Source organism: Ceratosolen solmsi, unplaced genomic scaffold, assembly GCF_000503995.2.
Source record: "Ceratosolen solmsi marchali unplaced genomic scaffold, CerSol_1.0 scaffold47, whole genome shotgun sequence".
Classification (NCBI taxonomy): domain Eukaryota; kingdom Metazoa; phylum Arthropoda; class Insecta; order Hymenoptera; family Agaonidae; genus Ceratosolen; species Ceratosolen solmsi.
The window spans coordinates 10,360,210-10,432,298 of record NW_011948419.1 but is presented as its reverse complement, the minus strand read 5'-3'; the positions used below and the strand labels follow the sequence as shown (position 1 = coordinate 10,432,298).

General features: G+C 28.6%; 4 protein-coding genes across 9 annotated transcripts in view; 2 read left to right on the top strand and 2 right to left on the bottom strand.

Annotated features, from left to right (window-relative positions):
- GlyS (glycogen [starch] synthase) overlaps window positions 1-10,338 on the top strand; it is a 41,271-nt gene extending 30,933 nt beyond the window's left edge. The window contains exons 9-12 of one of the 3 annotated variants that reach the window (XM_011497731.1): window positions 876-1,008; window positions 2,171-2,557; window positions 6,756-6,956; window positions 10,211-10,338. In XM_011497731.1, coding sequence (XP_011496033.1) covers window positions 876-1,008; window positions 2,171-2,557; window positions 6,756-6,956; window positions 10,211-10,237 — 748 coding nt within the window. In that variant the 3' untranslated portion in view covers window positions 10,238-10,338. Of the gene's footprint in view, window positions 1-875; window positions 1,009-2,170; window positions 2,558-6,755; window positions 6,957-7,043; window positions 7,394-9,059; window positions 9,222-10,210 lie in introns of those variants that run through there. The other 2 variants (XM_011497730.1, XM_011497732.1) reach the window with 2 other exon arrangements.
- A 3,426-nt stretch (window positions 10,339-13,764) lies between these two features.
- On the bottom strand, window positions 13,765-32,742 carry rngo (DNA damage inducible 1 homolog rngo). 4 transcript variants are annotated; one of them, XM_011497726.1, is made up of 8 exons: window positions 32,608-32,742; window positions 29,212-29,489; window positions 27,836-28,101; window positions 24,057-24,278; window positions 23,731-23,985; window positions 19,297-19,602; window positions 18,651-18,764; window positions 13,765-14,025 (listed from the first exon to the last, which is right to left on the bottom strand). In XM_011497726.1, the coding sequence occupies exons 3-8, from the start codon at window positions 28,092-28,094 to the stop codon at window positions 13,808-13,810; spliced, it is 1,374 nt and encodes a 457-aa protein (XP_011496028.1). In that variant the 5' UTR covers window positions 28,095-28,101; window positions 29,212-29,489; window positions 32,608-32,742; the 3' UTR covers window positions 13,765-13,807. The 4 variants fall into 4 exon arrangements, with proteins under 4 accessions (XP_011496028.1, XP_011496029.1, XP_011496030.1 ...); XM_011497727.1 differs by having other exon boundaries at window positions 27,836-28,095; XM_011497728.1 differs by lacking the exon at window positions 29,212-29,489.
- Window positions 32,743-36,341: 3,599 nt separating this feature from the next.
- On the top strand, window positions 36,342-38,154 carry LOC105360734 (disheveled-associated activator of morphogenesis 1-like). The gene is made up of 3 exons (XM_011497725.1): window positions 36,342-36,649; window positions 36,972-37,196; window positions 37,508-38,154. Exons 1-3 carry the CDS (start codon window positions 36,407-36,409, stop codon window positions 38,138-38,140), a joined length of 1,101 nt encoding a protein of 366 aa, XP_011496027.1. The 5' UTR covers window positions 36,342-36,406; the 3' UTR covers window positions 38,141-38,154.
- Window positions 38,155-42,149: 3,995 nt separating this feature from the next.
- LOC105360733 (UPF0668 protein C10orf76 homolog) lies at window positions 42,150-60,056 on the bottom strand. The gene is made up of 9 exons (XM_011497724.1): window positions 59,902-60,056; window positions 57,711-57,999; window positions 57,054-57,187; window positions 52,563-52,773; window positions 52,207-52,501; window positions 45,609-45,823; window positions 45,179-45,538; window positions 44,628-44,902; window positions 42,150-42,266 (listed from the first exon to the last, which is right to left on the bottom strand). Exons 1-9 carry the CDS (start codon window positions 60,046-60,048, stop codon window positions 42,168-42,170), a joined length of 2,025 nt encoding a protein of 674 aa, XP_011496026.1. The 5' UTR covers window positions 60,049-60,056; the 3' UTR covers window positions 42,150-42,167.
- Between the last annotated feature and the right edge of the window lie 12,033 nt (window positions 60,057-72,089).

Below are 72,089 nucleotides of genomic sequence, written 5' to 3'. Positions count from 1 at the left end.
TAATGTAAGCAATAATCTTAACATTTATAAAATTTAATTAATATGAATTATGTACAAAAATAAGCAACATGAGTAATTTATATTTATTATATTTTATTATATATATAGCATCTATTATATTTTTTATTTAATTAGTATTATCAAAATATTTAATTATTCAATAAAATATGTATTGTCGGATGTTTTTTATTTTTTCATATTAAAATATTGAAGAAATTTAATTATTTGTATAAAAAAAATTATATATTTATAAAGTTTTGTATAACGGTAATATTACAAAAAATGAAAAACATTTAATTATACAAATAAGATAATTGACTTAAATAAAATATATTAAATATTAATGAATAAATTAAGATTATGCAAAAAAGTCTTTGTTCAACACTAGTGCAACATATTGCGTAGAAATATAAAACACAAAATATGGATGTAATTACAACTATAATAGACATGGACTGAAAAGTTGGTTTTATTTACATAAAAATTAGAAATTGTCAGTAACAAAAATCACTTAAATAATAAAAAGGAAACTTAATAACATATGTTGTGTGCAGTGAATAAATAAATTTTCAAAGATAAATCTTATACTGATGCATTACGCGTCAAATAATTATATAATTGCTTTAAATAAATAATATTTAATTACTAAATTTAGTATCATACATTTTTAGATTGTAAACCATTTTTATAATGAACTGTGGATAAAAATTATCAAAAAAATATTCACTTAATTAAATTTTAAAATGTTCAAAATTAGGTAGAAATATTTTATGATGTATTTATTTTCTTAAATAAAAATTGTTATATAACAATTTAATATTTAAGTAATTATAAATGTTAATATGTGCTTGTTATTAATAATCATTTACTTTCAGATGTCTATATGCTCTTCAACGAAATGGTTTACCACCAGTTACTACTCATAATATTACAGATGATTGGAGCGACCCAGTTTTAAATTCATTTAGAAGATGTAATTTATTCAATACTATTAATGATCGTGTTAAGGTATTTCATCATTATTTTTCAGTGAAATATACGCTATTTTATAATACAATAAGGTTGCACAATATATAATAAAATGCACTTTACGACTTTATTTATATTGAAAAGAAACTAAGAATTTAATGCTCAATAATCGAGAAAAGGCGTATTTATCACAGCGTTTTTATCATAGATCCAATTCCTAACAAGTAATTTATAGAACTGAAAAGAATATAGAAGTATACAAAAAATATAAGCTTTTATATCTACAATTAAATTATTTAAATTATTATTTTATTATTTTTTAATTTTATTACCCAAATATTTATGCATATTAGTTATTCATTTATCTATTAGTATTGAAATTGAAATTGAAAACTTAATTTATATTTAAATAAGTAACTAAAACCCTTAAAGGCAATTAGGAATCAAACTGAATATAGCTTTATATATAGTTGACTGAAAAGTCTTAGTACATATATTTATACAGAAAAAACTTAACTCGCTTCAATTAAGTGTGAAACTTGTAAATATGTTTTTACATCTTATTTAAAGAATTTCATTGAACAAAATATAAAAATATATATTATTAATTGACATACATTTGATGGTTCATTATTAATTTTCTAAAATATATCAAAGTATAATTCTTACTTTATGGTTTTTCGCTTATTGTTTATGCATGAACATCATTGTATAGTTAACTTATGAATCACGTAGACAATTAATATACAAAAATGAAACAGCATGAAAATTCATTTTATAATAAATTCTTGTAGGGACCTTCAAATCTTAACAGTTTTTTTATTATATAAACTTTTCAGTTTAAAGAGTAATATTTTATTGAAGCTTTTTCTCTAATATTCAATGAATAATCCTTTTTTTGTTTTGCATACTATTCTTAGTATGAAAAAATTTAGAATATTTAATTGATTTAAAGTTCATTGTATTTATAATATATTACAATCGTGATCAGCGATCATGCTACCATAAATATTAAAATTTTTCATCAAATACGTTTGGCACAAGAAATTAGTGTAAATGTTTTTAACAATTTAATTCAATTTTCAATCGATACCCTAAATAAATATTTCATAATTACTTGATTTACTCTACATGTCAATATTGTTCCTGTATTAATATTAGCTGCTATGGTTAATATGAGTATTAATTTTTAAATTAATAGGTTGTATTTCATCCGGAATTCCTGTCATCTACAAATCCACTTTTTGGTTTAGACTATGAAGAGTTTGTTCGTGGATGTCATTTAGGAGTTTTTCCATCTTACTACGAACCTTGGGGATATACCCCAGCGGAATGTACTGTTATGGGAATACCCAGTATAACTACTAATTTATCAGGTTTTGGATGCTTTATGCAAGAGCATGTAGCCGATCCAATGAGCTACGGCATATATATTGTAGATCGCAGATTTATAAGTTTAGAAGAAAGTGTACAGCAGCTTGCTCAATATATGTTTGATTTCAGTCGACTTACTAGACGTCAAAGAATTATCCAAAGAAATAGAACAGAACGTCTTAGTGATCTTCTGGATTGGCGAAATCTTGGAATTGTAAGTTATATATATAATTATGTTGCAAGTTCTTTTAATGTAGGAAATTCAAATTTTTAATAAATATTAGATGTACTATAAAATTGAAGTTGCCGTTAATATTATATAAATGATAATAAAAATTTCAAGTTATTTTCTGAAATTATTGTTATTTTTTAAATTAAATTGTATCATTTACTTCTAAATATCTATTATAGACAAATATCTATATAAATACACGTTATTAAAAATAAAAAATATAATTATTATTTAATATATTTATACATGTACAAAATTGGAAATTTCATATATGAGTTATTTGAATTTTGCATACTTATATTAAAATAATATCGAATATGATACAGTTATCATGGATGTTAATTTATATATTTATATACAAATTTTATATTGATTTAAAGATAACAACCTTAATTGCACAAATTCACCTTAAAAATGTTTGTATTTAAAAGAATGAAATTACAAAAAGTTGCAGACTTAGTTTAGATAAATTCAAATACCTGTACTTTAATTATTAAATTTAAATGCATAAGGTATTACTTCATAGTAAGTTTTTAATTATATTCCATTAAATTTAATATAATTACAGTGCATATAATATAGTTTGATATCTTAACTAATACATTTATTACGTATTAATAGAAACGTATAATTAATATAAACAAAATCGTTCATAGAGAAGAAAATGTTATATTTTTTTATAGAAGTATTTATATGTAAAATTTTAATTTTACGTATTTTTATTTAAAATATGTTATATATATTTTTAGTTTATTTAAGCAATGAGTTTCGAATGATTAAAAAAAATTGATTTTATATTGATTTATAAAAAATTTACTAATAATAATTAATTTATTCATTAAAATATGACTCGGGCTTTTTAAAAACTAACATTTAAAAAAATACTGTATTAATTATAAAGGAATAATTTAATGAAGATACAAAATACTAAAAATTATCGAGCAACATTTACTGAATAGGGGATATTATAGTTTAAATAACCAATAGAACAAGACATTGGAAATAAATACTATAAACGATAAAAAATATAAATATATAATTTAGAAATTTGTATTATATGGAAATGTTTTCGTTAAATATCATGATTTTTAGTTCGTACATTATAATTTTTGTAAGAACATTAAAATTTAAAACAATAATACAAGCGTATAACCAGTTTTTATTACCTCGGCTATTAAATAGTATGGTAGTAATATAATCTTCTAATTCTTCCTCAAATTTTGCTCTTTTAGTACATTCTTTAAGTTGTATTATTTAGCTATAGGTTTCAACATATGTACTATTATCATCTTTGTCGTCGTTTTTTTCAACTCAAGTTATTTAATTTTAAATGAATACAATTTTTCTACAAATAAAAATTGAATGTAATGTATCAAATGGTTGCACTTTAAAAATTTACCAAATTTTTGTAATTGTTTTAAGTTCTTTAATTCAATAGTAATTGGCACTTCTTTTGTATATTAAATATGTAAAATATTTCATAATTGCAACAGCTTATTATGAATACTTCATTATTGAAATTTAGAGATTATAATTTCTATTTTTTATATCTTCCTTTATTTCGTTTACAATATGATTTAATACGCTGAAAACTTTAAATTAATATATTTAAAATATATTTATTAAGTCGTTTAAATTATTCAAATTGCTCAAATTAATTTTTGTTTCATTTTTTTATTTACAAAAAATAAAGTTTTTATGCAAAATGAAAAAATATTTTAATGTAAGAAACAAAGTAATTTCAAGGCTCGAGTTGATTTTGCAATGCGATAGAATATTTTATTCTTATACTACTCATTGATGGATGCCTGAAATGAATTTTTGTTTATTAATAATTAGTTAGATATTTAATTTTTTCAATTTATTATTGAATCATAAAAGTAAATGAATTCCAGTCATCCGGTAGTTAGGAGACCAAAGTGGTTGGATTAGACCATACCATCGTTTTCCTGATAGAAATGAGGGGGGGGGATGAGTGAGAGGTTAATGCATCAATTCAGTACAGGCACAATTCGGTTTCATGACTTTTATTTTAATTTAATTTACAATTGATCAATATTTTTATCGGTAGTTGTGAGAATTGTTGAGCCCGACGTGATCCTGACAGTTGGCAGAGAAACTGTAGGGCGTCGTCCAGGTGTGCAAGGTGAGACAGATCTTATCTGCGGGCGTGTTGCTATTGTAGTGCCCTTATGGCAGTAGTATGGAAAATACTCTCTCTCTCTCTCTCTCTTTCTGTAGGCCTGTTGCTGTAGCATCGCCTTTCTACAGTAGTTTTGGGAGTTAAGTTCGCTGGAGACACGTGGCCAACGGCGTAGCTCCATTAGCTAGTTAAATGGACCAGTCTCTTAATGAATACAATAAGCGATTGCGCTAGGTTGGCGCATAGCGGTGTTAATGAGTATCACTATCGCGGGGGGCTGGCCGCGAGCGAGATACGCCTGGCAACAATAGTATGGTAATTCATTGTGAAAGGCGCAAGGCAATAAATGGCGCCCTCGAAGCGGTCTGATGAGAATCAAGTGCAGAGGGTTCCGGTTCCGTGAGCGAATTGCGTCTGGTGGCAACAAGTGGTATTATTTTCTGAAAGTGCCAGAAAATGTCGGCGCCCTCGTAGCGGTATGATAAGAATTAAGTTGCAGAGAGCTTACCGCTAATTTATGCGCTGGACAGCAATAAATGATATTAATAAAATAGTATATACCTTGCATGCATTTCCGCAGACAGATGTTTAGAACTTCTATTGGGTGTGACTTACACTATTTCACTTTGGCTCACTCAACAAGACTGATTTCTTCGACGTGCGCTGTTCTTTATATATGATTGCATAGACTCAGAGTCTGGCACTAATATCTTTGGTGTTACTGTGCCGAAGCTTTCCCATATACCGATAGAGTTAAAATTCTAGGCAATTATGTAAAATTGTTGGAAAGTAAGTTTTTGATAAGTTGTATGATTTTCTTAGGCAAAGGCTTCTAAATTTTTCTGATATTGCGAATTATAATGATTTAAATTGTATGACATTAAATTTTTTTTGTTGGGTGCGCCAATCCTGAACATTAGATTTATAAATATTTTCTATGCGTAGTCAAATTTTTATTATAGTTTTCCTTACATCTGTTGATGTGTACAAATCATTATTTCTATAGTAACGTAGTATAAAAAATTTCGACAAAGAACTGATTGATTTGATTTGAAAAATACAACATATAAATGTTTAAATTGTTTACGAATTTAAGATCTGAAATATATATCTATATAACTGTTTAAGATTGGTGCACCTAACATCAAAACTCCAATTTCACAAAATTGTAATCCTTATAATTCAGAATGTTAATTTTTATTTAAATAATTCAGAAATTTTACTACGAAAATTCTTGGTAATAATTACCGTTTTTGCCTAAGAAAGTCTTGTAATGTATCCGCATAGCAACTACAGAGAATCTCCAACCGGCAAAGGCTTGCTTTCCGACAAATTGACAGAACTTTCTGGAACTGAAAATCTAACAGCACGCTGAAATTTTCGGCATTCTACGCTACTACACATCGCTCAACGGGGATCTGTGCAAAGTACACTACTTATTATTAATTATCATTTTATTGCTATCCGGTGCATTCCATAGCGGTTATGTGACTACGGAGTGCCGCCATTTGCCATGCGTCTCAGTCAGACTACTTACCATTATTGCCACCAGGCACAAGTCGCTCGCGGTAAGCCTTCAGTGATTTCGAATCTTATTCAAACCGCTACGAAGGCGCCGCCATTTTCCATGCGCCTCTAGCATGGATAATTATCATTTATCTACCTGACGCAATCGCTCACAATTTACCTACTGCGAGACTGGTCAAATTATACTGCTAAGGAGCTTCACCACTGGTCACGCGACTCCAGCGAACTTACTTTTCATCTCTACTGATACTTGTGATACGCGTGCAGAGAGATAAATTTCCATAATACAGTTTGTATACCAACTGTCAGGACCACTGAATGACCTTAACAACACTCACTATTATAGGTAAATAGTTTTGTATAAGTATATCATTTGTGTAATGTGGCATGGTCTAATCCAATCACAGCGATCTCTCAAACCGCCGGGTGACTGGAATTCCGAACAATAACGATTGTTAACTTATTAATATAATAAATTTATAAAATACATTTTAATATAAATCGTTTTAGTATTATCAACATGCACGAGTAAGGTCATTAATTAAAGTCTATCCTGAATTAAAATCAGAATTTATGGAAAGTAAAGTTAAATGTTTAAATTATCCACGACCTATAAGTGAACCTTCATCACCTTTAATATCCCGACATACCACTCCTGCAACATCTATTCAAGGTTCAGATGATGAAGATGAATTTGATGAAGAACAAGAAGTAAGTGTATTTTCTATAATTTTTTTTTATAAAAACTCTCAAAATCAAGAATTATTACATTTGCTGTAAACGACTAATTTTTTTCAGATATGAGATTCTGTATTAATTAAACCTCAACTTTAATACAAATTCTAGTTTAAATTTATGCACTGCATATCGATATATACAAACATACTTGTGACTATGGTAACATAATGTGTAATAATAAACGCAAGTTTCTTTGTTTAGTATATTTATAGAAAGGTTGGGGTTATAATATGCCATACTTTCAAATTTAAAAAAAATGCTTGAATAAAAGTAAGGGTCTTAATGCGTTAATTTCATGTTGTTTTACTCACATAATTGTTACCACAGGATTATTTAGTGTCCCCCCAATTACTAATTTTATTATTTTTCACGATATTGCATGTTTTTAGTACATGTTTGTTATGTAAAAGCTCTTCTATAAACTGTCAAGTTTTAACAACGTATATTTCTTTTAGACACACTGTTTTTGGTATCTTGTTATTTTGCAAATATCTTTAATTTATGTCCTTTCGTTTAACATCACGAATTAAGTATTTACCATGTATTGTGTCCCAGTAACACTTCGGATCCTATTTGTTGATTACACATATTATACAAGTTTTAAATTATTATAGTTCAAGCAATAGTATACTGTTTCTACTGGTATTTACTCTCTAATCTATATTAATATGAAAGTATGTTTTTTGTATTATTCAATAAAATATATTTTTACTAATTCTGGTTGATCTTTCTCTGCCTTTGTATATATTTATATATATATATAGGTACACGTGTACAATAATTGAAATTTTTTCTTTATTTATTTTTATGATTTCATAAAATTTATAAATCAGAATATTCCCCATTTTTTACATATAAATAAAAGTATATTAAGTAAACTGCGTTAATTTGTGGGCTTTCAAGTAGTAATCCATGCTTTTGTACTTATACTAAAAATTATTATACACATTCCTCTTTAGTTTTTTATAATAAGAAAAGTTTATAAGAATAAAAATACATATAAAAATAATAAAATTTTCATCTAATTGTATTTTTAATATTGTTATTGATCTCCAAACTTTTTATTATTAAAGTAGCAGCCAATTAAATTTAAATTTCATTTTGTATATTATTTTTATGTATAAAATTATTATTTTTTAATACTTTTTTATGATAATTATTCATTCTATCGGTGTATTTCTATTGTTTTGCAATGTTTATTAATGTTTGAAGTGAAATAATTGTTAGATAATTAGATTTACATTAATAAACCTATTTATATAATTACATGTAATTATTGTACAATAATCATATTTTTAAATTAATTTTAATATAATTAAAGTTTTTAATTCAAATATTTTTAAATTAAAGGTACACTGGAATAATATATCATTTTTAACGAATGCTTATAAATATGCTTTATATTTTAACTTTTTTTCAAAACAAGTTTTTAAACTATGCATTGAAATAAATTAGATTCAATACTTTGCTATATATGTTCTTAGAGGCATTAGGTTTTTCTATTTTCTTCATTCATTGTTTCCATTAATACTGAAAATATATTTAAAATTATTTATTGTTTAATAATTAAATAAAACTGAATTAAAATAAAGTAATAAAAACAAGGAGAAGATTTATTCGATTAAATATATTATAATAATTGAATAAAAATATTCTGTATAGTATTCTTAATATTTTCAAAAAAGGAAACCTAAACTAATATATATTGTCAGTGTTAAACTAAAAATATTTCATTATTTGTAATCCCCTCAAACTCAGTATATAAGTGTACACTTAATTTTTTACATAATAAATATTTGAAGAAAGATTACAAATTTATTTAATTCAAGCAATTTAAAACTAAATTGTATAATTTAGTAAAAATCTATTGTTCATAGTATATATGTATATATTTTAAAATTGTATCCTTTATATAAAAATAATTTAATTGATTATAAATAACAACTGAATCAATAGAATCTTTCAAAATAAATAAAGAACTTTATTCTTTTGAAAATATAATTAAAATTTTTTATTTTTTTAATAATATTCTATTCAAATGAGATATAATTCTTGTATAGTGTGTTCTTGTTTTAGTTTTACAAATTTTCTGTATATACGCAAAAATGAATAGTAACTATTATATGATGAGTTAACACTTGGGAATTAAGGAAACGACGAAGACACATAGTATAGTAAGTAAATATAACAGAGAGGCCTGCTAGCTTACTACAATTGTTTGAAGACTAGATACGAAGAAAGAGAAAAATGAAGGTAAGAAGACAAAATAGTGGAAATCGATATTACAAGTACGAGAGAATGAAAGTGAGAACACGGTTACACTGCTGTATTGGGCTTAAGCTTCATTGTAATATACTCATTAGTGTTTTTCGCAATGATCTGTCTTTTATATAATTATATTGCTGAACAAAATTAGTACACTAAAAGTTACACGTTAAATGTATATATTTTAGTCTCTCAACTAATTCATTGATATGCAGAGTAAATAGATTATACTCTTTAAAACAGTTTTAATAATATTTCTAATTAATTAAATATACATTATGTGTTAATATGGCCTTAAAATAAATAAATATGAAACCACTATTCTAATGAAAGATCTTGTTCGTACAAGAGTGACAAGAGAACTAAGACGAAAGCAAGTACACTTCTATATAGTATGTTATAAGATTTTGTAAGCTAATCAGTTGGTAACAAAAATCATGTTATCAGATAGAAATCATAACTTATAAATCAAAACATCTAAATATAAAAATTTAAATCATTATGAAAAATAAAAACAATTTCAATTTTCGAAATGCATTTAAAAATATAGCGTGGAATGAAGAATCCATATAAAATACTGAAATTTTATAAAAAATCAAAAATCAAAATTATTACATATTTTATTTAGTATGAAATAAAAATGATATCTGGATAATGATTATTCATTTAGACACGTATTTGAAGCATAATGACTAAAGTAAATTATGTATATACCGCAGAAAATAATAAATTTATTTTTATGAAAATTTATTTTTATAAAATGCAACTAAAAGAATATGATATAAATATTTAAAAAATCTTTATATATATAAATATATATATGTATATTCGATATTATTTTGATTTTTTACAAATATTGGATAAGTGCAACTAATTTTCTTACACACTAAGAAATTTTAATATGATAATTATAAAAAATTAATGAATTTTGTATGCTAAAAATAACTTATGTATTTTTTCAGTTACAGGAATTACGGCGGAATGAATAAAGATATTAAATATAAAAATTAATTACACTCTTGTGAAAAAGTGTAACAGAATAACTGATCAAATAATTCATACCTATTAATATGTAATATACTAATAATTAATAAATACATCAAAAATAATAATTAATATTTTAATTTTTTTATTAATTACGTTATCAGAAATTTGATTAATTTATTAAATCCTAGTATTAAAGACGTATATGATTTTTTTCATCTTAGTCCATTGGGTAAAATTCTTTATCTTTTTCAGAATTCAATTTTATTACATAAAATTTAGCATAAAATTTAATTTTATGTTGCAAAATTTATGCTCAGCATAGAATTATATTTTTCTTTTAGCTTATACGTCTGTAGAGTGATTAGTAGTAGTAAAATAATTTTAATTTTATGGTATATAATAAATAATATATATCGATATATATGTATGTATGGTATATATTTGATAATTTATGAATATGCAAAAAACTATTAATACATTTTAATAGAGGTGAAGTCACTTTTGAGTAGCTCTATTTGGGCCGTGTACTAAAAGATTTGATGTACGTTAACAGTAATATAAGGATAGTAGAATTGTAATATATACAACTCTAATCTTATATATAGATAATAATATCCATATTTCAATTGTTTACTACAACTATTAGGGACAATGTTAATTACATAAGCTAATACACCAATCCTATGCCAATATTAAAATTCCTATACAATTTATTCTGAAGTATTTTGAAGTTTTCAAGAAAAACTTCTACATACATGGAATTACATGCTATAATCTTCACTTGAGGAGCTGTACAAATTATATCTACAATATTTATGGTTAAATATTTATTTAGAAAAAAATTTAAGTAGCTATTAGAATGAAGAATGATGTTATTTTTAATGGTTTTGGATTTTCTGTAGAATAATTCTTGCGATATTTGTAACTATATTTTTATTGAAACATCAATATCTTGGTGTTGTTCAATTTTAAAGGTTTAGTTTATGGATCGAAATATACCAATTCAATAGTTCAGTAGATTAGTCTTTCGGCAGGATAACTTTAAAGGAAATAATAATTGACAAAGCTGAAAAATATCATGTATTTAGTAAAACAATGTTTATTATTTGTAAATGATTATAATAAGATTGTAGAGTTATATTATTTATTTTTTATTATTATATTGTTTTTTATATTACAATTATAGTAAGATTATAATAAGTTTTTAAAATTTTTTAATAAATAAATTTTTAAAATTATAATATTATAATGGAATTATAATAAGATTATAATAAATTGTGTAGAGAGATAATTCTATTGAAGTAATGAGGGTGTGTTCTTGTAATTGAGGTAATGCCGATGTTGTAAATATCAGCTGATGTAGTCAGTCAATCATGTTTATGAGGTAGCATGAGAAGATGTTATTTGAATCAAGTATAATTGATGTATGAATAATTATACTTGATGTGGTATGAGATGTTGAATGGAATTTATTAAGTAATTAATTGTGTCTTTAATTATATTCTGGGGACAGTAAAAGAATCTAGTCACAGGTAAGAGTGGTTAATGGTAAGATTTTGAGCTCTTGAAGGATTTAATAATCTGTATTTATAGTCGATTAGTCGATCTGTTGTTGTCCTTTGACAACGTGCTTAAAGCATAGCAACATTTGTCAGCTGTTGAGGGCTTGTACGATGTCGAAGTGTTAGTTCGAGAGAGCGTAAGTGTGCCCTCTCTCTGCTAGCGGGCCTGTACGGTTTCAAAGTGTTAATTCGAAAGAGCGTAAGTTTGCCCTGTTTCTGCTAGCGAGTCTGTACGGTTTCGAAGTGTTAATTCGAAAGAGCGTAAGTTGGCCCGACTTATTTTTGTGCGAGGTATGACTAACTAATTTATAATATAAAAAGATGTACCTTGTGAGCTGCAGGTAAGGTGCATTAGTTGCTGTGTAATTGATTTTGATTACTATTCCAATTGGCTTCACTGTAATCAACACTAAATCTGTCGATTTTCCTTTATTAATGCACACGTGTATTAACTTGAATGCTGAATATATGGCCACGTGTCGTCTTCACAGTATACTAAAACACTGAGCGGCAATTACACTTGAGTGAGCGCGAAGTGAGATTATAAAGAGCATATGAGCCTTTTGAATACGCGCACGAACCGAAGGCTTGACCGTTCCGTGGCGGCTCTGTTGAAAATACCGACCGTTCCATGGCGATCCTGCTCAGGGCAGATCGAGACCCGTGTGCCATGGCTTCTACTGGTAGATGATTAGGCTCTCATAGCTGGCAACAAAGCATCGTCGTTGCTGCACTAATTCTTATACGAGGCGCAGAAAGAAAAATTTAGAACCTTCGAGAATTCGACGAGAGAAAAGTAGGGCGTAATACCTTTGTGTGATCTTATAGTATATTAGATTTCATGTCGTAAAACTTGCTCGGACTTGCCGAGTTTTGTTTATAAACATTCGCCCGAGTGCGCGTGCCGTGCGCCGCACAGCGCGAATGACCTACATATTTTTTAAATTCATGGAACTGCATCAATCTCGAATAGGTGTAGGTATTGACTACTTCGTTATATATTAAGTTTAATGATATTCTAAATATTATATATTTGTATTAGTATAAATGTTACGTAAAAACAGTATCTTTACCATAATTTGCTATAATTTACACCAATGTCGCAGTTTGAAGAAATTTATAAAAATTATCAAAATAATACAGTTGAACTATGCCGGAAAGAAATTATTTCTATGTAAGAGTTCTGTACAACAAATATGATTCGTTAAAATAATTAAATAAAATCATGGAACTCATTATTATATCATTCGTATTTAAAGTAATATACAAAATATATAAACGAATACACTGTAAAAAAAATAAAAGATTTGGTTAATCGGGTTATAACTAAAAAGAAATATTTAACAGATTATTTCTTGAGTTAAATTTTTTTTATTATTTTTAATTAAATAATTATTATTTTTAATATTATATTAATTTAATTTTTTTTTTATTTTTATTATATTCAAAATTTCAAAAATCCCTAATACATAAATAATCAATTATTCAGAACTATCTTAAATTTTTCTTCGTAATCAAGATCTTTTTTTATTATTTAAATTTGTTTTACATTTCAGTTTTATGTATTATTCTTAATCAGATTTACGTTTGATTAGAATTTACGTTCCACGTAACATGAGACATATTACAGATGTTTTCCTTTCGAAAAATGTATAAATAAATTTGTAAACATAAATAGCCAATCATTAATATTCAGGATACAATGGTTATTGATAAAATAGTTTGCAATTTCGCAAATCGATTAATAGAAAAACTAACTAAATTAACTTTTATACTTTTAAAACTTACATGAGTTAAATTAAAAATAAGAATAAAAACTCGTAATATATTCCAATATTATTATGACTCTTCAATTTAATTTCGTCAAAATAAAAATTAGTTGCAATAGTTTGGTTACTAAGAAATTTGTAATAAAAAGGGAAATATCAAAATACAATCTTTTTTACTTTAATTTTATGATTACATTTACTTTTAATACTTTCTTTAATAAAGTGAATTATGTAAAATATATTAAAATTGAAGAGATTCTGCAAATAATGCATCGATTGCTTGTTTTTTATCACCATTATATCTACGAAGTTCAAAAATTACTTGTTTCCGATGAAATCCAAGTTCTACTATTTCTTCAACAGTAGATTCAGTGAAAGGATCAAAATGACTAACAATTGTATCTAGTGTACCTATACTGGAAGATGGTTGATCTTCATTGTTTCTTGTAATTAATTTATCTAAAACAAATATATTAAATATAATTCTTTATGCAAATTTAATTATATATACTAATTTTTTTAATTTAATATTGTAAATAAAGTATAAAACAAAACAATATGTTTAATAAATATATAAAAACTAAATGTTCTAATTTTACATATTCCAATAATATACACATTTATTTTAGAAATAAAAACATTTAATATAATTACCAAAAATTAAACCACAATTTAAGATATTTGAATACATGATGAAATTACACATTTTAATAACGGTATTAAAATATTAATTATTCTTTATTTTTATATAGAAATTTATACACGAGTAATAGTACTGACTTCAAATTTGTTTGATCGCACGCTATGTATTTGGGATTGTACTTTTAAATAACTGTTGGAAAATGATATAGTTTTTTTGGCTCGAACAGCCAATGCTTCGATATCTTAGTTTGCCGTCCGCTCTAACAGATGCTCGGGAAGGAGTTAAATGGAAGGGTGTGATACAGTAGCCTTGATCTGATCCTGGAATGAGTAGTTCACCATAATTCACCCTCCAATGCGGAAGTACCTGCTTGGTAGTCCGGCCATTTCTTGGTATGAAGGTGATAGCGTCAACGCCCGTCGACTGTAGTACAGGAGGGTTGATGTATCTTCCTTCTGGCCAGTGGATCACTGCAAATATTTGGTCACTAGTTTTTACCGATAAGTAAGAGCTTTCTTCTGACTTGGCTTCCCTACGCGGATAATCCTTTCAAATTGGCTTGTCTACACAGACCGCACTTTGCTGCTGTGTCGTACCTTTGAGGCCTCTGATCCCACCTTTAAGGCCTCTCGCAAAGAGTCCCCTCTCAAGGAGCTTTTGGTCTTAATTTTCCAAGCAGTGTGCGCCGCTTTACGGCGGGATGATTGAATGTGCACACGTCTTTTCCCATTTCCGAAGAAATTAGGCTTAGACAATGACAATATCGAAAAGAGTGTCTCTGGCGACAGCGCCTTCATAAGGAAGGCTTGCTCCTCTCCGGGACTTAGCGATGTGGGGGGGGGGGGTTCTTGGTCAAGCGTCTTCGCTTGGCCTATGCAAGCGACAATATTTGGCGTACTTAACAACAATACATGCATTGTATGGTAACATTCAAGGCGCACGTGCGGCACAGATTGTCGGATGTCGCACGAGCTGGTTTCTTCTTACAATGAATTTTAGGGAATGTTTTTCAACTCGATTTTTTCAAATATTTTAACTCTCAAAATATTCTTGCGTAAACACTCGCCGCGTTTTTGCTGATATTGAACTGATTGGGATCTTTCTCAATCTCGAACAACCTTTCGATATGTTCAATGACATTGCATTTTAATATACGGGATTAATAAAACCTGTAAATTTGCTACTAATATAGTAGCGTTTGTTAGCAATTATGATTTTATTAATATAGCACATAATTGCACGATGTCAACAGTTTCCTAAATAAGTTTGTTGTTAGCTATCAACGTGCTTGTGATTTTTATAATATCATTTATATTATTTATTAATATGCACTTATATACAGTATTGATTTAAATATACACTCTTAATTTTTGTTCATAATCATATAATACAGTTTGTTCGAGATTGGGAGAACATTCTACTTGCCACACTTTCCCACGGTTGTTGGACACTCGAGTAGGTCAGTACATTTGGAAAACACTCGTGGATAGTTTTACTTATTCCCGCATATTAAAAACGTACTCATGATTTTCCGATGCAGTTAAACGATCTTGTTGTTTACTGCCAATAACAGGCATTCTGAAAGAGTATCAGTTAAAAAGTGAAAATAGTTTTATAACCTATTTCTGTTTACAGTAGATGACTATTTCACACGCTTCGTACAGGGGATCAGAAATTTGGATTAATAATGCCAATATCGTGTCGAAAACTAATAAATGTGATATTAATACAATATTGCTATAAGGTTACTTTTTCACATCTGTTACAAATAAATCTACAAAATAGTAATTATTTTTGAGATAGTTTGGTTGCACGAGATGAATACATAGTTAGTAATGTAACGACACTTTTCATTGGCATTTGCTGAGACCAATATGCTATAGTTATACTTTTCCAAAGTTATTAAATATTTTGCAAAAATCATTATTTTTCTTATACTTCCATTGTGAAGTATAAAAAATGATTGTCTAAGAGCTTCAAAAAGTTGCAGTATTTATTTCTTTAAGATCATACTTATTATCGATTATTTAGTTTGTAAAATTATATATTTTTAATTTATGTGTTAAGTTATTTATTTATATGAATAACAATATATAATAATAATCATTCATTTTTAAGAATATTTATACATAAAGTATTTTAATTTATGAAATATTTATAGCCCAATGCCTTCTGTTCGGGATTGAAGCAAATTCCAAGACCGCCGATTGTCGGCATCGTCGGACTTTTAGATCTCAGTTTTCTGTAAACACTTTGGATGAGAATTTTCGTATACTTGTTATGCTTTGGTTTCAAATGGCCCGCAATGTTTATATGGTCGTCGGGTAATAACATCGCCCGGAATTCTCTAAAGTTATTACGCCTTGTTTTTTCTTTCGTCGAATTCTCGAAACATCTAGATTTTTCTTTCTGCGCCTCATGTAATATTCCAGTGCAGCAACAACGGTGCCTTGTTGCCAACTAAGTAAGCCGCCGCGTGAATGTATAAGGCAAGCACGCGGCGTGCCTCGTACTTTTGCTGCGAACGTCTTGCAGTAACACGACTGCAGTAAACCGACCCCAGTGAACCGATTTAACTCTCTACCAGTAGAAGCCATGGTACGGCACTCGGTCTGCCCTCAGCAGGACCACAATGGAACGATCAAGCCTTCGGTTTTCATGCGCGCATTCAAAAGGCTTATAGGCTCATTGTAATTCTACCTCTCATTCACTCTCCTGTTATTACTACTCAGTGTGTTTTAGTATATACTGCGACTACGACACGTGACCGCATGTTCGGCAGCCAACCTAAAGATACATGTGCATTATTAAAAAAAGTCAGGAAGTACAGGAGTGATTTAACAGTGAAGCCATTGGAATCGTAATCAAAAGGAGCACGCCAGCCACACAGCCATTCAACATGCCCAGTCGATAGTTTACAGGGTACATCCCTTTATATTATTTAAACAAACTAATCACCTACGCGCAAATCAAGTTTCATATAAATTCTTTTCAGAGTCGATACAGGTGAAAGAGTATGCTCTCTCGAACTAACAAGTCGAAGAACGTGCATTCACCCGACGACTACGATCGACAGGTGACGCAATATGCTCTCGCAGGCAACAAGCCAAAGACGAAGGTTTGTCATTTATTTTTCTTACGTGTGATTAGTTTTCAACTACTCCCATTCTCACTAGAGGCATAATTAATTACGTACCAATTTCCACCGAGAGTATTTACATTCTACTAAGTATGGTCATTCTCTCTACAAAGCACACTTAATTTCAAACACCATCTTCTCATGCTCATTAATGAGCATGATCGACTACACAGGGTGATCCTCACATCATCAGCATAGCACCGACACTCAAGATCCACATTAATCTCCATAGCATTAACGACATCACCATCGCCCTGAAGAAATAACCTCACTCCAGCAATAGAATATTTCCCTTCTCTCACCTGAAGCAATCAAAACTGCAATATCATAATAATTTACAACAAGAATAAATGATATATTAACACAATAATAATATACTGTACTTAATTTCAGCCCTTCCACTTATTATTTCCACATCAGTGATCATGACGAGAGACTAATCCACTGAACTATTGAATTGGCGGTTCGAGCCATAAAACAAAGCCTTCATGATCGAACGGCTCATTATTTAATGAATATATTATTTGTTCTTTCATTTGAACTATTTATTAGAAAAATAATAAGTATTATAAAAATTAAAAATATCTTTTAATAATTTCCAGTTGTAAATTATATTTATAGTGAAAAATGTTAATATGGTCGTTATTGAAATTTACTATAAGTTGGAAGATACTATAAACAATTATAATATATTTTATATTTTAATGGTTACTAACTTTGAAATAAGATCAATTGTACTGGTCTATGTATTTAAAGGCCAATCTATGCAAAGGAACAGTGTCAATTAATACTTCATTTAACATAAATGCATAATACTAATAATAGGCCTAATTACGATTAAAATCGCGAAAATAAAAGATAGAATCTTATATATAATGATCATTAAATAATGCAATATAATTCCTTGGTAAAATCGTAAATCACTCAAAATTTAATAAGATACTTTTACATATTTTATTGGAACGAAATATTTATAAACATTTTTAATTAGCTACTTACAAATGTATCATCGACATAGCGTTTTATATATTGATCTGTATAATACAGAAAAATCCATAACATATTACAGAAATTAATTTATTATAGTGCATTCTGAGTTTGGTTTTCAATTTTTAATTATCTCTCAACATGAGTTTGATTATATTATAATTTTTATTTTAAAAATAAAACTTATGTAAATATAATTGACTGTTATTATAAACCTTTGCAGTTTCTGTGTATCTGATTTTAAGAGAGATTAAAAAAGTACATTTGAAAATATATTTTATAAATTCAATATTATAATATTATTAAATTACGTACCCTGAGTTTGATATTTATTATCTCTTGAACTGTTTTCAAGAACTCTTTGTAAATTTTCATCTTCTAAAGAATCATGATTATTAATGCTTAATCGTGCACATTCAGGAAGGTCTCCTAAAGAACATAATATTATATAATTATTATTCTGATGTCTGTTTAACTAACTGTTTATATTCAAACAATGAAAAACTATACTTTTTCAGTTAATTTGTTAACACATTATTACAAAAATATCTCATTTCATAACAAAGATTATCTTGTACCTACACATGAAACTTAAAATGTAATAAACTATAAAATTTCAGGCAATCGATAAAAAATATTTATATATATTATATAAATTTTATATGAAGAAATAATTAATATAGTTACCTACGAAGAAAAACAATTGATCTTTATCTAATATTTAATACACTAAATAAATTTAATATATTTTTATCAATTTCTTTTGAAAATTAATTTTATTATTTACTGTTGATAAATTTTTATATCAATAATATGTGATAATTTTCAAACATGTCTTTGGATTTTATTAATTAAACACTAATTTGTTAAGATTTGCTATTATTATTACTTTATTTATTATTTATATTAAATAAAACAAAAAAATTAAAAATTTCTTTTAATTAAATCATTTCTATCTAACCTTCTGTTAAGAAAGGTGTTTCAGATCCTGTGGTGCCAATTCTTAAAACATTGCTTTTGAGGTCGATACAGCACTGATGTCTTTTAAGCATATCTAAACCAAGTAACATATCCATTGGCTGTTCTTTGAGAACACTAAATGAAGTCGTTAAATGATCACCACCAATTTGTATTTGCACCATATGTATACGTCCAATAATTCGTTGAATACCGACACCTTTCGCTACGCCTGACCATCTTGCGTCAACTAATCGCATAATATTACATCTTTCAGCACATACTGAAGACATAATCGTTGTTTGAGCACCTAAATATAAGCAAGTTTTAATAAAATAAAATTAAGGTAATTATTAAGGGAAAAATATAGTAATATATAAAAAAGTGTATTCTCTGATTTTTTTGTTATAAACATCAGATCTATAAAGTTTATAAATTATTAGTACAAATTGGAATAACATTTTTTAATTAAAAGTTTTGCTAAGAAGTAAATAATTATTTTTAAGTGTGATAATTCGTTGACATTCCAATCAACTAATTTAATTACAAAAGTAAATTATGTATTTATAGAAGTACATATAAAAGACAATAATAAGGACAGTTTTTCTTTGCTGTATCGTATGAAGTTTGCTAGACATGATGACGTTTGAAACTTATAAAATTTATTGTTTACTTTATATATATATATATGTATATGGTTTTTCAAAAATGAGTAATCAAAAGATTGTATAAATGAAAGCAGGTAATAAACGCATAAATGTTAAAGATGGCTAATCAATTCTTAATGCTAACACCAAATAGTTAGCTATAATATTGAATTTTCATACAGTTAATAATACAAAAGGACGTTTTATTATAAAAATTAGAGTGAATATAATATTGATAGGTAGTAATAATAAACTTTAATGATTATAACAGTGCATAAATGTAATTATAAAAAGTTACTAACTTAGCCAAGATTTTTGGAAAAAGAAATAGTATTTACAATATATCGAACATACTAAATAAATATATGATTAATGCACCCATTACAACGTAAAATATCTTTCTCAACATTTTATTTCTAAAATAAAAATAAGTTTAAATTAATCAAATCATTATTTCATATATTTTTTTAATTCATATCTTTAGTACTTTGAAAGAACTTTTGTTTTACAATTTTTAATTTGCTCAAAACTTTTTTTTAGTCTTTTAATGCCCAAAGAAACAGTATGGAATAGTAAAATAGTTATCCAAATAATGTTATAAACATCATAATTACAATCAATTCTAAATACAGGATACTTATTTAACAATTAACTATAATTGTTATAATTTAACTATAATTGTTTAATCTGAAAAAACTTTAAATACAATTAGAGATAGTTTAATTTATATATTTAAAGAGGGAATTCTCATTGCATATCGATTTAAATATATTAAAAAATATCTTTAAGTATCCAGTTCTATGAATAGTAGAGTTAAAATTACAATTAAAATTAAAAATATTTAACATATATAAAAAATTACGAATTAATATTTTGTTAATATTATATATAAATAGTCCTTCAGTTGTTTTTAGTTGATATCTGTTTTTTCGTTGATTGAAAAAAACGAACTTTTTGATTCTGTTAATTCTTTTGCATTATTTTATTTTTTCATTTAATTTTAGATCAGATATTAAAAATATTTTATTGTCGATATATAAATAGTAAATGAAATGCTTCTTAAGTTACAATACATAAATAAGAGAATGAAGGAAATTAATTTTCAAGACTTAACCTTTTCAAAATTTTTAAAGATGCTTTTTTTTATTCTTTTTCTCAATTATCAACATTCAATGTTTTTTGGAAGTGAATTAATTAAAAATTTGCAAAAAGGATCATATTAAATATAATGCAACTATTTTTTTCATTTTCACTATATTTATGAATTGATATTACAAAACCTTTTATTTGTTCAATGTGTATTAGGAACTAATGTACAGTTCGTTTTATCTGTATTAGATGATCTATTCACCAGTGAAATGAATGTTCTAACAGTATAATAAGTCCTTAATAGGATATAATAGGAATAGACATTTTTTACTTGTGCATATTCAGTATAATTTAATGTGGATTAAAAGATATAATTAACCTTAGAAATCCGTAAATTTTTTATGAATCCATATTTATTCATATTATATCTATTGTTCAGGATTGGAACACTTCAAGACCTCGGAATTTTACAATCCTTCTGGCTCTCGAATATTCTAAATCTTGGGTTTCAAACACCCTGCAATGTTTATTTGGTCTCCGTATAGCAACCTCAGTTGGAATTCTCCTACCTTCAAAAACTTTGCATTTCCGGAGTTCTCGAAACTTCTACAGCTATATTCTCGAACGCCCGCAAATTCATCTAGTCTCTGTATAGCAACATCTATTTAATGTTGTCATCTGCATAAATTGTCGAGTAGATATATAAAGCAATTACGCGACGAGGTTCGCTCTCTTAGTGAAGACGCCATGGCACAGATCACGGTCTGTCTTGGCAGGACCGGCATGGAACAGTCGCTATCTCTCAGCAGAGCCGCTATGGAACGAACACGCCTTTAGTTTTGTGCGTGTATTCAACAGGCTTCAACAGGCGTTCAATGTAATTAAGTCATTCAGCCAGAGTTTACAGCAATAAGTTAGTCAATCAGTAACGCTAAACAGTGAAGCTATTCTAAGTAATACAATTCTGAAGTACGCAACAATTAACAAGCAGTCATAAGTACTGACTGCATTACAATAACGTATACGACGACAAGAAGTGCAACATCAAGGCATTCATCACAGGTTAAGGCAAGGCAGCTGCATCACTATGAGTACCACTAGCATCTAATACAGAACTAGCATAAGGCCAATGAGGCCCTATGAGAGGTTATCAAGCACAAACGCAATGAGGCCCTATAAGAGTGCATCTAGCTAAAGCCAACAAGGCTCTATAAGAGTGCATATAGCACAAAGTAACGCGCTATGAATCTATCTAGCACAAGGCCAAGAAGGCCTTTCCAGAGAGGAGACCTCAACAAGTTATCATCACGTGGCACTACACGAAAAACTACCAGAGATTTACGACCTCTTACTTCTCAGTGTAATAATTTACCACAAAGCCCAGAGGATCCGGAGACTTGCAACCTCCTACCTCTATATGTAGTGCATGCTAACGCCAGGGGCAACCACAACGGAACTGCAAGATCTCAATGATTCTCACTACCAATTTAGAATTATTATTGTGTAGATTGTAATGTGTTACGGATTACAGCAGTTTTAAGCGGAACACAAAGTGGGAGAGGTATGAGCGCGCAAACATTTGTTTTGTAAATATTGGACAACGGACTCAAAGAATGCTTTTAGTCGAAAAACTTGGATATACGACCATAATTCCGAGAAGTAATAACAAATGAACCCTACAAAGCTATGCCCTATTGACGTCACGACAAATAGCGACATAGTAACAGCCATCAATGCGCTATCGGCGCATCGAGTTTGTCCGAGAATATTTAAGGAGCTGCACATGCAGTGATTCCTTCTTCTAGTAACAAGCACTCACCACGACAGGACCGCCACTCTACACTCGCGGTTTACGGCCGCATGTAAGCAACGCCGACGCTCGTTCTTACATCTTACCTCTACACAGCGGTTTACGCCCACATCGAGCACACGAACGTGCACCAATACCACCACTACATTTGAGCTCACGGACACAAGCAGTAACGTCACACGGACGTTCTTCCACCACTCCGTACACTACGCTCACCCCACGCCGGCTGCTAAGACGGTACTAAGTTGCTGCCCCTACCATCACGAGTCTCCCACTATACTACTCAACCCAAACCTATCAAGAATACACGTACAGACTTATCGCCACCAACATTAATGAAGAAACACTCATCTATTCATTCTATCATACACTCATTTCAACATTCATAGATTATTAACTATTCACTATTTATTATATTTAATAAAAGGAAAGACTATAACCATTAAAGGCAGTATTGAATAATTGCACTGCCCCTAACACTTGCAAGCAAGCATCCACCCAATATCATAAGGAGGTTTTTAGTCTGATCACAGACATAATGTAAAGGCAATAAACAACATGAAAAGCAAATGTGTAAGTTGCACTTGCCAACAGTTTTTTCTCCCACCAAGCAACTATTGGGTCTAACCCAATCATCTTAGTCCTTCGACCGCCGAATGAATGGAATTCTAAACATATATATTGATATTTATATTGATATTTATATATATATATATATATATATATATTGATATTTATATTGATATTTATATTGATATTTATATTTGAAAAACTATAATATTTTACGATAGATATCAATTATACATTGAAAACTTATGGTACTATTGTAAAAAATGATGAAATATGCATTGTCATTTCATAACAATCCTATATAATTTTATAAGTTGTGTACCTGAATCTATAAATGCTTTAACTGGGTAGCCATTAACTTTGCAGTTAATATACAACATTACCACCGTACCGAAGGTTTCTGGATTATATTCCATAGCTGCTTCCATATTAGCTTCAATATTTTTTCTTCGAATTTCTTCAGCTATTAATTTTTGAGCTTCTGTATCAAATGGATCTGCATTCATCATTTTTAATCGTTGTGATTGTCTCTCTTCTCTAATTTTTACCTGTTCTTTAAGTACTTCAGAAAATGTCACTGTAAATAAAAATATTTGTATTAATAAATTCGAATATATTCGTTATTTACATGATTATATCTTAATTTACCAAGACTGCCTGATAAAAGGGCTTCTGCTAAACGAGGATTATTTTGTTTTAGAACAGATAATTGATCTGGATTAGCTAAAAACATATCTTTAATCATGGCGGGATCATCTTCATTTTTTTGGAAAGTTAATCCGTGACTAGTACTGGTTCCACTTTGTATTTGTAACTGACTTGTTAATGTACAAGGAACTTTAATTGAACTAAAATCTAATAGTGGAAAATCTGAAATATTAATTTTAATGATTTGTATAATAATTTCATTAAATAAATTTTGAAATACTCAAAATTATAATAAACTTTTTTTTCAATTATACGGTTTCAATTTATTTTATAAAATTTCCTTCATTTTAAAAGTTTCATAATTTCTTTGTGAATTTAATTATACTAAGTGGTTAGAAATAGATATTTATAGATTCGTATTTCTCATAAATATAGTATCACTATTTGAAACCTACAAATACATCGGGGCAAGACCAAAATATTTGATTTTCGATCGTGTAAACTTACAGGTTAATTGAGTAATTGCGGGATAAATAATTCTCAAACTAAATTGTACCTACATTACGATACGTATACTAGTCTTTATATTTAACAACTTTCTATTTAAAACAAGTATGCAAATTCCATCGACTGAATTATTAAATACCTAAATCTTCATTTCCATATCCGTATATATTCCTTATTTTTAACCATTTGAATAACAGAAGAATATGTCAATTATCTATTATATGTGTTCATGAATTGGCAGTTCGAGCCATAAAACAAACCCTTAATGATCGAACAATAAGTTATATATTTAAATAATAATAAATCTGTTATTTTTCTTAGAAACATTATAAAAAAAAATATTTTAAAATATTACATATGAAGGAAATTCAAATTTTCATAAATGTTTGAATAAAAATCATTTCATCATTCAACGAATATCTTATGCAACTGAGTTTCACATACGAAATCCATACGAAATGTTTGACATATATTTATGGATCTGAATTATTGGACTGAATAATGTGAAACTGCATTTTTTTTTATCTTTGATACATTTAATTTCTAATATTATTACATATACTGATTTTAACAAGTTAATGTTTAAACGTAGCGGTATTGTTATACTGCAAAAATTCTGTTAATACGTGTTCGGAATTCCAGTCACACTGAGGTCGTGAGACCAAGATGATTGGATTCGACCATACCCACTATTTTACTGGTGACAAAGTGTGAATGTGTGACAGGGTAATACTTCAACTCAGTAATTAACATAATTGGTTTTCGTGACATTTATTTCGATTTGTATTATAAAAATGTAAATGCGATTCACCGATGGTAGTCAGAATTGTTTAGACCGTACCATTTCTTATTGATAATTGCGTGGAAGTAAGCTATTCACTCAATTAACTGCCCTTGTAGCTGGTGTCTTTGCGATCGTATAGTGGCTATCGCGGCTGGTGCATTCGCACCATCAGTGCCGTACGCTTTTGCGCTTTCAATACATGACTTCTCCTTCAATTAAATTTACAGAAATTCATTGCCTTACCTAATTCTGCGATGACTGCGTTGGTGTGCACTTCTTATTTAATATTCACTCTTGTAATGCAATCAGCATTCTTGACTGTTTAACTATGGCGCACTTAAATTGTTATAAATGATTGTGGCTTCACTGTTGATTTACTAGCTTATTGTTGCTGTGTAGAGTAATAATTGATAACTGATTGATTGAGAAACTTACAGTGACCCTATAAGCCTGTTGAATACGCGAATGAAACTGAAGGCTTAGTCGTTCCGTGGCGGCTTTGTTGAGGTATATCGATTATTCCATGGCGTTCCAGACCGTGATCCGTGCCATGGCGTCTTCACTAAGAGAGCGAACTTGTCGCGTGCGTCCTTTAAATATGCGTACGGAAGATTACTTAGCTGGCAACAATGCATAAGTGTTGCCATGCCGAAAGGGTTGCATGACGTCAGAGTCCAAGGCTTAGCACGTTCGAGAATTGTAGGAAAACAAGGCTCTACAAATTTTATAAAATTCAAACGACGTTACTATACGGAAACTAGATAAAGATTACAGGACGTTCGCAAGCAAAGGTTTAAAATCATTGAGAAATTTCGGAGTCAATATTTATGATCTTGCGACCTATAACGATTACAAATTTAGGAAAATTAAATGTCTCGTTAAGTGCTCCAATCCTGAACAATACGTTTATTTAAACATCCGAGCCAATTTTATAATTTAAATGCTACTGTAGTTATATCCATCACAATATTTTGGATATATTATAAGGTTTTATTCTTAAATTTATATATGCGTATAAAACAGATATAATATTTAGAATAAATATATTCAATGATATTTTATGATTCATAAATATGCATCTGTTCGAAATTGTAAGAACCTTTCCCAAGTCGTTCAACATCTGGCAAACCCAAGTTATTAGGCGTCTGGAAAACCCAGATCATTAGACATCTAGAAATAGTTGTTACACCCAAAAATTAACAATCTAACGGACACAATCGCATTCACCGTTGTCAAGTCTAGCCATACAGTACCTTGGATAGGCAAGCGAGGGCGCTTCAATCACGGCTCCATGTTGACGGAAAACCCATAAGTAGGCTGCTCTCTCTGAATGAAGACGCCGCAGTCAGAGGCGCTCTGATTGAAGACGTCAAGGAAGTAGGCGTTCTTTAAGTGGATGCCATGGTAAGCGGAATGCATTTAAGGGAGACGACCACAAGACTCACTAACTCAAACTGGTGTTGTCAAAGGAGAAGGAAGAAGGAAGCTCCCTCGGCAGAGTCGGCAGTTAAGTCTTTTTGTGCCACCGCATAGAAGTTCAAGGTACCATAGCCACCTTTCTCTGGGTAGACTTCAAGGATTCAGTGCCAAAGCACACTTTCTCAAGGAAGAGACCACAATCAAGTTACCATCACGTGACACTACAAGAAGAGATTCAAGAGATTTACGACCTCTTACTCCTCAGTGTAATAACTTACTATCAACCACAATACGTCAAAAGGATCCGGAGATTTATAACCTCCTACCTCTGCATGTAGTACATGCTAACGCCACGTGGCAACCAGCATGGAATATAATACAAGATTTAATACAAGAAAATAGAAGATTTCAACGATTCTCATCACTAACTTAGAATCATTATAGTGTAGTTTGTAAAGTAAATCGCAATAAACAGCACGAACAGCAGATGTGTTAAATATTGTATTAATGCGCTACCCCTTCTACTTGCTCACAATTTTTGTCCCACCAGGCAACTGATGGTTTTAGTCTAATTCTAAACAACAGCAGAACCAGGTGCTACAGATGTAGATAATTAGTATATTTATAATATAATTATACACTTAGAAAAAAAGTATAAATTGAAAATATCTATTTCTAAATATTTAGTTAAAATTTAATTAAGTGTAGTTGTAAGTTTAAAATGTAAGAAACAGTTATAGAAAGTAACACAATTTAAGTAAAGCTATTTGAAATATAATATATTAGATTTTTAATTAGATATTACATCAAATTCAATAATTTGAATGAAAATTATTTAAATATTGGTTCTTTTAAAAAATAAAACGAAGTTAAGTGTTTATTCGAAAAAAGTTTGAACGATAACACAAAAAAAAACAGAAAGGTGAATAAAAAGGTATATTTACGATTCCACTTTAAAATACGTATGTTATATTATATATTTAAGAAAACTATTTTTTAATTTATATTAGATGATAATAAAATAATATTCTTACAACAAATTAATATATGTATATATATATATACAAACCTTGTTTTACAGTGCATGCTTCTTCATTAATATTTTGACGAATACGTTGCAGAATTACTACATCTTCATCTCGAATACCATGTTGCCGAAGAGACATTTTCTGATCTAGAAGGGGATGTCCACGAAATAATATAGCAATTTCATATGCAGGAATTTTACTCTCATTTTCACACAAAGTTATAAAATTCTCAAGTTCTAAATCTTCATTCACATCAAGAATAAAAATTTCATCAGTTAATGTTGTAACTGTCACCTTCATACTGAAACTTAAATTATAATAAATATACTATTAATATATTAACAAATTTTTAATTAAGAGATTGTCGATATTGCATTAAATAATATTAAATACTGCCTGTTTTCATAATATGCTAAAGCAGTTTTTCCTTTTATTTTTTATAATTTGACTAATTGATTAGGCTTAAGATTTGTATACTTATCGTACATACATGCACATATGTAATTCTAAAGTATAGCTCACATTTTACTGTTGACATTTGTCTGACTTAAAATAATTTTCTTTCCTTCACATACTATAAATCTTTTATATCTCTCCATTCACTCATAAATTCTAACAATACTTTTATAGTAATATGATTTAAAATAATTAATTCCCTGAATTTTCACTCAATATTCAAAATAATTTATACTAAATTTTTGTATTATATATTTTATTATCTTTTACAATTTATTATTCATGCATTTTATTAGCGCTCGTTTTCACTAAACACAACTCGTTTGCCTACGTGTTTGTACCAATTAGGAATTAAACTATATTGAGTTTATGATAGTTTTTACCATTATTCATTTTACATTTTTATCAACATACACCAGATTAGTTGGATGCCGGAGAAAGAATAAAAATCATCCGTGATATATACATACTTGAATTTAATAATTTACCTTTTCTTAGAATAAAAAAAAATTTAATTTTTATTACATTTTTCAAAATTTTTAAAAAATATACTCAAAAAATGTATTGTGTAATCCTTCAGTATTTCAAAATTAATCAAAAAGTAGCTCTATGTACATCTTTTAATAAATATATTAATTACATAACAAAATTTTCAATAAACTCTTAATTAATGAATTTAATAGTTTACACAATGCACTACTTCATTTCAACTGTATGAAGACACTCTCCGAGACTTGTTATGGTTTTATATTAATAATTATTCTATAATGGAACTATTCTAATAATTATTTTTTACAATCTTACTTCGATTTTAAGTTACAAATATGAGTAATAATACTATTTTAGGATCACAAAATTTTTATTTATCTCATATATTGTAATAGATAATTAAATAAATTTTTTTAAATGTTGAATACAGATTTGCTTCTAGAGTGTGAAACATTTGTGCGCCTTTACTCACAATTAGCTATGTTATACATGGTCTCATTTTCAGACGCGACTTATTGTTAGTGAATTCCTAAATTCATAATAAAGAATGGTAAATTCCTTTTCGTATATTTATTTTATATTTGCCTCTCTTCTTTCTTAAAGTCTATGATATTTTACTTTTTTCATTCAATGTTTTTCCACGGATTGTAACATTGTCTGGGCTGTCAGCTTGCTTTATTCACTACAAATTTCGGTTCATATTCATATACATTTTCTTGTGATCTATTGTGCGTGATTTGTCTTGTCACGCTAAAATAAAAAATTTAATAATTTTGTTAATCTGTAATATCAAATTCATGATATAATATATGTAATGACTAACACGAAAGTACTGTAATCATTTGCTGTAGTAAATTTATATCTTAAATTAGATCAGTATTACAAATAATTAGATATTTTTTTATTACTGATATATTGCCCATATTTGAATAAGTCAATGAAATGAAATGAAAAATGAAATTAATGTAAAGTTTATAAAAAATAAACATTGATTTAAAGATTTTTTTAATTAACAAACAAAAATTTTTATGAAATATTTTATGTGTAGTTAATTTTTTTTTTGTAATTGTAAAATCACTGTAATATTACATCGACAGTAATAACTCACGAATATTTAAAACGTAAAATACGATTTTGTCACAAAAATTAATTAATTAAATTTTTAATGTAAATAATTTATATTGAATTTTTTCCCTAAATTATTTCGAATTTTATATTGGTTAAACAGCAAAAGTAAAGGAAACATTTTAAGAAATTACTAGAAATATATATAAAATAAAAAAATTTATCTTAAAATATAAATTTTCAGAAGAGTATTTGTTTAAAATGGCGTAATAATTATTTTATAATATAAATTTATTTGTAAAGTATATTAATAATTATGTCAAATAATAAATATTATTTCTGTATGAATATAGATGACATAATAGGTCAAGATATATTAAAGTAAAAATAAATTGAAATATTAAGAAATATATAAAGAATGTACTGAATATTTTGGATGAAATTGTATTATTTAAAAAATACAATACAATTTGTTCATACATTAAATTAAAAGGACACTATAACAATTAATAAAATATGCTACACAATTTCTTCATTTCTAAATTTTAATTTATTAAGTCATTTTTGTTTGTTTCGTAAATTAATATTTTATAAACTATCAATATCATTACTTTTTAAATTACAAAAAAATAAATTTCTGAAAATTCTTTTGAGCTATCTAAAATTAATTATTATTAAATTCTTACAATATTTTGGTGTAAACTTCTTAATTTATATTGATTAACACGCACCTTTGATATTATATAATTTTTTAAATGATAACTATGTTATACATAGTCTTAACGTATCATGAATCTTTGTTTAAAATTGTTTCTAATGTTCGAGTATATTGTAATATTTTACTTTGTTGCTATATGTCTGCTCACAATATCGAAATTACATAATTGCTCTCTAACTTACGTTTAAAAATGTAATATTTAATATTTTGAAACGATAATAAAAAATATACATAATGAAATTTATTATATATCTTTTTTTTTATCTTATCAATATCTTTCTTTCGATATATTTCTTTCAATATCTTTTTTTCATTATCAAAATGATCAAAATAGTATATTAAAATAATATATCAAAATATAATTTTACAAAGAAATTATTTTAATAACTATTTTAAAATATTTAAAAATTTTATATATTATAATTAATATTTTGTAATTAATTCTTTCCTCTTTAAAAATATAAAATTTCCAATGTAACTTTCATAAAACATAAATTTATGACTGTAAACTTAATTATATTAAAACTAGTATAATTCCTATAACTAATGTGTGTTTTCTAAATTAAAGTATTACATGAAGAAATGATTTTATTTATGATATAATTTTTTTAGTAACACAATACAGATATTGGTTTAAAATTCAAAGCAAAAGTGGTAATCATGTTAATAATTACAATTTTGATTTAGTTTAAATTTAGCAAAAAAAATTTTATCTCATTTGTAAATTTGAAATAATACAAGATGTGCCTATTTCTACATACTTGTATTTTTTGAAGGTTTCACTTTATTATTTTATAATAATTCCTAGAATGGATTTTGAATTAGGTGATTCACAGAATAAATTATTATAAATGATTATTAGTGGTCATTTGTTTAAATTTATTAAAATAGGATATGGAATTTTATGGTTGAAATTGATGCAAGATAATTATATATGAATATGGAAGAATTTATACTTTTATTTACGAATTTATGAATAGTTGAAATATAAATTTCTTATGTAATTTTCAGATAATCATACAAAAGCAATATTTATTTTCAATAATCTTAAAAATATTTTGAAAGTTAATGTTTCTAGTTCCAATAAAGTATAAAATTTTTCAAAACTTTAAATTTTAAAGGTCAGAATATTTGCTTAAATATTTTAATTGCAATATTTATTATCTATATATTAATTGTTGAATACGGTACTTTAATTTTTAAAATGTTACATTTTTATATGAATTTCTGTATAAAAGAAATTCTAACATTAGTTAGAATATTACTTTTGACAAATTTTGATAATAAAATAATGTCTTTTTATTGAAACAATTAAAATTTAAACATCTATTATATTTAAATAAAACAATTTATCCCTTTCAAAATAGTTATTTTTATTTAACAATGTATTATTTGCATATCATAAATGTTTATATACTAACTTGACCTAAAAAATAACTTAAATTTTAATTTTTCTATCTAATTTACATTTTTAAATAAATTGTAAAAAAAAATTTTATAAATAAAAATCAAATATTGAAATAATAAAATGTTAAACTAAATATTTTCTAATGTTATAAAAACTATACATACTTGAATGAATTTCATATTATTAAGGAATAAATAACGTAAAAACAATAAGCAATACAGTTTGAATCACATTAAAAATAATTTACAATTTTATTTGAAATATGAAAATTAAAAATTCAATAAAAAAACCAACCACATATTAATGAATAATAATTGTATTAATAAATTAAACAGATTTTTTTATAAATTTTGACAAATAAATGAAATATAACAAATAATTAAATTTTTATAAACAAATTCAACCAAATTAAAATTAAATAAATATATTAAAAAATGAAGTTAAGATATCGATAATGTAATATTATATATTTATTATATAAAAAAAGCAATGTATTTTTTAATAAATACAAATAATTTATATATATACAGAACATGTTAAAACTTTTACTTTTTATTAATTTCTTAAAAACATTTTATAACCTATAATATTGATAACATTCTGAAGATAATTTAATTTAAAAAATATTAGCTGCTATTAATAAAATAATGTAATTATAAATAAAACAATGTAATCACCTGTAATTCTGCTGATGATATAAACAATAAGTAACATAAAAATAATTTACTCAAGATAAATTGAAAAGTTTCGATATCATACATGAACATCTATTCTCAATAAATTAGTCATTGATATATATTCAATAGAAAGAATACGCAGAGCTGCACGAGCGAGGGTTTTTATCCGTATACATAATATACATCATTATTTAAACTATTTTAAAATAATTTTATACAAAAATGAAACAAATATTTAACATATTCTAAACAAATGTTAGATTACCGTATTAAAAACCTTCATTGATTAAATAGCATTGTAAAATTAAATTTTTTAAATATTTTCATAATTTGATTTTAATTTTAAAATAATTACTGCAGTAGACGACAATTCAACAATAACTTTAATAGTAAAAGCAAAATTGTTTATTACAAAGGTTAAGCTTTAAACTGCATACTTAAATTTATTATCATTAAATTTTTAATTTTGAAATGGTGAAAGAATAAAGTATCACTAATTTACACACTGTTATTAACTTTCACAATTTTTATGTGAATCATAGAATCATTTTTATGTGAAGCATGTGCATCATTTTCATCACTATAAATTTGAAATATTTTAAAAATAATGAGTAAATTGTAATGTACTTGGCAATTTTTTATAGAGTTATTGTTAATTATAAATATAGTATATTTATTTCCCCATTATTGACGTAATTATTGACGATTGAACTATTATTTCATATAATTACATAGAAAATAATAATAAATTAATTGTAATAGCTGTAAATTTGTAAATAAATATCAATAGTTCATATATTTTCAATACTTATAAATTTATAGATAATATAAATTACTAGAATTGAAATCCTCTTTTTGCTATAATATAATTGAAATTGCATAAAATTTTGTTGTATAAATATATGAAGAATACTTTTAATAAATATCTGTCTATCTGTATTATATTTTTCGAAACTGTTTGATTTCCTGGTTCGAACTGCCACTATGTCGATAGCTTTATAATAATTTTTCGCCCGCCCTAGCGTATGCTTGGGAAGAAGTTAAGTGGAATGGCTGTACAAATATACAGTGTGTGCAGACTTCGTTAACCTATGGTTTATTAACAATTAGATTATTGATAAGCTGAATTCACTCTCGTAGGAGAGTGGGAACTCTGTTCCTTCGCTATGATGCAGTTTCTCCTTGGCAATGGTGACGATATTATTGCTAATATTGTAAGGATCAGCAATGAATTGTGAAATAATTGTGAAATGCTATTAGCAATGCTAGTCGTTGCTAATGTAAAGATTAGCAAAGAATTGTGCACACTCCTTGAAGGTAAGTGTGACGAGTGAAATGCTATTCTTACTCACAGAGAGTACTTCGAAACCATGCTTCTTCTAGTCGTATATTTTCTTTTAATTCAGTCAGCACCCTTGACTGTACGTATAAAGATACTCACTTCCTTCTGTAATGCCGTCACTAAGAGAGAATGTTCCTGAGTAACCAGCTCATAACTGAGTAGCACCTGTCTCGTTGTGCGCTTGCCTTAAATATCCATGCGGCAGCTTTGTTAGCTGATAACAATAGATGCCATTGTGCATTTGTTTTTCCAGACCTCCAACGACCGTTGGAAAATTACCCAGGTAATGATGGTCGTAGGAATTTTCCCTGACATGATAGCCATTGGGATTTTTCCAGAAATAATAACATTCGAGAGATTCTTACAATATCGAATCCATATAAATAAATTTCATAGGAGGCTCTTATATTACATATTAGATTTGTACAGTTTATATTTAGAAAAGGAATCTGTTATAACAGAATATGACAATTCCATTAACTAATGTAATATTAAAAAGAATTGATAGAAATAAAAAATAATAATAATTACACTATATTAATATAAATTATACAATATTTATAATGTAATATTTGCTACAGATCTCATTAAAATATAATCTACAAAGAATTTGGGAATGATCGTTGTTCGGAAAATAATCCGCCAATTTGACTAGTCAGCCAAACGTGCAATAATTAACGTAGAACAATAAAACCCACTAGATGTTATGTGGGGTTGCCGGGCAAGTAAAGGGTGAATGCACTGATTAATAATTAACACATGTCTTTATTATTTCTATTTATTTGAATTGATTTACAAAAGGGTGAATTACAGACGAACTTTATATTTCTTGATAATCTTGTGGTGTTGAAATATATTTACTATGAATGAAGCAGGTTATAATCTATTGAATATTATCGCTAAGAGGTTATCATGATTGTAGTGCTCTGATCGAACACTGGAATGCTATTGTGTTTATCTTAACGCGTGTATAGTTGCCTCTAAATATCGGTCGTAAGAGAGCCGAGATGGAGGTTATGCGAAGCTGTGCGCCATCTGTGGCTGGAACAACTTGCAGTTGGAGGGATTGAGAAGCCAATGTGGCGTTTATAGCTGGTCTTGTTCAAGAGTATGTCCGGGAAGCTTCCGTAGTTGGACTTTAATCCGTCCGTCTTCTACATAAGCCGAGAAATCAAGAATGAGTACTAGCTGTAAGGACTTACTTGCAGTGTATCGTGATTTTCCAGTCTCTCTTCGATGGCTTGTTATTACGTTCCCTTGCAATGTTGCAACCCTTCAGTTCTTCCTTGTCTCCAAGTGAGACCACAAGTGGTCAGGTCCCACGCAATTCAGTCTTGATGAGATCAATTCAACTGTACACTAATTCACAATAGTGGAAAGAACTTATTATTAAAACTCAGCTAGCTAAACGACTCATCTCTCCGGTCCTCCTCCGTGAGAGTAGGTCGTGACTTATCCTTCAACTGTAAGAAGTATTTGGAAAGAGTAAGTGAGGGTCATTACGTAGTCCCTTCCTAAATGGTTTACTGATCCCGCTCCACTTGGGATCCCTTCTTCCTTTATTAATTAACCAATCAGAGGTTGATCTTGGGTCGCACAATAGATTATGCACGCCTTCATTTCCACTTCCTTCCGGGCTCAGTTCCGAATTTGCTAATTGGGAAAGTGTCGGAAGGTGGCGAGCCTTTTCCATTGGTCACCTCTCTTTGGTTGCCTCATCCCTCTCTGGGACTTGGCTAGAAGAAGGGTCCGCTTGGGCGTGGTCAATTTTCCAATACGATCGACCAGATGTGGCATAGCCAAGAACAATGCAAGCATTGTCTTAAAGGCCGAGTGCGCACGTATGATCATTGCATGTTGTCGCACGTACGGGTTTTGGGTTGCAGTAAATATTTGTACTCAATGCTATACGCATATCTGATATTCGTTCTGAATCTACTTTGGGGTTCTCCCGGCAGTAAACCCATTAGGTTCTACTGCACTGGGAGTATAAGCACGTTCCGCTAGAATTTTCCAGATGTTTTATGACATTAGTACAAATAATTATGAGCAGGAAAGTATTGAAGGCTTAAATACAATTTTCATGACATTACTTGTCAGATATTTTATTGCCTTAATGAACGGAGTCTCTTCTTCTCAAACAGGGATGACGATGATGACGATGATGACGATGATGACGATGATGACGATGATGACGATGATGACGATGATGACGATGATGACGATGATGACGATGATGACGATGATGACGATGATGACGATGATGACGATGATGACGATGATGACGATGATGACGATGATGACGATGATGACGATGATTATAATAATGTTTATAATTATAATAATAATAACAGTAAAAATAGTTATAATAATGGTAAAACGATTTTTTAGGATGATGAGCCACCGGAAATCACGTATTGCGTGGTGGAGCAAACGGGTACACTCACGCTTCAAGCGATGACCCCGACGCTGCCGATGCCTGCCGAGGAAGAGCTCAATAAGATGTTCCTGGAGCTCGTTGACGAGCTCGACCTAACACAGACTAACCGCCAGGCCGTCCTTGCTCTGCCTGCCAATAAAAAGTGGCAGATCTATTGTTCACGCAAGGGCAACGGAACCCTTGAGAATGGAGGTCTTAGGACGACTGATCTTAGCGGCGATCCCGAGGATTACATAAACCGCGTTAAGTCCATAACCAGCGTAAGTGGTTAGCCGATGATAAAGAATTGAAAGGAACACCTTTCTCGAAGCCGAGCTTTATAATTCTTTAATTTTAATTACGAAGCGCGAGGTTCTTCTTCAAACAAACCTTTAAATTAATTGATTTATTAAGAAAGTCTCCTACCAGCCTATAACAGCGACTGTTTTACACTTGATTAATGTTAACAATGCTTTTTAATTTACGTCCATTTACAAAATACGAAATAAAATTAAAAATCTTGTTAGAAACACGAGGCTTGGTTGGTATTTTTTTTTCCCCCTCTATGCTTTAAAGCATATTTATTTAATTGTCCATTTACAGGATCCAAATACCGATGAAGCTGAAGAAGTTGCTAATCAAATGCGTCACGTTGAAGCTTTGAAAACTGCTCTGCGAACGCAACCACACAGTTTTGTCACAAGGTTTATCGAATTAGATGGCTTAAATTCACTTCTTCGAGTGTTGGAAACCATGGATGTCGAGACAGCAAATAGTAATCTTCACACAAGCCTTATTGGCTGTTTAAAGGCACTAATGAACAATTCTGTGAGTATATCATCAAATTTTAATCAATTGCAAATATAATTCAATCCAATCGATTGTACGCGCGCACATGCACGCGCGCGCTTATCTTTTCCATTAATTAAATGATAATATTGAAATTAACAATAAGTCTTATATTCGCCTTATAAAATAAATTATTTCATAATACTCGTTATTATACTTGGATGTTGATTTTATTTTACTTATTAAGAATCGCAAGAAGCATAATTATTTGCAGAAATATTTATCAATATAAGATAAATATGTATCCAAGTATAGATAGGAGGACATTGATTTTCTTTAAATATTTGCAGAATGGCAGAGCTCATGTCCTGGCCCATCCTACAGCTATCAATACGATATCTCAGTCGCTAGCAACTGAAAATATCAAGACAAAGATCGCTGTACTGGAAATTCTCGGCGCCGTGTGCCTTGTCCCTGGTGGGCATCGTAAGGTCCTCGAAGCAATGCTCTACTTCCAGCAATACTATTCGGAGCGAACGCGCTTTCAATCAATTATCAATGATTTGGATAAAAATTTCGGCATCTATAAGGACAATCTGTCCCTCAAAACTGCAATCATGTCTTTTATTAACGCGGTATTAAATTATGGCCCTGGTCAGGTGACGCTAGAGTTTAGGCTGCACCTAAGGTACGAGTTATTGATGCTGGGAATTCAGCCAATTATCGAAAAATTGAGAAAGTACGAGAACGAAACATTGGATCGACATCTGGATTTTTTCGATATGGTGAGAAACGAGGACGAGAAGGAGCTTGCGAGAAAATTTGAAAAGGAACATGTAGACACGAAAAGTGCAACAGCCATGTTTGATCTATTAAGGCGAAAGCTCAGCCATACCGCAGCATATCCACACCTATTAAGTTTGCTTGAGCACTGCATGTTATTACCATGTAAGTATGCTCTTATTTTACACAGTGTACGTTAAGTGTATTAATTACATTTTCTCCCACGACCGGAAATCCTGACGATTTGTTGTATTTTCTTTATATTGCAAGTATAAAGAAAAATGTTTAAAATGGGATTTAAATTATAAATTCGAAATTAACAATAACGCGAAACGGATATTTGCATTTTGGTATTTCATATTATCTTATATGCTAGACTATTGTTACATTGATAGATTTGATCTTTTAAGGTAAATGTTAATGAACTGCGAAAAAGAATAAAAATAAAAATAAAAAACAAATAATGCGATGACATTTTTTTTTTGTTATTTTAAAATAAAATTTTTAAACAATTATATTTCAAGATTTATTGTTTTCTTTACTCTATAACAATCTCATGTATAAATGTGACCATATATAGATAATATATATATATATATATATATATATATATATTATCTATATATGGTCACATTTATACATGAGATTGTTATAGAGTAAAGAAAACAATAAATCTTGAAATATAATTGTTTAAAAATTTTATTTTAAAATAACAAAAAAAAAATGTCATCGCATTATTTGTTTTTTATTTTTATTTTTATTCTTTTTCGCAGTTCATTAACATTTACCTTAAAAGATCAAATCTATCAATGTAACAATAGTCTAGCATATAAGATAATATGAAATACCAAAATGCAAATATCCGTTTCGCGTTATTGTTAATTTCGAATTTATAATTTAAATCCCATTTTAAACATTTTTCTTTATACTTGCAATATAAAGAAAATACAACAAATCGTCAGGATTTCCGGTCGTGGGAGAAAATGTAATTAATACACTTAACGTACACTGTGTAAAATAAGAGCAGTCTTTGCCAATAAAACGTTTGACAAAACAACATCGTAAATTTGTCATTTTAGATTTCGAAAATTTCTTGCTGACAACGATCAAGCAATAATGTCATAAAACATCTGGAAAAACAAGATAATAAACTCGGGAAAACCCAACGTATTAGGCATCTGTACGGATTCGCTCCGCTCGGTAACTTCATTCAAAACGGTATGTACTGCCCCCTCTTCTACCTGTCAACAAGCTGTCATAGTGTCTCCAGATGCGTCAGAAGCAACGAGAGCTCTTCTTGTCGTGAAGACCAAGAGACGACTATGCCTTTAATTAACTATGAAGCCACAAGAGGCGCTGCCCCCTTGCCCTGTAAGTGAGGATCACTCTGATTAGACAGAAAATAAGGGATGGGATTCAAGTGAAGTACATGACCAGCAAATGTATTCAAGAAGCACATGTTCAATATTTAAACACTCTCGATACAGTACTTATTCAGCTAAGAAGTGAAAGTCCCTTTTAACGTAGTTCAAGACAACGGTTGTTGCAAGTCCTAAATGACAGGAGACATATTCCCTATTCGAAGTCCGAAAACAAGTGTCCAGTGGCAGTCCTCGTCAAGAAGGACGTGGATAATCCCTATAATGAGTTTACTATTAGTCTTCGTAAGTAGTATCAACTACCATAATCAATTAACATTTAAGATTCAGAGTTTAAGTCATCGACAAGCATCATAAGGAATTGAGGCTCTTTTCAGATAGACAGTGCGGAATAATTCAAAAATTGTCGCCAAGTTCGCGCAAGCTGATGCGAGTCTTGCCGGTCTATCCTGACATAAGTTCAATGTCTGACGCTTATGAATCTACTCAGCGTGCCATTCAACGCTCATACCAGACGCAACACGTAGCAGTATCCTTCACGAGGTAAAAGCCTTTCAAGCTCTTACTTCCAACTGAATAACTATTGCAGTACGCTACTACCCGAGTGTATTTTCAATTAACAACAGTTACATGTGTCGCGCTACATTACAACTATAACCTCAATTACGCACGTGCTCACACGAACAGCGCTGAGTGTCGACGAATGAAACTTCGCACAATTCTGCGCTCATATTCGAACCATAACGCTGTGTTCGGGATTGACGCAGTTTCTACGAATTTTAGACAAAGTGCGTCATACACGCTGTACGGCGCACGGCACGCATGCTCGGGCGAATGTTTATAAACATCGAAACATCATTCTGCATTAGATGAGTGTACGTTTGCCATAGCAAACGCATTAATCCACCTCAAGAGTTTCAATAATTGATAATAATAATACTAGTCAACGTCCTGTAATCGGATAAGTAACAGAATAAACAGCATATACACCAGACATTCATATTGAATTATTATAATATCCCTTCTACTTTGACCTTTCATCGCTATCACACAACATCCGTGATCTCTGAGTTGTCAACGGCATCAATTTGTGTCCTTCGAACCGATCTTGGTAAAACAAGTTGGAACGGCAAATACATTTTGTACAATTAGCAATATCTATTTCAAAATATTAAATTTTAATTTCAATAATGCAATAAACAAATTTCAAAATAAAATAATTTGATTGAAATAATATAATTAAAATTTCAAAATCTTATTTATAATCTTATCATAATAACATCGCCTGGAATTCTCTAAAATTATTACGCCTTTTTTTTTGTCGAATTCTCGAAACTTCTAGATGTTTCTATCTGCACCACATATAGGATCAATTGAAAGCAGAATACAAAAGTGGGAGAGGTATGAGCGCGCGAACAGTTGTTTATAAACACTAGCCAACGAACTCAAAAAATGTTTCTACGCAGAAATCTCCAATAGCTCATCGAAGAGCTCACAATCCAGTCTTGTCTCATTTTAGCGTAATAACAATTACGTAGTCAACAGGACGAGCTCACTATTCAGTCTTCAAGCTACAGTCATCACTCACTGTAGTTATACACGTACGTAATACTCAAGCAGTAAGCAATCTAACATTATCAAGAGTGAACATTATCGAATCATACTACACACATTAACGGATCGTACCTAAGATACTAAGATAGCAGTAAAACGGTCCCCCTTTAGAAAGCTTTGGTACGACAGCGGCAGCACTTACACACCGACACTAAAGCAGGAGCGACCCAATCTCACTTAGGCGACTTCGATACGACAGCGGTGGCTCTGACGCATACTACTACAGCGTCACTTCTCGGAAGGGAAGGAATCACTCCTCACATCACGGAGAGTATACACACTCTCCTCAACACGTTAACCAATTCAAGAAACTTCCCCAAATTATTCGCTCACACCAACATTCATACATTTTATTATCATTAACTATTTATTATATTATTACATTTAATAAAGGAAAGACAAGAAACACTGCATGTATTATTGAGTAATTGCACTGCCCCTTCCACTTGCCAGCAACACCTCCACCCAACATCCAAGGGAAGTTTTTAGTCTGATCCCAGACAGAGACAAAATAAAAAATATGAAAACAAATTCGATAATTTTTTACGTGAGAGGACAAAAATAAGACTAATTTCATAATTCAATAAAATAAGTAAAGTATATAGTAAAAATGTAGTTATTAAATTTTGAAGTAATATTATACCAGTGTAAGATCACATAAGTAAAGTAAAAAGCTATAAAGATATAGAAACATACAGAGAGAGAAAACAAGAACAAAAAAGATATAGTTGAAAATAGTTTTATTGTGATATATTAATTAGTATGTAGCACATCAATAGAATTTTTAAAAATATTGCTGTATGAGATTATTATAGTAAATGTCGAGTATATTTCATTATGTATATAACACGCAAATACAGATATAGTATGATTAAGTCATTTTCGTTGATTCTAATATAGAGATTTATAACACTTATCTTTAATCGCAGTTATACATTGACGTAAAAAAGTACTAAGAAATTTTAAAAGCGATTTTGCAATGCAGAAGTTTATAAACAAATGAAATATAAGTATACTCTGTATTTAAAATATAATATTCTCATGCTACCCTATTTATTTATTATAATATAGGAATGTTATGAAACATTTTATTCAATATAGAAAAAGAAAAATGGGAAGCTACAATGAAATAAAGAATGAGATTTTTTTTATTAATATAAATATATTCTTTAAAATTATATAATAAAAATATAATTTTCTATATGAAAACAATTCTAAAATTAGTAATTAAGATTTATTTGCATGAGCTGGAAGTGTAATTTTGAAGTATACTTTCGGCATCCTTTGAACATAAATTTATAGATTTACGTGCTGTTTTAATAATGTTTTTGACCTTAAAATACAAAAATTAATTATTATTAATATTATTTAAAATATAATTATTTAAAAGGTACTTATTAAATATTTGTTATTAAATCATTTATGTTAACACTTTTTTAAATTTTAATAAAAAAAATTAAATAAAATATATATTATTACTCAAGCTAGTATTTATTCACCGATATTTTTTACATATAATTAAGAATTATTTAAATGTATTCCATTCATTCGATAATGTTATTTCTATTATTTTACCTAAGCATTGATAATGAAATTGAACGGTGCATATTCATTGTAGCTTTAAATTTATTTGGATATAATTTTGTCGTACGTTTTTAATTATTATTTAATTGTTTGTAAAATATATTGAAGAGATACAATTTATATTATTATATATACATAGGTTAAATCATATAAAAATATTTGTTATTTATTAATTACAATCTCAAAATTTAGAATAGTTACAGATATTAATTAACGAAGAAAATATATTATTTTACTTTTTCTGTGTATTAATATTATATAATTTGATTAATTAAATATACTTAAAAATATGTTCATATATCGAGCTGAGTTCATAATATCATTACAGATATAATGTATAGTTATAAATATATAGGCCGTACTATGCACAAATCCCAGAAAATATCGTTTGTGTATTTATTTTTGTATATATGCGTATATCATAGGAAATTTATTAAATATAAGTATTACAAGTATATTCGTTAATATTTAGAAGTAAATACAATGTAACAAAATACTGTAATATATTATAAATTTGAAAAGATGTACATAGCATGAAGTTCATACGCTGAATTGCCATTCAAAAATATAATATCTTAGCTTGAAATCGAAACGCTGCGACCAGAAACTTTAGCATCTATTTAATAACATCGCTTGTGCTTGAGAGAGCAAAACAATCTGCGATTTCAAATAATATTTATAATACAAAGTAAAAAAGTATTATACTTTAATTTAAAGACTCAGAAAGAACACATTCATTTCTGTTTATTAAAAAAAAGAACTAACTATTTAAAAAATTTTTATTTTATTACTTATGCAAAACTAAAGAAATTATTAATATTGTTATAAAATTGAGATTTTTATTATTATTTTGAAAGTTTTTTATATTTTTTTTGTAACAGGGTATTTTTCTGCATTGTACTATTTAAAACTTAAATAAACAAAAATACATTAGAATTTTTCAAACGGTACATAAAACTTCAATCAATCTTAAAATTTAATAAAACATAAAATGGCAAAAAATTATATTGAAATTAATTTATATTCAAGAGAAATATACAAATAGTTATATTCCATGAAAAAAGGAGAGCAGTAATGGAATAAAACGAGGTAACTGTCATGGTTTTTTTATTACTTAAATTTTTTTTAATATAATTTTTTTTAAAAATAAATTTCATTTTTTTTCGTACTTAAATAGCCTATTATTTTTTTTTTGAAAACGCTTTATTCGTTATTTATTCAGTTATAAGACGAAATTATTAATAAAAAAATTTTAGCTAAAATTTTATTAAAATTTATTCTATTAAAATCTATATTTTTTATGATAATTTAATAGTTATATCTTGAATTTTTATACTTGTTTATCAAGAGATTGGTACAAAGCATCCTATCGCAAGTTAACGTGAATCAAAATAGGCAAGAAATGTATTTGGATATATAAAAATAACACTAATTATTCAATATCCATTGCAATTAAAATATTAATATATATTTACGAGTTATTGAAGATTGAAATCTTTTGTAAATTAAAATAAATTAAAATAATGTTTAAACAAATAAATATATAATTGAAATAAATACAAGAAAATTTATACTTCATAAATTCAGTACAATTTTGTCAACGACTTCTTGACTAAAAATAATATTATTAATAAGTAACATTGTTTATAAAAAATTATATCGTAGCTCACACATTTTATAAATTATAATCTTAATCATTTAATAATATTTGCTTATTTTTTATTCTATAAAAATATTTTTTTTTATTTTTATGATTAATTATTGACGTATTTTTAAAGTATATTAAATTATTTTGTATTTGAAGAATAGATTAGATCGCTTCATAAACATTTTTGCTTCTGAATACTTAACAACTGATTATACTAAAATTTTGATACCATGACTGTATAATAAGATTTATTAAATATTGTATTAAATTTTTATTTTGCATGTTGTTTAGAATATATTTGAAAGTCGCATAAAAATAATTACAATTAATTTATAAAATAATTGAAAAAAATTTGAAGTACAATTGTTTGATTTTAATAAACTTAACGAATATAAACATAATAAATAATATAATTTATTCAATTGCCTTTATTATTCAATTAATCCAAAGAGTTATACTTACTAAACTACTAAAAAATTCAAAATGTTTTTGACTTTCTGAATATCTTTCAAATTGATCCAAATTATCTTCTAATTTTAAAGTTAAAGTATCATAATTTTGAATAATAATTGCCATGATTTGACTTTCTGTAGGGGTAGAAATATTTTCCTTTGTTAACCACTCACTTATTTTTAAAGGAAAATGATTACAAATATCCCGCAAATTTATTAAAGAAGAAGTTAATTTCATAGCACTTTCTTTATGTTCATATATTTCATTATGTGAATATCTAAGAGCTAAAAAAATAAAATAGTTATTTTCAAATATATAATAATACAATCATTGAAATATAATCAACACACATACACACATGAAAAAGTATACTAAAATTTTTGCTAAATTAGATATTATTTAAATGTGAAATAACAATTTAATAATATAATATAATCGATATATATATACTTTAACTATATTCCAATTATTTTAACATTAATTCTATACTAATACTGTAAATTTCGTAATATATAATAGTTTATTAGTATAAATTTTTATGCATAAGGTTAATAACTTACCTAATGCATTTAAATCGATAAATATTGATTTCATTCTAATAATTTCATAAAAAAATTCATCGTAAGTATTAGGAGACAGAAGAAACATATCGCCATAAGTTATGAAGATATTCAATATATTTACAACTTCAGATGCTAATGAAAATATATTAATTTGTTTTATTAAAAAACTTTCATTTGATGATAAAAATTTTAAAAGATTTATGAGAACAGTCCATAACTTCGTCCATTGATAATTTAATCGTACACGACATCGTTTCTGATAACATAATATTCTTAATAGAATTCCAATACACTGGTGATAAAGATCAATTGGAAATTTCTTTATCATATTCGAAGTAATAAATTTTACAATTAAATCTAAAAATTATTAATGATACAATTTATTGCAATTTATAATATATACATATAATAAATAATTAAGACTTACCTAAAAGAGTTGCCGCTAATGGCTGTGATGAGGCTATGGAGTTATTGAATTTTCTTTGCATTGGCATTTTATATAATTGAACACGAAATGCTAGATTATCATCGTGCATTAAACTGTTTGCATATTGGTCTTCAGAAATACAATTTAATATTAAAAAACATAATTTTACATTGTAACTTATTGTTTCTGTTTGTGTATCTTGTATTACTATAGAGCTAATATAAAATATTTTTATTAGATATTTGTAATAGAAAATATTTACAATGCACCCAATGTTTATAAATTGTAAATATTAGGAAATTTTTTTTTAAATTTCAACTTTTTATAATATTTATTTCATAATTTCCTAATATACTTAGGTTTGATTAACTTAAAACGTATCAACTGACCAATAATACATAATAGTAAATTATTATTTTATTGTCTTAAACTGAATGATAGGCATCAAAATTAATGATCATAATAATATAAAAATAATAAACAATGAGTAAGACAATTAAGTGAATAATAAATGATGAATGAAGTAAATGAAAGAATAACTATAGTTTTTTATGTTTTTTATACTTTTCATTAAACTTAATTAATTTTGAATTAATAACAAAAATATATTTTGGCACGTGTACATAGTAAAATAAAATTATCAAAATATTAAATATTATAAGTACAATTACAATTTGTTCTTTATAAACTAGTCTTATTTATGTTTATTAAAATAACAAGATCTATTTTCCAGCTACATTCCATTTACATACATGTTGTATGTATGTTTACACAAACACATACACGCACCCACACAAAATAATAAACTAATATAAGACAGTTTCACTGATATTTGAAAAATCAAAATCATTATTTGCTATCCTAATTTGCTGTATATAGAAACATACAGATTGATATTAATTCAGATGATAGTGATTTATGTGAATGGGAATATCTCTATTGACTTTATAACAATAATATTATCGTGACTTCATATTCATTATTATCTAAGCTCGTGAAGTAGTAAAATAGTAATATTCTAAATATTAAATATTACCTAACTACTCAACAGCCGAAAATGTCGTCCAGGATCGAGCAGTTTAGATCTGTAAATTGTTTTTTGTAAAATTGATCTAATCAGTCAGTTATAAATTGCATTTAATATGATCTATACTTAGTATTAAAGTAATTATTCAAATTATAACTATTATATTAAGCTCTTGAAAGGTGTTTTTATTCAACATGAATTTCAATTCCTCAAATTTATGTAAATTTGTATTGACCAATTTGTATTTGTATTCACCAATTTTCGTTTAAAATAAAATTGAAATAAACTAGACCTGTATATTATTCATTATTGTATAAAAAATATATCTGATTCCATATATAACCAATACGGTTTGTCGGTATGCTAATCGGTAACTTCATTTGGTTAACACAGGTTAATCTACATAAACCAAAGCAATGCATTCGATATTCAATTATATAACAAGATTACGGATTTACTTCTATTGCAGTTTTGAAAAGAGAACAAAATACTATTGTTGTTGATTTTACAATATTCAATTCTTTTGTCTAAAATAACTATAAACTAACTACTAACTTCGCCGTTCCGGCTTGTTTTACCAAGGCCGGTTCGAAGGATACAAATTGATGCCGTTGACAACTCAGAAACCACGGGTGTTGTGTGGTAGCGATGAAAGGTCACAAATGGAAGGGATATTATAATAATACAATATAAATGTGACTGATGAATGTGCTGTTTATTCTGTTATTTATTGATGACAAAGTTGACTAGTATTATTATTATTATTAATTATTGAAATAATTCTTGTAGTGGATTAATGTACACTCATCTATGCAGCGTGATGGTTGAATTTGCGCGCAGAATGGCGCGAAGTGTGATTCGTCGACACTCGCGTTGCTTGGATGAGCACGTGCGTAGTTGAGGTTATGGTTGTAACGGAGCGCAACACATATAGTGTTGTTACGTGATGTATTCGTATCGTAACAAGCGTACCCTGTCTTGATGTTTGCGCACTGCAATAAACTCAGATGGAAGTAAAAGTTTGAAGGGGTTACCTCGTTAAGGATACTGCTGCGTATTGCAGTTGTTATGAGCGTTGAACGATGTATTGCGTAAATTCATAAGCGTCCGACTTTGAACTAAGGTGAGGGTTTCCCGACAAGACGCGCTTTAGCTGGCGCGAACTTGGCGACGTGTTTGAAATCTATTCCGCACTGTTACTCTGGGGATAGCTTCTTCGCCCTTAGTTGCTTGTCGATGATGTCATACTCTGAATCGCAAAGTATGTAATTATTGTAATATTAATATTACTTACGAATACTGCTGGTGTATTGAAATGGGGACCACCTTGTTCTTTCTTCAAGGGGGCTGTCCCTGGACACTTGTCGGAATGCGTCTCTAGCCAATAGGAATTGTAACGATAGCTGTGTTGAACTACGTAAATAGGAAACTGACAGCGTCTTCGGACTCCTATAAGGGAATGTGTCTCCCGCCAATAGGACTTGTAACTATAGTTGTCTTGAACTACGTTAATAGAAGACTTCCACTTGTTAATTTAATAAGTACTGTATTGAGAGTGATGAATCTTGAAAAATGCGCCCCTTAAATACATTTGCTGACCATGAACTCCTTCCCTTATTTTTCGTCCAATCAGAAACTCCTCCCTTACAGAACAAGGGCAGCACCTCTTGTGGCTTCATACTTAATTAAGGGCCTAGTCGTCTCTTGACCTTCATGGTAAGAAGAGCTCTCGTTGCCGCTGACGTATCTGGCGATAGCATGACAACTTGTAAACAGCTGGGGGCGGGGGGATCCGCTCATACATACTGCTTGAAGCAGTTACCGAGTGGAGTGAATACGTACATATTTATGCCAACTGAATGGGGTTTTTCCGTGTTTATTGTATTGTTTTTCCAGATGTTTTATTACACTATTGCTAGATGGTTGCGAGCAAGAAAGTTTTGAAATCTAAACACAAATTTTACGATGTTGTTTTGCCAGATGTTATATTGCATTGAAAAAAGGTCTCGCAATCTCGAACAGAAAGGATTCATTTATTTGCTTATTCTGTACATTACTATCCATTTCCAATGTTAATAATACAAGTGCTAATTAATGTAACGGTGGAAAAATTGTAGATATAGTTTTCAAATCTAATTAAAGAAGAAGATAGTGTTTAAATCATTAGTAATTTTATTAAATGAGAATCAAATTTGAAATAATTAATTTATGTACAATAGTAATTGCAGAGGCTCTAAACGTTTGCAAAACTTGTATGCAACATAAATGATGCAATAGATAACCATTGTGAACTTGAACATAATTAACAAATATAATAACGAATGATACAATATTCAATCGCACGATAATACACTATTTGCCTGTAAATGGTTAATAGTTAATACACTATTGGCCTGTAAATTGTTTAAACCAATAATTATAGTATAACCAATCTGGTATCATACTTGTTAGTATCCGAAAGCAACATATAATATAGTAAAAGAAACAATAGATTAATAAATTTAATATAAAGTAATAAAAAATGGATAGAATAGAGGAATTAACTTGGATCATCTAAAGATAGCGAAAGATACTATATATTCTTGTTTCGTAGTTACATTCTGTACTCTCAAAATAATCATAAAAGTCGACTTGATACATTTGAAGCAGCACACTTAAAACCATTACTAATACCAAAAAATGTTATATTAAAATAAGAAAATACTCTTTATCTAAATATAGATTGTTATTGAAATAGATCGTAGTCAATAAAATAACTACATTAGAAAAAACTTGTTAACTATCACTGACATAAATTTTAGAAGAGTTACAGTACATTCTGTATCATTTAGTTTTTTAAAAGAACTTCTAAACAAATAAAAAATTTAGCTTTTATATAAACTGTTATAAATTTTAATATATTATATATAATCAAACATTAATCAGTAGATTCCATTAAAAAATAATACGTTATTGTTCCTTTAAGCACACTGGCGTAACTATAATATTAATATAGTATTTTCCTCTCCTACCTCTCAACAATTAGTCGATATTATTACATTGACTCTAAAATCGAGAAATATTCATTGATTAATTCTAGATATACACTGTTGATTTTGAAAATTTCAATTAGGATGCTTTTTCAAATATAAATTGTTGAAATACTGATACAGGTTACTGATCCATATGGAATGTACAAAATAATATGGTATTCTATTTATGATCAATAAACGTACTTGATTTTGTTCTAAAGTTGATACAACTGTTACTATATTTATATCGTTTTATCAACTTCTGAAAATAAGGTAACGATATTATAGGTAATTTTTTTTATAAATGTTTAATCATTATAATAGTATCATAGTTTATATTAGTTACACTTGAAATAAGGTAGAAATGATGTTGTTTAATAGCGGCTGACTAACACCACTAAGTAAGTCATATTGAAGATGAAGAATTCATTCATAGGTTTCATACTCTTTATTGTTATGTGTTGTCAAACTGTTCACAAAACGGATAAAAAATAAAGAGTTAACAAACTTTGTAGGCAATCAACTAAAATAATATTATTTTGAGGTGTACTGATGTTAAAAAGAAGAAAATGCCTGGATACCAAAATATCTACGAAGGTTATATAGTATGAGAAAAAAGTGGCTCTAATCATATTTAAAAGTATATTTTATGATTCTTAGAAATTCCAAAATCTATTAATTTTTCAAAGTTATCAATGATAATTATTGATACTAATAAATATATCACGATTTTTGGCATTGAGAGTATAATGAAAGGAAAATATGAATCTACAAAGATATGTAAGAACACACGAGCAAGTATAATTTATATATATAAGTTTCTATAAATTTTGTGTAAGTTTAATGCATGTGAATGAAGATATACTCTTGTTTCTAATATCTATAGAAATATAAAATATGTAAACATTTCACGCGATTGTTAACTTTCACGTAAAATGGCAAGGTAAATCTCATAAATTAAGACATACATTGTTTGAAAAATCTCAACGGCTATCATTTCAAGGAAATTATTCAACGGTCATAAATTCTAAGAAAATTCTACAACGGTCATTGCAGGTTCGTAAAGGCGATACATATGAAATGATACACGTGCACAATCACCTCCATTAATTTTCGCACCACAGTCGTACCCATTGTTTCTAGCGCAATTATCGGCCCTTTGTTGTCAGCTAATAAACCTTCCGCGTGACTATTTAGAACAAGTGCACCAGTACACTTTCCGTTATTCTATTCACCCACAAAGACTAGTCGGTCAACAAACTACTCACCACGATAGAAGGACGACACATCAATTCTCCTATGCCGCACTTAAAAGATGTTGATCATCTTATAATACAATTCATCCACACAGAGCATTCGGGATATGATCAGTTACGACGTGATAGAATATAATGTATACCCTTCTATATATATATATATATATATATATATATATATATATATATATATCAATTATGTAATTGTAAATAAGCCTTAATAAACCATATTTATCGATGAAGCACACACTGTACTTTACAGCCCTTCCACTTAACTCCTTCCCAAGCACTCGCCCGGTCAGACGGTAAATTAATGCTATCGTAACATTGGCAGTTCGAGCCAGGAAATAAAACAGTTTTGAAAATACACGATGACTTAAATATGAAAATGACAATGCAGATTTCTTTCAACTATTTCACTTTTTAATATTGATTATGATGAGTACTCTTAAACTAAGAAAATTTATAATAGTCATTCTATTGCAATGTGAACAAAACGCCCTTATCTCTTATATAAGTTATTTTTATATACATATTTTTTATATTATTAACAATCGCGTACACAAATACACTTGATATTAAAAGGAAAAAATATTTATATTAACATAACAAATTCTCATTCCATTATTTTACAAATTACTTTTATTAATATTTTTAAACAATAAGATATAGCTCAGATTAGTTCAGTGGCCCGTATTTATTTTTCTTTATATTAACATTATATTGGACATATTTATTGATACATTGTATATGTAAAAGTTAGTAATTTCTGTAACATTATAACAATGTATACATTTTTCAGTTTTATAAGTTATAACTTAAATAATATATATATAAAGGTAAAAATTGAATAAAACGTTGGAAGTCATTTAACTGCAAAAATAAAACAAAACATATTTTTATAAAAAGTATTTAAGAAATTAATAGAATATAGTTACTAGAAAGTTTTAAAGTTTTACACAATAGTAATTATCAACAATAGTTACTATACAGTCTTCTTCAATTACTTAAGTTTAATTTCAAGTAATGGAACCCTTTTAAATATAGATTAAATTTTAATTTATTTTCAATTAAGGAGTTTATTAATACAATTTCAATCTTCTGAACAGTGTTTTGTCTGTTAATTAAAAAATGTATAAATGATTATATATTTAGTCACAAATATGTCACTTTTAAATTTGCGGAGATATTAAAAAAGAAAAAAATTGAAATCGCATGTTTAAATGTACTGATTATAAACAGAATATATGTATATTAATTAATATGTGTTTGATAAATTAAAAAATTTATATAATTTAAATTACCAGTATTGAAAAAAAATAGCTAATAAATTAAAAGGCTGGGTAGTAATATCGTTAATTTGAAATCCCATTATTAATTTTTTTGTAGTTAATGTATTATTTAGAACCGATGATGAAGTAGTTTCACTTTGTGTATATGCTAATGTTGTTACAAAATTTCTATTCAAATGGGTTGCCTCATATAATGCAAGTAGTAAAGCGTTATTCTCTCGAATCTGTTGACTCTTAATTTCTTCATCATTTATAAGTCTGTTACCAACTATGCCCGTAAACGAATTCAACCAAGAACTCTGCATATCTGTATACATAAATAACAAGAATAATTAACATTTAAATAATAAAACCGAATGCATTTATACCTGATTTAAGTTGAGTAAATTGTTTACAAAATGTGGATAAAAAACTAGAAATAATTTGTCCATATCCGTTTAATGCAAGTTCATCGTCTAAAATGGATAATTTAACAATAAAAGGATTGACACTTTCATGTTTTCTATAATTAACAAGAAGCGTTAAAATGACAACTATTTGAAATCCATGTTGGGTCCTTGAGTTTGTATCCCTAAGTAACTAATTATAGTTTAATTAATAAATATGACATTGTTTTTTTTTTAATTTTTTTAATTAAACGATTTATATCGATTATGTTAGCTAATTTTAAACTTTATTTTAAACAATTTTAAAGTTTTAATTTTATATTGTTGAAATATTAAATATTTATTTTTACATACTTTTTGAAATGTGTTTATTATAAGTATAAGATAATTATTTTAATTGATGCAATGAAAAACTTGTTAAAAAAATAATTTATATATGTAAAAATTACTTGAATTACATAATGCTACTAAACAAATATATATTTAATCTGTAAGAGTTATGGTGAATTGTTTGATATATACGTAAGACAAATTATTTATACAATATACAAGGATAATTATATATTGTGTCCCAAATAAAAATTCTTATTTATTCACATAATTAACTATATATATTAATTATAATGATCAAAATGTAAAATATTTAAAATCTTATAATTAGTTTAACATTATTCAGTAATTATATATTTTTTAATATCTTATATCTTTTGGTAATTTATTAAATAACCCTATACAAATACTATTAATCACTATAAAATTAAGGATTCATACAAAAGTAAGTTTTTTTCACAATATCACTCTATATAAAATTTTTATCAACTTAGGTTTTTTACATTTAAGTTAGAAATCAATTTCTCAGTGCTGTGATTCCTTATTTATTTGAATATTATTCTGTAAATAAATAAGACCAATATATGAATGTTCAGAATTAGAGCACTTTCCAAGACTCTGGCTCTTGGAATTTTATAACGCTTCTAGCCCTCGAATTTTTGTAAGCATTTAATTCCGAGGATTCTCGAATATTCTAAAGCTTTAGTTTCGAACGTCCTACAATGTTTATTTGGTTTGCAACGTCGGTTGGAATTCTCTAACTTTCTAAAGTTTTGCTTTCTCGGAGTTCTCGATTCTTCTAAAGAGATTTACTCTTGAATGTCCTGCAATGTTTTCCCAACACCTGTTCATTGTTACCAGCTAACTGAACTGTCGCGTGTCACGAAACATGGCCTGGCTTAGCAGGATCGCCATGGAACAGTCGCTCTCTCTCACGAGAGCCGCCACCTAATGAACACGCCTTCAGCTTCGTGTGCGTATTCAACAAGTTACTATCAGAGCTATCACAAAGGAAATACGTTGGCAAACTGTGCAAGCATTAAAGTAGCTCACCGACCAGAAAATGAAATGGAAGAAGGAATCAACAGCAGTACAATACACTATAATTATCTTTGTGAGCCATTCAAGTGAGATAGTAACCAGATAGTCACTGCATTCTGTATCAAAATCAAAAAGAGGATATACATTGAAAATGTAAATATTATTGTATAGTCTAATCTCTTCTATCTTTTAATTTTTAAAAATATTCGTTATCTGTAACCGTTTTGAATAGCCTACGATTTTTTAATTGTTTTTTGTTTATTTTACAAAAAAACATTACTATCGTTATAATTTTACATGTTAATTTGTTTAAAAGTATAGTAATACTATAAGTCGCGATATAATATAAAATCACACATTTATTTTATCAACATTTCATTCGCAAAACATCTACAACATATAACGTTTATTTTGACAAAAAGTAAGGATATACCTTCTCCATATATGTAATGACTATCATAAAAATTAAAAAAAAAATTATGTAGAATAAATAAAATTTAGATTTTTTACAGATTAATAGCTAAATGAACATAATTAAGATAACTACTTTTTCCAAATGTACCGATTATATACTAAGTTATACATACATTGTGTTCAAGATTCATAGAATCTCTCGAATATTATCATATGGGGAAAAATCCCAACAGCTATCATTTCAAGGATATTATTCAACGGTCATAGCTTGTAACGGTGGTTGGAGATTCGGAAAATTCGTACATTTGAAATGATACACGTGCATAATCAATTCTATTATTCTTCTCACTACAGTGCGCCAATTGCTTCTAGCTCAATGATCGGCCCTTTGTTGTCAGTTAATAAAGATGCCGCGTGGCTATTATAAACATGGCAAACCTATACTCTTATACTTAATTATTTCCAGTCCTTACAAGACTAGCATGACGCTATTTGTTCGAGAATGTGAGAGCCTTTCAAAAGTGTAAGACATGAAATTAATCAAGTCGTAAAACATCTCCGAAATAGTCTGTTCGAGATTGCGAGAACATTTTTTCTTTTTGTCAGTGCAATAAAACATCTGGCAAATAACATCGTAAAATTTGTATTTGGATTTCAAAGCTTCGCTTGCTCAAAATTCTCACTCATTAGTGTCATAAAAAATCTGGAAAAACAATACCATAAACACGGGAAAACCTATAGTTTTGACATCTGCATTTTCGTTCCGCTCGGCAACTACATCAAGCATTACTGCAAGCGGACCTTCCTTCCCCTTCCCGCTGTCAACAAGTTGCAATGCTGTCACCAGATGTGTCAGCGATGCCCCCCTTTCCGCTGCCCGCATGCTGTGGCATGCAGCAGCAGCAACAAGAGATCTGCTCATCATGAAGACCCATAGGCGACTAGGCCCTTAATTAACTCCAAAGCCAAAAGAGGCATTGACCTCGCACTATAAGGGAGGAGTCTCTGATTGGACAGAAAATAAGGGAAGGGGTTCACGTCAAATTCATGGTCAGCAAATGTATTTAAGGGGCGCAATTTTCAATACTTATTTACTCTTGATACTTAACTCTCTTAATACTTATCATTCGTGATATTTTAACTATCTTGATATTTACTCTTGATAGTTTTTTCTTTAGTAGTATTTTCGTGATATTACTCCTTTTCGAAGTGTCTCTCAGTTTTTTGATATCTATTGCTTATTAGTATTTTTTATATCTCTCCTTTAGTAATACTCTTTCAATATAGAACACCCTTGAGACATTTCATACTCGGTTAAGTTTAGTGAAAGTCCATTTAGCGCTGTTTCGGGAATGACTTACACTTCTTCGGATTGTCCATTATCACTGTTACTGGAACAGTAGTTACTGCCCCGGAAGAACCACGACATAAACCCGTATGTCCACTAACGCAGTTCAAGAAACTGTAGTTACCTGTTCCAAGGGAGCCACGACAATCCGCCTATCAGAGTCCGAAGACGAGTCAACGATTAGTGTTTGTAAGTAGTCTCTACTACAATAAATATATATATATATATAGATTGAGATTCTGAGTATTACAAAGCACTAAGAACGAGGAAGCTACTCTTAATACGACAGTGCGGAATAAATTCCAGTACGCGTCGTCAAGTTTCGCGCCCGCCAGGGGCGTCTCATTTTAGCAACCCTCACCTTAGTTCAATCGGAAGCTTAAGAAAGTAAGCAAAACACAACGCAAGTGTAGGCAATCCAGTTTCGCGCCACTTGCGATATCTTTCAATCATAAAGCTGCATTCATAACCTCAACCACACACGTGCTCGTTCAAAAGGCGCTAGTGTCGACGAACGAAACTTCGCGCCATTCGCCATTCGTATTCAACAATCAAGCTGCATAGATTATTGTATAGTTGTCTCCGCAACACATCACTTCAATCCAAGAATTAGTTCTACAGGTAATAATAGTAATACTAGTCAACCTTGTCATTAATAAATAACAGAATAAAAAGCATATACTTCAGCCATATCTTTATTGTATTATTATAATATCCCTTCCACTTGTGACCTGTCATCCCTACCACACAACACTCGTGGTCTCTGAGTTATCAACGGCATCAAATTGTAACCGTCCAACCGGCCTTGATAAAACAAATCGGAACGACGAGTTGCATTTTGTACAAACCGTATCTTTGTAATTAAACGTAAGATACATTCAACACATCAATAATGTAATTGTAAATAAAATATATTAAACCATATTTATGGAAAAAGAACTCATTGTATTTCTTCAGCCCTTCCACTTAACCCCTCCCGAAGTATTTTCTAGGGCGAACGGCAAATAAAAGCTATCGAAATATTGGCAGTTCGAGCCAGGAAAGCAATACTTTCGAACACATTGTATTATTCTTTGCACGAACTACCTTATAAGATATTATTTAGGTTATTTTGATAACTATTTAGAATCATATAGATATTATTTTTATGAAAGTAAAATATTTACAATTATTATTTTTGTTAATTATAGTTATTCCTTTTATAACACTTTTTTATAAAACTTTGTGATAGTATTTTTCTTCTTAGTATATTTCAAAGTAGATTTCTAATTTATTTAATTATGATAAAATTCGATATAAATCGTTTATTTTATATATAAAATAAAATTGATGGATCTTACCTCGATTAATAACTCAAAAATATTACTGCTCATTATATAATACAATAATACATTTTGATTTATATTATCTAATCCAGTAGCAATTATTATAAAAAGATTTACACATATATTTTTTAAATTTGATGGATATTCACCTAAAGTTTTATTCAATTTAAAAACAGAGGATAAAATATTTTAAATAATATTTTACAATTTAATTCTTATGAAAAATGTGTATAAATAATATGAAAAATTAAATCAATAAATTGACAGAAAAGCTTTTAATAAAAATCATTTTTTTTTGCTGAAAATTTTTTTTAATTTAGCTTTTTTATTTTTATATCGTGAACAATAATCACTGAATAGTAATTTTAAATTGATCTTAGAAAATAGATTTTAAATTTAAATAGATCTTTAAAAAATGTACACATTAAAAGACAAGAATTTTCAGTTGTTAAATTATACGTTATTATATGAAAAATACTTAAATTGTAAAATAATATAAAACCTAAAATGCAAAGATATAAGATTATATATACAAATCAGAAAATACAAATTAGGTACATTTGAGGGATTCAAACAAATTTACAATTACACAGCATTTTTAATTGCTGATATTTATTATGAATTCTATATACTTAATAATTACGTATCTTTGTTAATCGATTATGATCTTACCTGTTAAAAATATATTAGTATTTTGTAAAAACGTATTCATTTTTTCTTCAATATTTTCATATCCAAATGTCATATCTAAAAAATCAATTGCTTCATTTTCATTATGGTTAGCTCTTTTGTACAATGAAAATAAAAGTATTGATAGAGTTTGTACGGAGTACACAATTCTATATACATTTTCATCACATAAGGCATCAATGCAATGTGAAACCAATAAATTAATGTTTTTCTTACATTGAATTAGAGATTCTTTGTTCAACTGTTTAATTTTATTTTCAATATAAGATACCTTAAAAAATAGTATGATCTATTAAAATTCTCTTAAAATAATATCAATTCTATGCATAAAAATGAATTGATTCAATATGACAGTCTTAATAGGTCTCCCAAAATTGATTAATTTATAATTCAGTTATATTTCTACAAAAACATAAGATATTTTTAATTAATAAAGATACTAAAGGGTTTAAAATATGAAATACTATGAACATAAATTTGGTTTATTTCTTTCCAAAGCTATTGTTAAAATTTTCGTTTCGTATTATAATACGTCTGTGCGACAGTTATTATAAAAAATAAGATATGATTTTATAGGAATATTATAATTTTATAATATTCTTTTCATTATTTAAACAAGAATAACTAAGTAATACATAATTTATAGCAATTCCAACAACTATGAACCTATCATTTATTCTTCAGCGTCTAATTCAATATGCTTTTCTGAATATTTTTGAACATATTTTAAGTATTTAGTAAATTAAAAATAAAAAGAGAATAATCTTTAGTAAAAATTATGGAAATTTCAAATGACAATTTAAAAAAATTGTTAAACAGATTTAAAATCCATAAAAAGTTTTAAATAAAATAGAATTCCAAATATAATCGACAAAAATTTAGTGTAACAAAATTGGTACTGAAATAACTAAACGCAAGTTGATGAATACCATGTGATATTAATAAAAATTTTGAATAATGACGATTGCTTATATGATAAAGTAGACAATCCAGAACACAGTATTTGACAAAATTTAAAATACATTTATATATAATGTAAACTCAAATTAAAATAAAAATAGTATTTTTATGATATTCACTTTAGATCTTGTATAAGAGTTTCCAAAATCATTGAAATTTGAAGAGCTTAAGTATACTCAAAACTCATTTAATTGAACTGAGACAGCTCAGTTTTTCCAGAATCAAATTTAGAGGATTATATGAAGTCCTTTATTTGTACGATTAAAGTTAAAAACAACAAAATAGTTTATTGTACTTAAATTCGGTGTTTAATAGCTCTTGCTTTTTTAAACTTTTTTCTGGTAACATTCATACAATAATATTTAAATTTTAAGTACCAATTCAATTGTAAAAATAATCATAAACATAATTTTTAATTATAAATAAATTTTGCAAGAGCAATTTTAAGATACATTATTCAAATATATTTCGAAATGATTCAATTCATATTCTAGTTTATATTTTTTATTATCATGAATTATTTATATAATAAGTAGTATATCATTCGGAAATAGTATTTATACTAATTAAAATGTAAATTTTTAATTTATTTAATCCACACTTGGATATATGCATACATATAAATTCAAATATTTGAAAAACTAAACTTTGAAATGATATGGCTTTAAGTTTTTATTTTCAATAAATAAATAATACAATCATATCAAAATATATGATCTGAAAAAAAAAATCCTACAATGCTGACTAGCACTCAAAGTAAGTACATCTGCAATAAATATCTTATAGATAATTCTATTTAATATATAGTCTTGTATTTTATTTTTGATTTAGGAAAATATGAAAATGGATCAAGTAGAAATAATTAAGTACTATACTATCTTATATCCTGTTTATATAAGTCTAATATTTGAATAAGTATTTTGTAATTATATTAGTTTTATAATTTATAATTTCCTAATTATATTCGTAAATACATATTTTTATACATAGCTATGTCATCTAAAATATTTAAAAATATAAGCAAATGAATAAATGGTAATGTTATAACAATCATGCTGTACCTAATTAAATTAATGACACTATCCAATTATATATTTTTCATTATAATTGTGATTAATATTTCATCTATTTTTACAATTAATTTGAATTATAAAAAAATATTTAATAATAATATTAGTATAAAATAATTTTAATAAAAACAATAAAAACTTACTACAGGTTCTGTAAGAGATAATTCATTCCAAAAGTTGAAATTAGTTATAGTAATGTCATCTCCTCTAAATATCTTTTCATACATAGTTATAAATTCTACTTTATTTTCTTTCTTACTTTCAGATTCACTTGGATACATTAAATTCATTTCTACACCATAATGTTAATATGCTTATTAATCAAAACATATATTTTTAAACATTAAATAACAGTTTTTTGTATTAATATCATACTTGATGTTAAATATGATGAATTGTTTATATACAATGTTGTTAGGAATTAATATAAAAAATTGAACCTATATATGATTACTATAAAAATGCATTATAATAATTTATATAAATGAATTAATTTCTATAGAATTTGCATATTTCAATTTTTCTTCTTAAAAGGTTAAATTTATTTTAATCAACTGAATATTCGAATACATCGTTTGACTACATCCATATAAAATTGGTTTAACGTAAATATATTATTTAGCCATATCACTTTTCTCTAAAACATACTTATAAATGTAATATATTACTATATTATACTAACTACAAAATTTATTAACCTAACATTCTACACTGCGAATATCTATGAAAAATAGAATAATAAAATAAATAAAAAATTAGAAAAGAGATTTTAAATTTTAGAACACATATATGAAATATTTTAAATACTCCATAACAAAAGTCAATAAAAATATAAAAAATTTAATTAATCTTCAAACACATAATAATTAACAATTAATATAATATACATTTTTGTTGTTTAAAAAAATTAATCAATAGGATATACTTTTACAATATGTAAAAAATTATAACAAAAAGAAGTAATTTTGTATTTCAGGAAATTTTTTTGTCCCTAACTGTATAAAGCATAAATTATTTTTAAAAATATTAAATTATAAAATTCTTAATAATATAAATTAAGAATATAAAATTATTAATATTTTTTAATAATGAATTTCACAAATTGATATACGTTTAAAGAAAATTTCTAAACTATAATTTACTCTTTACTTGAAGAAATATTTGAAAAGAAATTTAGTTTTAACATTGTTTCCTTTAATTGTTTGAAAATAGTAATAAACATTATATATGAATTGTAAAATATTACACACTTAAAAAGATAAGTATTTGTTAGTATAAAAATAAGTTTTGAAATGTTTAAATTCTAATTATTAAAAAGAATTTAATACCAAATGATTATAACAAAACATTCAGTGGAATTAAAATTAATATTTATATCTAAAGTTATATATTAAAAAAATTACGTGCAATTTATTTATATATTATATATTAAATTTATGCTGAATAATATAAATATATTAATAAATACAATTTTATATTTTATAGCTAAAATTATAATAATAATTTTTAATCAATTATTTATTGTACTTTATTCTAAGTTCATTTATTCGTACATATACCTAGAAATTGCATTATTTTTTAGTTTGCTTTTGTAAAGATTTATGAAAACAAATTTATGAAATAGTTTTTAAAATATAGTACAAAATATATTTTTATATTTATTTTCAAATATATCAAATTTAAAGTGAATTCTATTTTATAATAATCATATATTCAAATTAACAAGATGTTTAATCGATTAATAAATAATAAGTACATTTTATTTTATAAAATCAATTAACATTTATAAAATAAACATAAACATTTATAAAATGAAGTAACATTTTATAAAATAATAATTATGCACTATTAAAGTAAATTTTAATTTATCTTGATACTTTTTTTTACGTATAAAGTTGTGTCCTTATTACTACATGCGCACTAGAGGTCATAACTCATTGGTGATTGTATGTATTTTGAATAATGTAATATAATATACATATTCGGTTATTAAATAAATAAATGTATCATTGTTATATAATTATAGATACATAAAAATAATTTAATTTTTTTTTAACTAAAAGAAACTTTAATCTTACATGATCATTATTACAAATCAGAATTGAAGTACATTGAAAAAGTGTAATGAATGTGTAAAACATAAAAAAATTATGTTTGGATAAAAATTTAAATAAAATCTATCTAAATAGCGATTCATTATTTTTCGGTGTATCAGATGTTAGACAAATATTTTTAAGTATAGTTGACAAAAGCGTTGCATCAAATAATTAGATATGAATTTTCCAAATGTTTACTATTTTTATTACATTTATACTTTATAAATTTAATTTAATTATTTATTTATTAAAGATTATTAAATATTATATTTAATAAATACTAAATTTTTATTAAATAAATAGTGAATGTATTTGTTCGAGAATGCGAGAACGTTTTCTTGCCACGATTTCCCACGGTCGCTGGACAGTCGAGATGGTCAATACATCTGGAAAACTCCAGCGAATATTTAGCTTCTTTATACTTGCTTATCTAAAAACGTGCTCATTCTTTTCCGGTGCAGTAAAAATTAATATGTTGTTTACTGTTAAGAAGACGTAGATTCTGATAGAGTATCAGATATACTTAAAAATACCGAGTATTTACATTTCCTAAAATTCGCTGCAACCCAAAACCTCGCACGTGCGACAACAAGCAATAGGCGTACGTGCACACACGGCTTTTTAAGACAATGCTTGCTTTGTTGTTAACTATGCCGCATCTAGTCGATTGCATTGGAAGATCGACCACGCCCAAGAGGACCCTTCGTCTAGCCGAGTCCCAGAGAAGGGAGAGGCGACCAAAGAGAGGTGACCAATAGTAAAACCTCCCCACTTTCCGACACTTTCCCGATTAGCATATCGGGACTGAGCCCGGAAGGTAGTGGAAATGAAGGCGTGCATAATATATTGTGCTGTCCAAGGTCAACCGCTGATTGGATAATTAAAAGAAGAAGGGATCCCAAGTGGAACTGGGTCAGTGAACTATTTAAGACGGGCAATGTAATGTACCACTACTTATTCTTATTCTTATTCTTATTCAATTCCTATTCGCCACTTGATTGAATGGATAAGTCACGACTTACTCTCACGGAGGAGGACCAGAGAGATAAGTCGTTCAGCTGGGTCTAGTAAAAGTTCTTTCTACGACTGGGAATCAATATATAGTTAAAATTGATCTCATCAAAATTAGATTGCATAGGACAGGCCTTTGTAATCTCACTTGGAGACAAGAAAGGAACTTAAGAACTATAATTATTGAAAGGGAACTTCACATCAAGCCAACGAAGAGAGACTGGAAAATTCACAATACACTGCAAGTAAGTCCTTACCGCTAGTATTGTGAAAGAATCACGTTACACTGAAAGTAAGTCCTTACCGCTAGTATTGTGGAAGAATCATGCTACATTGCAAGTAAGTCATTACTGCTAGTACTGATTTTATATCTCTCGGGTTTACTCTGAATACGGACGGCTGAAATCCGATTAATGAAGCTTCCCAAACATACTCTAAAAAACAAGACCAGCAATAGACACCACACAGTGGCTTTTCATTTCCTCCAACAAACAGCTATTCGCACCACACTGTAACGGCACATCTGATGAACTGATCGTTGTTGACGCCACAGGCGGCGCGCAGCTTCGCATAACCTCTAATCTTAGGTTTTTACACGACCCATTATTTAGAGGCAACTACACACGTGTTAAGTTACAACACAATAAGATTGTAGTGTTTGATCAAAGCACTACAACGATCATAACCTAAAATAGTGATAATATTCAATAGATTATAACATATTTATTTTTATAGTAAATCATAATCTCACCGGCATATGCAGAGAATGAGAAATTGATTATCTTCTAGTTTTCCAATAAAGGGATATATCTCAAGCCACAAGAGTATTAAGAAATATAAGGGTCATTTGTAATTTCACCATGGTTAATGATGCCAACTTGGAAATAAAGTAAAATAAATGGAATAAACAACAATAATAAAGATATGTGTTAATTATTTAATCGGTGCATTAACCCTTTACTTACCCAGTAATCCCATACGTGAAGTGGTTTTTTTGTTCTAAGCTGATTTTGCACTTTTGGCTGACAAGTCAGATTTATGGAATTATTTTTTGAACAGTATTTATTGTACTTAGAAAATGCATCTTTTTGGGTTTAATTATTATAAATTAAATTTTTTAAATTATGACAACAGGAAGAATCATTCTTATCAAAATACAATCAGTTTAAATATATATTATTTAAAAAATCTTTATTCATATAAATAAAGAAGGCTCTGAATATTTACCTGCTTATGATATATAACATTTTTATAAGATATTTTTTCATTCCGCCTTTGCTTTCTAATATTTGTATAAAAGTATTTATTGTATATCACGTAGTTAGTAAGCTATTAACTTTAGTATTATATAAAATAAAAATAATTTTTTTAATAAGTTTTTGCTAATGGTATAGAATATTTAATTCTCTAATAATTTATTTTCTAATCCAAATTATTTATAATATTTATAATTGTCTGGGATCAGACTAAAAGCCTCCCTGAGATGATGTGTGGAGGCTTGTTAGCAAGTGGAATGAACAATGCAATAATTCAACGCTGTCTTTGAATGTAGTGGTTTTCCTTTTATTGAATATAATAATATAATAAATAGTCAGTGGTCTATTGAGGTAGGATTGAATGTATGATACAATGAATAGGTGAGAGTGTCTTCAATTAATATGAGCGACAAGAATCATGTAAGTGAATTCTTGATGGCTTGCTGCTTGATTCTCCTACTCGTAGTTATGAACTCGCAGTGGTAGTGGGAGATTCACACAGATGAGGGGCAGTGATAGAGCCGCCCTTGCCGCTGTCGATGAGAGCTGTAATGGCTTGAGTGGGGAGTGCCTGTATGACGTCACTGATGCGGGGCAATGATGATGCCGTAACGAGTGTCGCACTGTTGTCGCATTGCCGCTACCGATAGGAGCTGTAGAGGCCTGTGTGGGGGCGTCAGTGTAACGTCAGTGATGAGGGGCAATGATGCCGTTGTCTAGCAACTTGCACGCTGTAGTGGTTTAGTGTAGGGCGGCTGAGTGACGTCACTGATGAGGAACGGTGATGATGTCGTTGTCTAGCGACTTGCACGCTGTAATGGTTTAGTGGAAGGAGGATATCCGTGTCGCGTTACTGCTTGACGTGTGGGAGTAGTCCTCGGACCGTGAGCCGCTTATTAGTATTGCTGCTTACTTAGTTGACGGAGCCGTCTATTAGTGATTCGTAAGAACATGTGTAATAGCGTAACTTACGTGTGTGGAGTCGATCTCAGTGTATTGATAGCACGTAAGAACTGTAACTTACGTGTGTTGAGGTCGATCCGTGTAGTGACGTTAGAAGGCCGTGAGCTTGACTTCCGTTGAATGTAGTCGATCTGTATAAATTGGAGTCGATCTCTGTGCTGGTAGTAAGCCGAATGTGCTTGCTTACGTATGAGTTGGAGTCGACTTGTAGGGCGGCGATCCGATCTTGATGACTGCTTGATTGAACTAGTAAGAGAGCGAGAGCGTCAAGCGCGTCTCCTTAAATATTATAGTACAGGATTGCGATTCCAGTGAATTCTATATTACTCTTGTCATGCTGATAGTTAGAGCAACGTCACTAGAATCTAGCCTTGGAGAGTAAGGAATTGTAATGTAATTTCGACTATTTGAGTATTGAAATTTCCCGATTTCGTAGAATCGTGTTTATGACTTGGCGCGCAATATTTTGACCTAAGCAGGTGTCTTTACCTCTCCCACTTTGTTAACCGCGTGAAATGCCGCAATCCGTAACAATAATTCTATATTTTATAATTCTTGTCATAGCATTGGTTACTTTCCATTTTATATGTAAATATTATTTTAGTATATGTTAATGTTATAATACATTTGTATACATTAATAATAAAGATATAATATATAATATAAAGTACTAGTTTTTGTACACTATAAATTATTTTTATTTTGAATTATATTTCCATGTACATCTTATTTGTATTCTTATACTTTTTTTAAAGAAATTAAAAAATACATTTTTTTTAATAAACATTCGTAGATTTACAAGATTGTTATTTTTGTCCATAATAACTTTGTATTCTGGAGGAACAGAATAATATTATATGCGTATGAAATTACAGTTTTTAATTGTTACTTTGTAGATGTTGTGCAAATACAATATTATTAAACTGAACTATGATTAGTTATTTATATATTTGGCAAATTAAGATTTTGAGGCCATACAAGAATAACAAATAATCTTTAAAATATGTAATTTTTCCGTACTATCCTATGTGTTTTGAAAAATGCATGATTACTTTGAAGGTTGATTTTATAATTTAGTTATTATATATTATTTCAATTTTTTGTTTTCGAAAGTAAAAATATTATAAATTTAAGGTTTTTGCGAATTAAAGAAATTAGTATACGCAAAGTAGATTAAAAAATAAAATATTTGGAAAATCATGGTTTATTAATAATAAATATTCAATGATGCACTATGTTTAATTTTAAATTTATAAAATATCAATTTTTATTCAAAATTATATGTATTTAATAAAAAATGATTAATAAATTAAATAATTCACTAAATTAATGATTTACTAGATGTACATTTTTAATATATATGATGAATGAATGTAAATACATAAAATAGTTAAAATATAAATTGCTTGTGTAAAGATTATTACCCAATATTATTTTAGCCTATTCTTGCTTAGTGAAAATATACAATTGAAACTGTATATAAGTGAGTATGATTATGTATAAGCATTTGTGAGAAATTATATGAGTATGTTTTTTTATTAGTATATAGCAACATATATATGTGTGTAAGCATATAATATTAAAATATATGTTATGTTATAGAATATGAATCAAATATAGTATCATATTTGCTTTGTCTTATTTGCAGTGCGTGCAATAACAGACGCACACATTCTTTCTGCCTCTCACTCTATTTTTCTTGAAAATGTACCTTTTTTCTATTTTCCTTTATTTTAAATTCTATATTATCTTCATTTCCTATATTCATAAATATAACTTCTTTTAATTTCTAATATTCACATGCTATATAAATTCCTATACATATTCTGTTCTACGTGTTCCTCCATTATGTAATTAATTCATAATTCAAGAGAAGATTTGCGAAGAGGATGCGATGAGTGTAACATCACTTCTGATCGTTCAAGTTGATCAATGAATTCCACTAATTGTTTTTATTATATTTATATAACCAAATTATATCTTGGAATATATATAAGTAGAAGTTCCTGTTCCTCTATCACACTCGTGACTTCAGTTCGTGCTCTTGTGTCTTCGTTAAGATTTGTGTAACTGCAATCATTTTAACCATATCGTAAAATATCCACAATTATAGAATTAAATTAATAAATATTATAAAGTATTTAAATTTGTGCAATCTTGTCAATACCCTTATCTGATCATGAACGCAGTGTAGGCTGCAACAAGAAAGATCATGAACATATATATATATATATATATATATATATATATATATAATATAATTGTAAACTTAAATTTTTATCATTAACAAATATAAATATATAAAAACATTGCATAAAGAAAAAAAAAACAATGTATCAAAATTAATATGGAGCAATAAAATAAATACAAAATCTTAGTTGATAAAGATCTAAAGAATTTATGTAATAGTATAAAACTAGATCAGAAATTCCATCTGATGAATTGTTTTTGTTGTTCATTTTTATTCCGTTGAAAGATGCGTATATTAATCAGATTTTAATTCTCTATACCATTAACTATATTTTGCTAAGACTTTTGTACATATTCATCACAGCTCCATAGTGTATGGCATTGTGACTAGGACTTTAGTGCTCGAAAATATTTGTACATTTCAGATAGTTAACTTCAACGTTCTTAAATACTTATATATACAATTGTACTAATATATATACAACAATTTTAAAGCTAGAAATAAAATAATTTGTAAGTATATAATTAGTAAAATGAATGCTAATATAGATTTCATTATTTATATATGTTCGGAATTGAAGCATTTTTTTCAACACCTGCGGTTCTCGGAAATTTCATAAGCGTTCTTCCTCGAATTTTGTAAATATTTAACACGCAGATTTCTCGAATAGCCCAAAACTTAGATTCTCGAACGTTCTGCAAGCCTACCTAGTCTCCGTATAGCAGCACCTAAACATTATTGCCAGATAGTTTTAGCTTCGCGTGGATACATAAAGAAGCGCGCATCAAGGTTCCAGACAGTTATTCCTCCGAGTCAGTTACTCGTCCTAGCCAGTCATCTACGCTTCAGTCACGATATCGAACTGGAGACTACATCCGAGATCTCGTCACACGCTCACGCTCGCTCAGTGCAGCCATTACAAGGAACACAGTTCAATTCTCCAGTGCGCAATGGTTAACAACCAGTCAAGGTTGCTGACTGTAGTACAAGGAAATAGTCGACTACAAGAAGTCTGGTATCGGGCCCTCCTTCACATGAAGGTATATCAGTAGTCTCTATTGAGGGTTACTACCACCTAATTAATCCCATACTCCCTTTATGAGTAATGCCGGCTCTTCCTGCTAACCTTTACAACGTTAGCATAGACCACAAAATCATGATATTTTCCCTTTCAAGGAGTATACAAAATCTCTGCTGATCCCTATAACATCATCTACGAAATCGTCACCACCACCAAGGACCAACTACATCATTGTGATAGAACATAGTTCACACTCTACCATGAGAAGTGAATTTAGAACAGCACTAGTATAATTGTCAATAAAATCAAAATAAACGATGTTTTAACCAAGTTTGCACACACTGCACATATTTACAGCCCGGCCACGAACTCCTTTCCTAAGCATCGCTAAGGCGGACGACAAATAAACTGAACTATCGATCTTGGCAGTTCGAGCCAGAAAATTAAATACATTTTCAAACATTTAGTCCTTTGAGTTGAATCACTGCAATTTCACATTTGATCCTTCGAACCGGATCAGTGTATTTTCGAACAATGTATAATTTTATTATTAATAACAAACACATTATTTACTTCATGTACTTGAAAATAAAGTTAATATCTCTATTTTATATACACGAAAATTTTTGCTCTGTCACGAATGCAATACAGATTCTAGCATTGAAAGAGAATGACGCATTAAATAAAAGAGATGAATTGATAAATATTCATAATATTTGTCTGTATTCATATTCATATTCATATTCATAAAATCTGTCTTATCGTTACATTTATTTGTATATGCATTTTATTCATTTTTTCTATTATTAAATTTCGATATTATAATGCTTTATCTACCTTCTATTAAACCAATTTTATTTAATTGTCCTGAAAAATCTTTATAATTTGGTAGAACTAAGCAGCATTTACAAAGTATATTATTTAATTAAATTTCTATGTACAATTTTTACTGTTTATTAAAATAAATCTTTGTCATTTAGTAATTGTTGTAATTATTAATTATCTTCTATTGGCTTCGATTCAACATTATACCTCTCAAACTATTACATTTACTTTTTCAATTTGTTCATTTTGTTTCATTTTGTTTTTATTTTTATTTTAACTTGGCGAGTAATGAATTAAGTTTTTAATTATTTATGGGGGTAGTAGAAAGACTAGTCACACACAAAAGTTATTAAAGATAAGCCTTCGAGCTCTTGAAGGACATAATGAAATGTATTTATAGTCGATTAGTCGATATACTGTTGTCTGGCCTAGACAATGAACTTGACGTGTTGCATCAATTGTGTCGACTGTTTCAGGGAATGCACGATGATGAAGGGTTAATTCGAGAGAGCGTGCTCTATCACGTGTCGACTGTTTCAGGGAATGCATCATGACGAAGGTTTAATTCGAGAGAGCGTGCTCTATCACCTGTCGGCTGTTTGAGGGCCTGTACGATTTCGAAGTGTTAGTTCGAGATAGCATAAGTTTGCCCGATCGACTCTTGTGAGCCTATACGGGCTCGAAGCGTTGGTTCGACCGAGAGAATGTGAAATGCCCGATTTATTCTTGTGCGAGGTGTGACTAGCTTATTTATGAATAAGCTAACTGCTTACAAGCATTTACTGCGTAGCTGATGTGCCCCTTTTGATTACTATTCCAATTGGCTTCGCTGTATCACTACCTAATCTGCTGATTTATTTTTATTCATGCACACGTGTATTTTTTAACTAGGTTGCCGAATATATGGCTACGTATCGTCGTCACAGTATATACTAAACACTGAGCTGTTCTTACAGTTAAGTGGGCGCGAGATATAATTACAACGAGCGTATGAGCCTTTTGAATATGCGCACGAACCGAAGGCTTGATCGTTCCGTGGCGGCTCAGCTGAAAATACCGACCGTTCCATGGCGGTCCTGCTGAGGGCAGATCGAGACCCGTGTGTCATGACTTCTACTGGTAGATGGTTAGATCGGTTCACTATGGTCGGTCACTGCGGTCGGGTCACGGCAAGATTAGCCGCAAGCGCAGTTGAGCGAGGGTGGTCCGGAAAGAGAGCCGGTCAGCAAGAGAGCGCGGCGGCTCACTTAACTGGCAACAAAGCATCGTCGTTGTTGCACTGGATCTTACATTAGGCGTAGAAAGAAAAATCTAGAACTTTCGAGAATTAGACGAAAAAAAAGTAGGGCGTAATACCGATAAAAAACTTCCGGACGATGTTATTACCCGAAGACTATATAAACATTACGGGCCACTTGAAGCCAAAACATAACAACTAGACGAAAAATTCTCGTCGAAGTGTTTACAGAAATCTGAGATCTGAAAGGGCCGGCGATGCCGACAATCGGCGGTCTAGAAACTGGCTTCAATCTCGAACAGTTGTTAATACACGTAAATATATTTAGATTATAATAAATTTCACTTCGAGTAATTTCATTCAAATAAATAAAAAAAGAGCTAACAATTATGAATAAAATACAACACAAGTAATACTGTTAACGATTTGTTATGAATTTATTTTTAATATTATATTCAAAATGATTTATATGTTTATGTATTTATTATAGTATAAAAATCTCTTTTTTTATAATAATTAATAATAAGATAATCATTCAGTTTTATAACACAAGTTGAAATTAATCGTTATACATCAAAGTTGTTTGGAATTTCAGCCACCAGAATGGTCCGAAGACCAAGGTGGTTGGATTAGACTGTATTATCGGTTTAATGGTGATGGGAGGGGGGATAAGTAAGAGGTTAATGCATTAATTCAGTGTGTTTGGCATTCCAGCTACCAGTATGATCGCAGATCACGGTGGATGGATTAGACCGTACCGCCGGTTTAATGGCGTTGGGGGGAGGGGGGGGGGAGGAGTGATTAATACGTTAACTCAGAGCAAACACAATTGTTTTTAGTGATCTTTATTTAAATAGTTATTACAGTGATGTTGGTATTACTGATTATAGTGAGAATTGTTGAGTTTGCAGTAACTAGGCAGTTACCCATTAAGTTGGAACGTCGTTTGGGAGTGAAAGTCTAAGCAGGTAACTTTGGAGTACTGGGCACGTACTTTAGTCTCTAAATTAAAGGAGTCTCTCCAGTTCGAGAATCGTTAAACATTAAATTCGACCATGGTTTTTCTGAAAGCCCTGTTGGGCTTGCAACTTCCTTGATGGCAATCAATTTTACGGCGCGTTGTTCGGCTCGCGAATACTTGACGTTCGATTCGGTCATAAAATTAGCGGCTCGTTCGGCTTGCGACTGTCTAGTTGATTGAATCATCGATCAAATTAGTGGCGCGTTGTTGGGCTCGTGAATGCCTAGTCGCTTGAATCAGCGATAGAATTGTACTGAGCATTGTCCGGCTCGCGACTGCTTAGGTGTTTGAATCGGCGATAGATTTTACTGAGCAAGATTCGGCTTGTAAAGATAGTGGGGACTATTACGGATTGTCGACGCCCTCTTATGTGGGTGGATCAGAACCACTCGTTGCGGTGTGCCCGATAATATGATCCCAGTGCCACAGTAATGATTTGGCGGGGACCACCAGTCAGTATTAGCGCCCTCTTTAGCAGTCTGATAAGAATCAAGTTGTAAGGGCTTAATCGATAGTGTAGGTGCGGGACGCGAGTGTAATGATAATTTGGCAGGGACCACTAGTCAGTATCGGCGCCCTCTTTAGCGGTCTGATAAGAATTAAGTTTGCAAGGGTCTAATCGTTATTGTAGATGCGGGCCACGAGTGTAATAATAATTTGGCGGGGACCATTAGTCAGTGTCAGCGCCCTCTTTAGCGGTCTGATAAAAA

Excerpts from the sequence above, each read along its gene's own strand:
- rngo (XM_011497726.1), bottom strand. The coding sequence starts at position 28,094 with ATGAAGGTGACAGTTACAACATTAACTGATGAAATTTTTATTCTTGAT. Across the intron at positions 24,279-27,835 it reads AGCATGCACTGTAAAACAAG|ATTTTCCACTATTAGATTTT; the intron begins GTTTGTATATAT and ends TTAATATTTCAG. Across the intron at positions 23,986-24,056 it reads CCTTTTATCAGGCAGTCTTG|TGACATTTTCTGAAGTACTT; the intron begins GTAAATTAAGAT and ends TTTTATTTACAG.
- LOC105360734 (XM_011497725.1), top strand. The coding sequence starts at position 36,407 with ATGACCCCGACGCTGCCGATGCCTGCCGAGGAAGAGCTCAATAAGATG. Across the intron at positions 36,650-36,971 it reads GCGTTAAGTCCATAACCAGC|GATCCAAATACCGATGAAGC; the intron begins GTAAGTGGTTAG and ends GTCCATTTACAG. Across the intron at positions 37,197-37,507 it reads AGGCACTAATGAACAATTCT|AATGGCAGAGCTCATGTCCT; the intron begins GTGAGTATATCA and ends AAATATTTGCAG.
- LOC105360733 (XM_011497724.1), bottom strand. The coding sequence starts at position 60,048 with ATGAATTTAATGTATCCAAGTGAATCTGAAAGTAAGAAAGAAAATAAA. Across the intron at positions 52,774-57,053 it reads TTTTTGAGTTATTAATCGAG|TTACTTAGGGATACAAACTC; the intron begins GTAAGATCCATC and ends AACTATAATTAG. Across the intron at positions 44,903-45,178 it reads TATCGATTTAAATGCATTAG|CTCTTAGATATTCACATAAT; the intron begins GTAAGTTATTAA and ends TTATTTTTTTAG.